Source organism: Physcomitrium patens, chromosome 12, assembly GCF_059467195.1.
Source record: "Physcomitrium patens ecotype Gransden chromosome 12, ASM5946719v1, whole genome shotgun sequence".
NCBI lineage: Eukaryota > Viridiplantae > Streptophyta > Bryopsida > Funariales > Funariaceae > Physcomitrium > Physcomitrium patens.
In genome coordinates, this window is record NC_143421.1 from 2019272 (window position 1) to 2090812 (window position 71541).

Consider the following 71541-nt stretch of genomic DNA (forward strand, 5'->3'; position numbering starts at 1 on the left):
GCTGACTTTACAAGACACAAGTATTAACTTACAAGGTAAGTTTTCTACGTGTAGGCCACATAATTAGCTTGTTCTTCAAGCTACAAACATGTATAGCATATGGCCAACTTATTGACCATATTTTCAACCTAAAAAGTCAATTAAAGACACCTATAAAATCAAAGAAGTGTGTATAAAGCTTCTAGAAAGCTTCTATAGAAGATATTATGGAATTAATTTACTTTTATCTACTATTATCTAAATCATATAGATAATTATTAGTTTACATATGTATGTGTATGATATTATCCTCCCTTCTAGGGATGAGTTCTATAAGGAGATGTCTTCATATGTTGAAGTAATCCAAGATGTGACAAATTATATTTACCACATACTCTGATCTTTGTTCTCTTTGAAGATTGTTGATAGGCCTTATCAGCCATCGATAGTATCCTATACCAGGGCGAGAAGACCACCATATTATTTGGTTTTTTTTGAAGCCTTTGTAACTTCCTTCAAATAAAACATTTGAAACAGTGTCAATAATTATTCTTACCTCTAATAAAATCACCAAACATTGGAAGTTTCTTCTAAGGTTGTGATACCAAACATTGGAAGTCTCTTCTAAGGTTGTGATACCAAACATGTTGTATCTTCTTGTCTATTAGAGAAAAGACATGTTGTTCTTGAGGATCTCCATCTCAATTTTATTATCTTGAAGGTTGTAACAATCACAATCTCTCATCTAGTAAGTCTACAAATAAAAGCTCTTGAATTGAATCTGTTGATTATTGGTTTTCCATCTCTTTACTGTCATGAATACACAAAAGCTAAAAAAAATGATAGAAGGCAGAATGCAATCTTTTCTAGACCTTGTTTCTTTTATAGCAAAGACTTATTATTCTTCATCTTGTTTTATATGGATGTCATTGATGAAAAGCCTCTATTGCTTTTGTTACATTTATAAGATTCTTTATTAGCTTCTATATGCATTCACTAATATCATATCCACACTAATGGACAAGATATTTCAATTTATTTTTACGCCGCCTTAAGTCTAAAATTTCTTCTACTTCGAACTTTTCATTATTATCTAATTCTCTAAGAAGAGGTAGAATTTGTCTTCTTCTTGGTATGTTTATAGTCTTGTATGATTCATAAAGAGACATGTGGAAGATAGGAAGGATCTTTATTGCCTCTAATAGATATAATCAATAAGAAATTAAATTGATTTATCCACAAATAAAAAAAGATCCAAGCCTACAATAGTCCAACTTATCTCAAAGATGAATAGTCTTGATGTTATGATAAAGTAATTATACCTTGTCACCTATATTGAATTATTGTTGTTCTTTATGATAGGTATTTGTATTGATCTTTTGTCATTCTTGAGCTTTTTTTAATTGCACCTTCATTTTTGTATATAGCTTTGACAAACAATTTGCCAAACCTTTTGCCACAGGATTATCAACTTTTGAAAAGTCAAAAAAATGAAATTATAGATAATAACTATAATTGGCAAAGAAAGATGTTTATTACATAGAAAAATTCATCATATTATTATAAGTAAACTTTGTGAATGGTAAGATGTTTCTCTAATTTTCTTATTGATAATTGATGGTACACCTTAAGTATTGCTCCAAAACTTAATTTACGCTCTCTATTTGTCTATCAATTTGAAAATGAAAGATCAAAGAAAGCTTTATGTCTATTTTTAAAATCTTAAAAATAGTTTTTTAAAATCTTAATACAAATTGAATCTTCCTATTTGATATAATATCTTTTGACAATCCATGATAACTATAGATATTATCAAAGAAAAGCTTAGCAGTTTCTTTATTTGTGATAGATTTTGTACATAGTACAAAATGTGCCATTTTAGTAAAATAATCTACTATCACAAACATAGAATCATATGATCTTGAGAGTAGAAGTTTCGTAATAAAATCCATAGAAATACGAAACCATGGTTGTTCTGAAATAGATAATGGTTGAAGAAGTCCATAAGGTCGATGCTGAGGAATTTTTGACCTTGAACAAATGTCATACAATTGAACAAAGTGTTTTATAGCCTTTCACATTTGCGGCCACCAAAAATCTTTAGATATTAGCTCCAGAGTCTTGTTGTATCCAAAATGTCATACTGCCAAAAAATCATGACATGTATAAAGAACACATAATCATGTTTTTCCTACTAACACATATAGGCATCCTTCAAAATAAAGTTGGTTGTTCTTGAATTCAAACTTAGAATTATCACAAGAATTAAAAGGAGTATACTTCACATCATAAATAAGAGAATTAGAGGATATAATTGACTAAATTTGTTTGAAAAAAGTTGAATCAATGGTCAATGTTGATTTCACTATTCAAAGATGAAATTATTCTAGCTTCAATAAAATTATCCTCTGTTGATTAAAAGCTGCATCTCCTTCTTTAGGTGCAAGATAAGAACATCTAAAAAGAATATCAAACAAACCTTGTTGTTTTCTTGGTTGATAAGTGATATTGAACTCAAATCTTGAGAAAGACATACTCCAACAAGCTTGGTGACAATTCAAAATATGAGCTGATATGAAATATTCAAGATTCTTGTGTTTCGTATATATGGTGATTGGACTAAAAGTACTTTTTAGATAATAATACCATTCTTAGAAAGAATCCATAATTATAAAAAGTTCTTTGTTGTAGATTTCATAGTTAATTTCGACTGTTGAAAATTTCTTAGAATGAAAAGCTATTCAATGAAATTTATCATCTATTCTCATTTATAATAATATGACATCTAAAGCAAAGTCTAATACATTTGTTTCCATAAAGACTACCTTAGAGAAGTCAACGTGATAGAAAATTGGTACAAAAACAAAGGTTGTCTTTTAAGCTTCAAATAATACTTCCGCTTCTTGATTCCATTGAAGTTTGTCTTTATAAGTCAAATGTGTAAGTAGAACTACAATTTGAGAAAAGTCCTTGATGAAGATCTGATAGTAATTGAGAAATCTCAAAAAATATTGGACATCTCAGACCGATTTAGAGATCTTCCAATCCATAATAGTTTGAACTTTCTTAAGGTCCATTATAAGTCCATCATTTGAAATGATGTAACCTAAGAAGTCAACTTGAGTAGTATAGAATACACACTTTTCTATCTTAGTTTTGAATTTTACATCTTTTAATTTATGTAACAGACGACAAATATAAAGTTTGTGTTCTTATGTATTCTTAGAATAGATCAAGATGTAGTTTACATAATAGATAACAAAATTATTCAAAAACTCTTGAAAAAAATCATTCATAAGATGTTGAAAAGTTGTTGGTGCATTTGTAAGTTCAAAAGGCATGACATTATATTCAAAAGGTCTGTACGCAGTTTGAAATGCAGTCTTCTATTCATCTCCTTCTTTGATGTATACTAGATTGTATGCTCTTTATAGATCTATTTTTGTAGATATCTTAGCTTGATTCAAGTGATAAAAAAGTCTACATATTAAAAATAGTGGATACTTGTTCTTGATGGTGATCTTATTGAATCTTCGATAATAAATACATACCTACAATGATCCATCTTTTTTATTCACAAATAAAATTGAGGCTCCTACTAGAGATTTGAAATGGTGTATGAAGTTCTTGGCTAGATTTTCTTTAATATACTCTTTGAGTTTGGACAACTCATTTTGTGATGAATTATAGATTGGTTCAAATGGCAGTTGTACTCTTTCTAGAAAGTCAAGTGAGTAGTCATAGAAATAATGTTCTGGAAGAGTATCCACATTTTATTTTTCAAATATATCTTAAAAATCTTGATATTGGCTTAGAATACCACTTAAAGTCTTTAAAATATTAGAAGCGGATGTGGCATAAATCACATGAGGTGATCCTTCTTTTGCAACATGTAAGAAAGCTCTTCCACCTACAAATATACTTTTAATTTTATTAGATTTGTAATTTTTTACTTGATTAATTATACTCTTAATTATAATTTTAGAAAAATTAAGAATACAAGAAATCCAATCTACTCAAAGATTGTATTTTTTTAACCATAATAAATCTAAAATAATTAGACTAAATGAAGATCCAATAATATTAAATACCACAAAGTGTCAAGAACTCGATGAAAAAATAATCCAAACAAGTGAGCCTTTACTCAAAGAAAGGTAACAAAATATAAATAAATAAGTATGTATATTGAAAGAGAAACTAGAATGGCTATTGCCAAAAGACAAGAAAACTAGAGACCCTTGAAACTAGACTAGAAGCAAGAAAGGAGTTGACAAGAGTGAAGAAAACTTCACTCTTATCTCTATATATACTATCTAACTAGGGGCTATGTGGCGACGTTCTATAAGACCTCCAATATGTGTTGACTTTGTAGGACACATGCCTTGACTTACAAGGCAAGTTTTTCTATGTGTGGGCTACATAGTTAGCTTAATCTTCAAGCTAACAACATAGGTGGCACATGGCCAACTTGTTGACCATGTTTCTAATCCAAAAAGTCAATTAAAGACACCTATGAAGTCAAAGCAGCATCTATGAAGCTTCTAAGAATCCTTGGATTTGCCAAATCTTTTGCAGTAGGATTATCAACTTTTAAAAAGACAAAAGTATCAAATTGTAGATGATAACCATAATTAGCAAAGAAAGGTGTTTGTTTTGTAGAAGAATGTACCGTGTTATTGTAAGCAAATTCTGCCAATGGCAAAAGAGTTGTCTAATCATCTTGTTGGTAGTTAATGGTACATCTTAAATATTGCTTCAAAACTTAATTAACACGCTCCGTTTGTCTATCAGTTTGAGGATGGAATGCCGAAGATAGTTTTATATCCACTTTTAGAATCTTGAAAAGAGTCTGTCAAAATCTTGATACAAATTGAGTTCCCCTATCTGATATAATATCCTTGGGTAATCCATCATAGCGATAGATATTGTCAAGAAAGAGCTTAGCTGTTTCTTCACCTGCGATAGATTTTGTACATGGTACAAAATATGCCATCTTGGTAAAATGATCTACTATCACAAATATAGAATCATAAGAACCTGAGATTAGAAGATCCGTGATGAAGTCCATAGAAAAAGAAGACCATGGTTGTTCTGGAATGGATAATGGCTGAAGAAGTCCAAAAAATCGATGACGAGGAGTTTTTGATTTTGAGCAAATATTACATGATTGTACAAAATCTTTGACTGCCTTCCACATTTGAGGCCACCAAAAATCCCTAGATATCAGCTCCAAAGTCTTATTGTATCTAAAATGTCCTGCTGCTAAAAAGTTGTGACAAACTTGAAAAACACGTAAACGTGCTTCTCCTTCTGGAACATATAGGCATCCTTCGAAATAGAATAGGTTGTTCTTGAACTCGAATTTAGAAGGGTCATGAGATTTAGAAGAATTATTCTTGATATCATGAACAAGAAGGTTTGAAGACATACTTAACTGGACTTGCTTAAGAAAAGTTAAATCAACAGTCAATGTTGATTTTATTGCTCAAAGATGAAATTGCTCTGGCTTCAAGAGAACCATTCTTTGTTGCTCAAAAGCTACATCTCCTTCTTTTGGTACAAGATAAGAACGTCTAGATAAGGCATCAGATAAACCTTGTTGTTTTTCTCGCCGATAAGTGATGATGAACTCGAATCTTGATAAAGACATGCTCCAACGAGCTTGACGATAATTTAATATGCATGTTGACATAAAATATTTGAGGTTCTTGTGATCTGTATACACGGTGATTGGACTAGAAGCGCCTTCTAGATAATGACGCTATTCTTGAAAAGAATCCACAATTGCAAGAAGTTCTTTGTTGTGGATCTTATAATTGATTTCTGCTATTGAAAATTTTCTTGAATGAAAGGCTAATGGATGAAGTTTGTCATCTGTTCCCATTTGTGATAAAATCGTACCAAAAGCAAAGTCTGATGCATCTGTTTCCATAAAGAATGCTTTGGAAAAATCAACAGGATATAAGATTGCTGCAGAAACAGACACTGTCTTCAAAGATTCAAAAACAACTCCTACTTCTTGATTCCATTGGAGTTTGTCTTTATAAGTCAAATGTGTAAGTAGAGCTGCAACTCGAGAGAAGTCTTTGATGAAGATCCGATAGTAGTTGGCAAATCCCAAAAAATATTGGACATCTCTTACCGTTTTTGGGATCTTCCAATCTATAATAGTTTGGACTTTCTTAGAATCCATCATAAGTCCATCATTTGAAATGATGTAATCTAAGAAATTGACTTGAGTAGTTTGGAATACACACTTTTTTATCTTGGCATAGAGTCCTGCATCTCTTAATTTTTGTAACACACGATGAACATGAAGTTCATGCTCTTCTGGATTCTTAGAATAGATCAAGATGTCGTCTAGATAACAGACCACAAAATCATCCAAAAACTCTCAAAAAATATCATTCATTAGATGTTGAAAAGCTGCTGGTGCATTTGTAAGTCCAAAAGGCATGACGTTATATTCAAAATGTCCATACCTAATTCGAAACGAAGTCTTCCATTCATCTCCTTCTTTGATGCGTACCAGATTGTATGCTTCCCAAAGATCTATTTTTGTATAGATCTTAGCTTGATTCAGTTGATCAAGAACTCCAGATATTAAAGGTAGTGGATACCTATTCATGATGGTAATCTTATTGAGTCCTCAATAATCAACACACATCTGCAATGATCCATCTTTTTTCTTCACAAATAGAATTGGAGCTCCTGCCAGAGATTTAGAATGACGTATGAAATTCTTGGCTAGATTTTCTTCAATATACTCCTTGAGTTCAGTCAACTCATTTTGTGATAAACTGTAGATTGGTCTGAATGGTGGTTGTGCTCCTTCTTGAAGGTCAATTGAGCAATCATAGTGATGATGTTCCGGGAGTGTATCTGCATTCTTTTTTTCGAATACATCTTGAAATTCTTGATATTGGCTTGAAATACCATTTGAAGTCTTTCCACCAGTAGGAACAAGTGTGGCATAAATAATATATGGTGATTCTTTCATAGCAGCATGTAAGAAAGCTTTTGTACCTATAAATACGGGTTTAATTGAACTGGACTTATGACTCTCTACTTGATTAACTACACTGTTAGTTATATTTTTAGAAAAAGTAAGAGTTTGAGAAATCTAATCTATTTGAGGGTTGTATTTTTCTAACCATGATAAACCTAAAATGATTGGATTAGAGAAAGATCTAATGATATTAAATACTACAAAACTATTATGACCATTGATTATTACTTCTATAGGAAGGATTTTGTGAGTAATATCTCCAGAAGACAATGGACGACCATCTATGACTTCTACATGAACAGGTTTAGTTTTCTTTACTAAAGATATGCCATGTCTTTTAGTAAATTCTTCATCTAAAAAACACGCTGAGGCTCTTGAATCTAACAAGGCAGAGACTTGGTAATGTTTAGGTCCTAAAATAATATTTAATGTAAAACAAGGAGAGGGCTCTAAGGAGAGAATAGGACCTTTATTAGATGTTATGCAAGGTTCCAGCCACACAGTCCTTAATGTAGCTGGACAAACTCATTTTCCAACATATTATCTTCTTTCACACCCATACTCCTCATTTTGTGATTGCGTCATTTCTTTGGACAATGTTGAGCAGTGTGCTTTAGTTCTCCACAATATAAACATAATCCTTCTTCACGACGACGAGTCTTTTCTTGCTCAGTAAGAGGTTTGAAACGTACTGCATCAATTTACATATCTTCTACTTCCGAATGTATGTGTTGAAGAGGTATTGGTGTTGCCATTGAATTATAATAACATAAAGGTCCACTTGTATGGTTCTCAGATCAAAATTCAAAAAAGTAATTGTCGAACTTCACAACAAAGTCAATTGCTTAGCTCAATATTTGAGGATCACGTAAGTTGAGCATTAATTTTTTTACCTCATATTGTAATCCATAGAGAAATTGGCTAATAAGTGCAGCATCATCCCACTTGATATTAATTACAAGTTGTCAAAATTATGAAGCATACAACGTTACTGATCGATTGCCTTGTGGTAAAATATGGATCTTATTGGTTGCAACACGAATTGCATCATATTCTCCATACATGGATCGAAACTCCACCAGAAAAGCCTCTAGATTATTCAATATTGGATCTCATCATTTAAGAAAAGATGAAAACCACAATAGTACTGAACCTGAAAGAAGCGTACCAATGAATCTAACTTGCGATCTTGGAGTTGGATAGCTTTAGGATTGAAGTTCAATCACAAGTTGTACTTGATTGATAAATCCTCAAAACTTGAATCTGGTGCCATCAAACTTCTGGGGTAAGGCAATTCTTGGTTCTCTAATACTAGAAGGGCGTTCCACCATAGGAGAAAGGACATGGTTTGGTATAGATGTTGAAGCAGCTCCAACCATTTCTATATCTTCACTTCCTGCCAATCTTGATGCTCCTTGTGGTGGTAAATTGAGTTGATGCATTGCAAGCATTAACTTCCTCAATTGCTCTTGCATTTTTGCCATTGCACTCTTGATTTCATCAAGTTCTGCCATGATAACACTTAGAAAAGAGAAGATGTCTAATATCGCTCAAGACAAATAGAAGAGAGGACTTGAGAACAAAAAAAATACTAAGGACAATATCAGTTTAGAAGAGGGTAATCTGTAACTTCTAATATGCTTATATCTTATCAAAAAAAAGTGGTAATCTACTCTTAATGAAGATTAGACAAAGCTCTGATATTGTAGGTGTACTCTTGTCAATCTGTCAAGGACAAGAACTCAATGAAAAAACAATCCAAACAAGTGAGCCTTCACTCAAAGAAAGGTAACACAATATAAATAAATAAGTATGTATATTGAAAGAGAAACTTGAGTGGCTATTGCCAAAAGACAAGAAAACTAGAGACCCTTGAAATTAGACTAGAAGCAAGAAAGAAGTTGGCAAGAGTGAAGAGAACTTCACTCTTGTCTCTATATATACTATATAACTAGGGACTATATGGCGATGTTTTATAGGACCTCCAATATGTGTTGACTTTGTAGGACACATGCTTTGACTTACAAGGCAAGTTTTTCTATGTGTGGGCCACATAATTAGCTTGATCTTCAAGCTAACAACATGTGTGGCACATGGCCAACTTGTTGACCACGTTTCTAATCCAAAAAGTCAATTAAAGACACCTATGAAGTCAAAGCAGTATCTATGAAGCTTCTAGGAAGCTTCCATATTAAATACTATAGAATTAACTTACTTTTACCTATTTTTACTTACTTCTACCTATTTGTATATGTAATTACTAGCTTACATGAATATGTCTATGATACAAAGCTATTATGACCATTAGTTATTACTTCTATGGAAAGGATTTTGTGAGTAACATCTCCAAAAGATAATGGGCTACCATCTATAACTTCTATGTGAACAGGTTTAATTTTCTTTATTAAAGATATATTAAGTCTTTTATCTAATTCTTCATCTAAGAAATACGATAAGGCTCCTAAATCTAATAAGGCACATGCTTTGTAATATATAGGTCCTAAAATAATATTTAATGTAAAATAAAGAAAAGATTTTGAGAAGATAATAGAACCTTCATTAGGTATCGTATAATGTTCCAACCACACAGTTCCTATTGTAGCAAGACAAACTTATTTTTTGATATATTGTCTTATTTGACATTTGTACTCCTCATTTTATAATTTTGTTACTTTTGTGGATAATGTTGAGTAATGTGTTTAAGTTCTCTACAATATAAGCACAATCCTTTCTGACAACGATGAGACTTTCTTGCTTAATAAGAGATTTAAAATGTACCACATTAATTTACATATCCTCTACTTTTGAATATATGTGTTGAAGAGATGTTGGTTTTGCCATTGAATTATATTAATGTTGAGGTCTACTTATCCAACTTTCAAATCAAAATTCAAAAAGTCAATTATTACACTTTACAACAAAGTTAATTATTTGACTCAATATTTGAGGATCAGATAAGTTGAGCATCAATTTCTTTACCTCATATTATAATACATAAAAAAATTGGCTAATTAATACAGCATCATTCCACTTGATATCAATTACAAGTTATCAAAATTGTAAAGCATATAATATTATAAATTGATTGTCTTGTTATAAAATATGGATCTTATTGGTTATAACAAAAGTTGCATCATGTTCTCCATATATGAATCAAAAATTTGCTAAAAAAGCTTCTAAATTATTTAATATTAGATCTCGTTGTTCAAAAAAACATGAAAACTATGATAATGCTAAACCTGAAAGAAGTGTACCAATAAATTTAACTTGTGATCTTAGAGTTGGATAGCTTTGGAGTTGAAGTTCAATCACAAGTTATACTTTATTAATAAATCTTTGAAACTTAAATCTTATACCATCAAACTTTTCAAGCAAGGTAACTCTTAGTTCTCTAGTATCGAAAGAATGTTCCACTATAGGAAAAGAGACATGATTGGATGCAGATATTGAAGCAACTCCAATCATATCTATATCTTCACTTCCTACCATTCTTGTTGATCTTTGTCATAGTAAACTGAGTTGATGCGTCACAAATATTAACTCTCTCAATTGCTCTTATATTTGTACCATTGCACTCTTTATTACAAGAAGCTCTGCCATGATAATACTTAGAAAATAAATGACTCATATTATTCAAGACAAGTAGATGAGGGGAGATGAGAACAAAAAAGATACTAAGAATAATATTAGTTTAAAAGAGGGTAATCTATAACTTCTAATACACTTATGTCTTATTAAAAAAAAAAGGATAATCTACTCTTAATCAAGATAAGACAAAGCTCTAATATTGTAAGTATAATCTTCTCAATCTATCAAGGATATGAATTAAAAGATGATGAATAAATTTAGAAAATTTGTGTCAAAAGAAAAGTCACAAAACAGAAATAAAGTAGTAGGTATATTAAAATAAAACTGGAATGGCTATTACTAAATGACAAGGAAACTAGAGACTCTTGAATCTAAACTAGAAGCAAGAAAGGAGTTGACAAGAGTGAAGAAGGCTTCACTCTTACTTTTATATATACTATCTAACTAGGAGCTATGTAGCAATGTTTTATAGGACCTCTAATATGTATTGACTTTGCAAGACACAAGCCTTAACTTACAAGGCAAGTTTTTTACGTGTGGGCCACATAGTTAGCTTGTTCTTCAAGCTACCAATATGTGTGGCACATGGCCAACTTATTTACCACATTTCTAACCTAAAAAATCAATTAAAGACACCTATAAAGTCAAAGTAGCATCTATAAAGCTTTTAAGAAGCTTCTATAGAAGATATTATGGAATTAACCTACTTTTACCTATTATTATCTAAATCATATAGATAATTATTGGTTTACATATATATATCCGTGACATATTCTTATTAATATTTTTAGAAGCATAAAGATTTTTATTCTTTAAACAACACATTTTCTTGTGCTTAATATAATTTAATATTGAATATTTTATTATTAGTCCAATATTTTATTGAAAATTCTATAAAATAAAATAAATTAAAAATTAAAATTAAAATTAAATATTTTTGCAATATAATATGTATTATTTTATAAATTCTTTTTAGTAAGCTTCAAATTACATTATAAATTATTCTATTTACATGACTTATGCAATAATCTTCATACCACAATTACATCTTCAAAAAGCTCTTATGTTTTATATAATATTATAAAATTTGGAGTATATATCATCAATTATCATAGATATACATATTAACACTAGTAAAGAAGATTTAGGCAGAAGAAAGTAAAAGTAGATAAATTTGATCATTTCTTCTAAAGAAGCTTCTTAGAAGTTTAATAGATGTGGATTTGACTTTTGAAGTGTGTAGGTGATTGATAGGTTGATAATTACACCAACAAGTTGGCCTTATGTTGCATATGTCAACCACTTGCTTTACAAGTTGGCTTTGTCACACACATATTGAAAACTTGTCTTGTAAGCTAGACTTATGTGCCATAAGTTAGATACATGTTGGATGATTTATTAGATTTCATCACATAGTTCCTTACTTAGATAGTATATATAGAGGCAAGAATGATACCTTTCTCACTTTTTTCAACTTATTTTTTGCTTTTAGTCTAGTTTGAAGAGTTTATAGCTTTTTTGCCTTTAACAATAGTCATTCCAATTTCTTCTTAAATATACATACTTTTTCATTTTTTTATGTTATTTTTCTTTAAGACACATTTCATATGTTTAATTAGATTCTTCTAATTCTTGTCATTGATACCAATCTACTTTCAAAAAAAAATTAATTTAATCCAAATGAAGCTATATTAGTAGAAAAATATGCTTATTAATGACACTTGGATTATAAAGCTATATTAGATAGATAATTGAATTTTGTAGAATTCTATGACCAATCTTTTTGTAATTTTTTTTTATCTATAATATATTATATATTATCAAATAATTTATTTTTTTGATAGGAATAATTTTATTATTAATTAGAATTTACTTGTATTAAATTATTATTATTAATTAAAATTAATTAATTTTTTCATCATTTGGATAAATAAATCAAAGATTATAAACTATCTTCTACATCAATTCAAAAGTTTTATTAAAAATCATGTAATTTTTTTGGAACTATAATGTTTATATGTTAATATTAATATTGAGATTTTTACTAAATATGTTATTCTTAAGATAAGTTTTATAATAGGCTTTTTAAATATTGGTTTTTCTTAAAAATTATTTATAAAGAATATACATTAGTACTAAGTTCATTAAGCATTAGAACTTTACAAAATATAATAGAAGATTAATATTTTTATCTATTATATGTATAAATTATTTAAATACAAAATATCTAATAATTTTAAAGAAACATATTTTAAATATCCAAGGCCTTTATGTCAAAAAAATTATATTTATATCAATTTATTTTTTAAATGACATATTTTTTGAAAAAAATTTAGTTGGATAAAAATAATTTAAAAAAAAATATTAAATCATTTTCAAGTATTAAGAAGAAAAAGGTGAGATTTATAAACAAGTAATAAAATACATACATATTTTTTTAAAGTACTTAAGTAGCATACTATTATTTAATAAGAAAAAATTGGATTTTTAGAATAGATCTTTAAAAGTGTTGAAAGAAAGTACTCTTCAAGTAGTTGCTAATGGTCAAATAGAATATATGTATTGTTAGGGATATCCCATAATGTTAGTTGCTGGTCCATAGTGCCTTAGAGTACAAGGGTAGGGCTGGTCCTAGGTGATATCCCATATGGGTTGTAGTACTTGGTACCTTGATACAAGAATATAAGCAAGAGGTTGGAATGAGAAGAATTATCTCATACCACACTTGATTTGTGAAGTGCAACCTTGTTGGTCCTAACTTGCTTGTGTGGAGTTTAATTTCTATGTTTCAATAGGTTATGGGCCCACATTCTCTTACCAAGTAAGTTGTTCTTGCATTTTATTTTCTTTGTTGCTTGTTTGGTGGTTGAGATCTTATGGTATAGTATTACTAGTGTTTTGTTGAAGTCATTACTCCTGGATTTGTGAGTATATGAGCTTAGTGCAAGACCTTGATAGTGTCTTTGCTGAAGTAACACTAGTATTTGAGAGTTTTATGAGAAATTGAGTCATTTTGAGTGAGGTGATGTGAGGGAGATGTTTGAAAGCCATAGAATTACATGACATAGCATTTCCCACCATTTAGACGTGATTTGGACTCAAAGTATGCAAAAAGTTGCAAAACAGCGAATTCTGAGTTTGTAGTTCAGCAATCTTTGAGTAGTCATATCTTTTGCATTACAACTCCAAATCAAGAGATTTTTGGACCTACTTGTAGCTTGAGATGGCATCTTTTGAGAGTGATAGCTTAAGAATGGTAGAAAAGTTTAGAGGTGACAACTTTCACCACTGGAAGGCCAAAATAGAGCTACTTTTGGCGTCATTAGATCTTTGGGAGATAGTATGTGAGGAGGAAGAGGCACCTAGATTAGAGGCAAGCATGAAGGAGCAAAAGGACTTCCAAAGACGAGAAAAGAAGGCTTTTGGCATAATTGCCACCAACTTAGATGAAACCAACTTTGCTCATGTCATTTCTTGCAAAGGAGCAGCAGATGCATGGAAGACTCTTTGCAATGTCTATGAGAGTAGGAATCTTTCCAATGTGCTATGGTCAAGGCAAAAGTTCTTCACCATGAAGATGGAAGAAGGTGAAGATCTCATGGCTCATGTAAATAAGATAAAGGCACTTGCAAACCAACTTGCTGTTATTGACAAGCCTTTACATGAAGAGGATGTTGTGATGACATTGCTCTCAAGCCTTCCAGACTCCTATTCCTTTCTCATTGTGGCATTGGAGTCCATTTCAAGGAAAGACCTTACTTTGGACTATGTAACGGCAAGACTAGCTCATGAAGTAACCAAAAGAAAGCAAAAGGAGTCTATTGGGGAGCAATCAGCACTATTTACAAGACCAAGTAAGGCAAGTGTCCCTTCTCAATGTAATCCATTTAAAACTTGTTACATTTGTGGAAAATCAGGCCACTTTACTAGAAATTATTTCAAGCCTAAGAGAGGAGAAAGAGAGAATGCCAACAATGCTTTTGATGACCATGGAGGTGAAGACTTTGCATTTATGGCAAAAGAAACTCCCTCCATGCTTGATATGAGCAAATGGATTGTGGATTCTGGATGTACCAAACACATGACTCCATACAAGTGTTCATTTAACACTTATCAACCAATTCCAGCCACCAAGGTTTGGTTAGGTGATAATGGTATGGTACAAGCCATTGAAATGGGTACTATTATAGTAGAGGTGGTAGTGAAGGGCACAAGCCAGAGGATCACACTCAAGGAAGTGTTGCATGTGCCAAAGATGAAGCAGAACCTCCTTTCGGTGAGAAAACTTGTAACTCATGGATGTAGAGTGCAATTTGATATGAATGGGTGTTTTGTGAGAACCATGGAAGGCAAAGAAGTAGCAAAAGGAACTAGGGATGGAAATCTCTATATTATCAATTGCAAGAAGATCAATGGAGTGGAGGTTGCTGCATTTGCTGAATTTCCATCAAATATAGACAAGGTGGGTATTTGGCATCAAAGACTTGGGCATTTAAATGCCAAAAGCATGAAGGAGCTTCAATCTATGGTAAGTGGCTTAGACCTTGGCCATTCTACCATGAATTTTGCTTGTGAGGGATGCATTCAAGGTAAACAACATAGGACACCATTTCCTAGCAGAGTTGCATCAAGAGCAAACCAATTACTAGAGCTTGTGCATTCGGATGTTTGTGGACCTATGAGGACACCATCTATGAGTGGAGCAAGGTACTTTGTCACATTTATTGATGACTTCTCAAGGAAGGTATGGATTTACATCATCAAGGCCAAGAGTGAGTGTTTTGCTAAGTTTAAGGAGTAGAAAGTACTTGTGGAGAAGCAATGTGAGCACAAGATTAAGGTGCTCAGATCGCACAATGGAGGTGAGTATTTGTCTCATCACTTTAATGAATTATTGAAACATGAAGGTATTGCAAGACAAACCTCCACTCCCTACACCCCACAACAAAATGGAGTTGCTGAAAGAGCAAATCGCACCATTGTGGAGATGGCTGTCAGGGACAAGAACTCGATGAAAGCTAAAGAGTAAGTGAGACTTTTCTCAAAAAGAAATAGGACAAAATAGAAATATGTATATTAAGAAAGAAACTGGAATGGCTATTGCCAAAATATAAGAAAACTAGAGACCCTTGAAACTAGACTAGAAGTAAGAAAGGAGTTGACAAGAGTGAAGAGGGCTTCACTCTTGCCTCTATATATACTATCTAACTAGAAGCCACGTGGCGATGTTCTATAAGACCTCCAATATATGTTGACTTTCTAGGCCACATGCCTTTGCTTGCAAGGCAAGTTTTCTATGGATGGACCACGTAGTTAGCTTGTTCTTTAAGCTTCCAACATGCGTGGCACATGGCTAACTTGATGACCAAGTTTCTAACCTAAAAGTCAACTATAGACTCCTATAAAGTCAAAGCAGCGTCTATGAAGCTTCTAAGAAGCTTCTCTAGAAGATATTACACAATTAACCTACTTTTACATACTTTTATCTATTCATATAGGTAATTATATGTATGTCCGTGACATTACCCCCCCTTCTAGGGACGAGTTCCACGAGGAGCGGTGATTATATATTGAGAAAATCTAATATACGGCGAATTGTATTTGCTACATGCTCTGATCTTTGTTCTCTTCGAAGATAGTTGATGGGTCCTCTTAGCCATCGATAGTGTCCCATTCCAGGGCGAGAAGACCACCCTGTTATTTGATCACTGTTGAGGCCTTCATAACTTCCTTCAAATAATACATTTGAAACACCATCAGGAGTCGTTCCTATCTCTAATAATATCACCAAACATCGAGAATCTCTTCCAAGGTCGTGATACCAAACGCGTTGTATCTCACCATCTATTCGAGGAAGAACATGTCGTTCTTGAGGGTCTTCATTTCGGTTGCGTCGTCTTGAAGGTTGTGACAATCGCAATGTCTCATCCGGTAAGTCAGCAAATGAAGGTTCTTGAGTTGAATCCGCTGGTTGTTGGCTCTCCATCTAATTAGCGTCACAAAATGCAAAGAAGTTACAAACAAGGATAGGAAATTGAATGTTATCTTGCCTCAATCTTGTCTCTTTTATAAGAGAGGTTTTCATCTTGGTTTTGATGGATGTCGTTGATGAAAAACTTTGACTTTAGCTGATGCATTTGCTAGATTCCTGGATGGCTCCCATGTGCACTCACTAATATCATATCCGCACCAATGAATAAGATATTCCAGCTTATTTCGGCGCCGCCTTGAGTCTAATATCTCTTCCACCTCAAATTCTTCATTATTATCTACTTCTATAGGAGGCGGTGGCATTTGTCTTCTTCCTTGTATATCCACTGTCTTATATGGTTCAAGAAGAGACATGTGGAATACAGGATGGATCTTCATTGACTCCGATAGATGTAACCGATATGCAACTAGGTTGATCTGTTCAGAAACAGAAAAGGGGCCAAGCCTACGATAGTCCAATTTGTCACAAGGTCGAGTGGTCTTGATATTGCGACGAAGTAGCCATACCTTATCACCCACGTTGAGTTGTGGTTGCTCTTTACGATATACATCTGCATTTATCTTTTGTCGTTCTTGAGCTTTCTTCAACTGCGCTTTCATTATTGCATGTAACTCTGACAACCGATTTGTCATATCTTCTGCTGCAGGATTATCAACTTTTGAAAAATCAAAAGTATCAAGTCGTGGATGATAGCCATAATTGGCAAAGAAAGGTGTTTGTTGCATGGAGGAATGTACCGTATTATTATAAGCAAACTCTGCCAATGGTAGAAGGTTTGTCCAATCATCTCGTTGGTAGTTGATGGTACACCTTAAATACTGTTCCAAGACTTGGTTTACGCGCTCTGTTTGTCCATCAGTTTGAGGATGGAAAGCTGAAGATAGCTTTATGTCCACTTTTAAAATCTTGAAAAGAGTCCTCCAGAATCTCGACACAAATTGAGTTCCCCTATCCGATATGATATCTTTAGATAATCCATGATAGCGATAGATATTATCAATGAAAAGCTTAGCTGTTTCTTCACCTGTGATAGATTTTGTACATGGCATAAAATGTGCCATCTTGGTGAAACGATCTACTATCACAAATATAGAATCATAAGATCTTGAGTTTGGAAGATCTGTGATGAAATCCATAGAAACAGAAGACCATGGTTGTTCTGGTAAAGGTAATGGCTGAAGAAGTCCGTAAGGTCGATGTCGAGGAATTTTTGATCTTGAACAAATATCACATGATTGTACAAAGTCTTTGACTGACTTCCACATTTGTGGCCACCAAAAATCTCTTGATATGAGTTCCAGAGTCTTATTATATCCAAAGTGCCCTGCTGCTGGAAAGTCATGACGTGCTTGAAGAACACGCAAACGTGCTTTTCCTTCTGGAACATATAGGCGTCCTTCAAAATATAATAGATTATTCTTGAACTCGAACTTAGAAGAATCATGAGACTTGGAAGAATTATTCTCGATATCATGAACAAGAGGGTCTGAGGACATACTGGACTGGATTTGCTTGAGAAAAGTTGAATCAACAGTCAATGTTGATTTCATTGCTCGGAGATGAAATTGCTCCGGTTTCAAGAGGACCGTTCTTTGTTGCTCAAAAGCTGCATCTCCTTCTTTTGGTGCAAAATAAGAACGTCTAGACAGGGCATCGGACAAACCTTGTTGTTTTCCTGGCCGATAAGTGATAATGAAGTCGAATCTTGACAAAGACATACTCCAATGAGCTTCACGACGATTCAACACGCGTGCTGACATGAAATACTCGAGGTTCTTGTGATCTGTATACACAGTGACTGGACTAGAAGCACCTTCTAGATAATGACGCCATTCTTGAAAGGAATCCACGATCGCAAGAAGTTCTTTATCGTGGATCTCATAATTGATCTCGGCTGCTGAGAATTTTCTTGAATGAAAAGCTATCGGATGAAGTTTGTCATTTGTTCCCATTTGTGATAAAACTGCACCCAAGGCAAAATCCGATGCGTCTGTTTCCATAAAAAATGCCTTGGAAAAATCAACACGATATAAGACTGGTGCAGAGACAAACGATGTCTTCAAGGCTTCAAATGCTGCTTCCGCTTCTTGATTCCATTGGAATTTATCTTTACTAGTCAAGCGTGTAAGTGGAGCTGCAACTCGTGAGAAGTCTTTGATGAAGATCCGATAGTAATTGGCAAATCCCAAGAAACATTGGACATCTCTCACAGTCTTTGGAATCTTCCAATCCATGATTGTTTGGACTTTCTTAGAATCCATCATAAGACCATCATTTGAAATGATGTATCCTAAAAAGTCAACTTGAGTAGTGTGAAATACACACTTTTCCATCTTGGCGTACAATCCTGCATCTCTAAGTTTTTGTAATACTTGACGAACATGTATTTCATGTTCTTCAACATTCTTAGAATAAATCAGGATATCGTCTAGGTAGCAGACGACAAAATTGTCTAAGAATTCACAAAATACATCATTCATGAGATGTTGAAAAGCAGCTGGTGCATTCGTGAGTCCAAAAGGCATGACATTATATTCAAAATGCCCGTACCTGGTTCGAAACGCAGTCTTCCATTCATCTCCTTCTTTGATCCGTACTAGATTATATGCTCCTCTTAGATCTATTTTTGTATAGATCTTAGCTTGATTTAACTGGTCAAGGAGTCCTGATATCAAAGGTAATGGATACCTGTTCTTGATTGTGATCTTGTTGAGTCCTCGATAGTCAACACACATTCGTAAAGATCCATCTTTTTTCTTTACGAATAAAATTGGAGCTCCTGCTGGAGATTTTGAATGGCGTATGAAATTCTTCGCTAAATTCTCGTCAATATATGTCTTGAGTTCAGCCAACTCATCTTGCGATAAACTGTAAATTGGTCCAAATGGTGGCTGAGTTCCTTCCTTGAGATCGATTGAACAATCGTATGGGCGATGCTCAGGAAGAATATCTGCATTCTTTTTCTCAAAAACGTCTTGATAATCCTGATATTGACTTGGAATGCCACTTGAAGTCTTTACGCTTTCAGAAATAGGTGCAGCATAAATAGCAAAAGTTGATCCTTCTTTTGCTGCGTGTATAAATGCTTTTGCACCTATAGGTGTGAGTTTTACTATACTAGACTCATGGTTTTTTACTTGGTTAATAGAACTGTTACTAATGCTCTGAGGAAAATCAAGTTTACGAGAAATCCAATCTATTCGAGGATTATACTTTTCTAACCATGATAAGCCTAAAATTACTGGATTAGAGGGAGATCTAATTATATTAAAAATTACGCAACTACTATGACCATTTATTACTACATCTACAGGAAGTGTTTCGTGAGTTACATCTCCAGAAGACAACGGACGACCATCTATGACTTCTACGTGTACAGGTTTAGTTTTTTGTATTAATGATATTCTATGACATCTAGCAAATTCTTCATCTAAAAAACAAGATGAGGCTCCTGAATCTACCAAGGCAGAGGCTTTGTAATTATTAGGTCCTAAACGCACATCTATTATAAAACAAGGAGATGGTTTTGAGGAGAGGATAGGACCTTTATTAGAAGTTGTACAAGATTCCAGCCGCACGGTCCCTATTGTAGCTGGACGTACTCGTTTTCCGACATACTGTCTTCTTTGACAGCCGTACTCCTCATTTTGTAGTTACGTCGCTTCTTTGGACAATGTTGAGCAGTGTGCTTAGGTTCTCCACAATATAAGCACAATCCTTCTTGTCGACGACGAGACTTTTCTTGCTCAGTAAGAGGTTTGAAACGTACCACATCAATTTGCATATCCTCTACTTCCGAAGGTATGTGTTGAGGAGACGTCGGTGTTGCCATTGAATTGTAGTAACGTTGAGGCCCACTTGTGCGACTCTCGGATCAAAATTCAAAAAGTCGATTGTCGCACTTCACAGCAAAGTCAATTGCTTGACTCAATGTTTGAGGATCAGGTAAATTAAGCATCAATTTCTTTACCTCATATTGTAATCCGTAGAGAAATTGACTCACAAGTGCAGCATCATCCCACTTGATATCAGTTGCAAGTTGTCGAAATTGCGAAGCATATAATGTTACTGATCGATTGCCTTGTCGCAAAATACGGATCTTGTTGGTTGCAACACGAATTGCATCATGTTCTCCAAACATGGATCGAAACTCCGCCAAAAAAGCCTCCAGATTATCCAATATTGGATCTCGTCGTTCAAGAAAAGATGAAAACCATGACAATGCTGAACCTGAAAGAAGTGTACCAATGAATCTTACTTGTGACCCTGGAGTTGGATAGCTCTGGGGTTGAAGTTCAATCACTAGTTGGACCTGATTGATGAATCTTCGAAACTTGGATCTGGTACCATCAAACTTCTCGGGCAAGGCAACTCTCGGTTCTCTAACACTCGAAGGGTGTTCCATTCTGGGAGAAGGGACATGGTTTGGTGCAGATGTTGAAGCAGCCCCAATCATCTCTATATCTTCACTTCCTACCATTCTTGTTGCTCCTTGTGGTGGTAAATTGAGTTGATGCATCGCAAGCATTAACTCCCTCAATTGTTCTTGCATCTGTGCCATTGCACTCTTCATTTCAACAAGCTCTGCCATAGTAGCACTTAGAAAAGAGAAGATGTCTAACAACGCTCAAAACAAATAGAAGAGAGGAATTGATAACAAAGAAAATACAAAGAACAATATCAGTTTAAAAGAGGGTAATCCGCAACTTCTAATGCGCTTATGTCTTATCAAGAAAAAGGGGTAATCCACTCTTAATCAAGAAAAGACAAAGCTCTGATATTGTAAGTGTACTCTTGTCAATCTGTCAGGGACAAGAACTCGATGAAAGCTAAAGAGTAAGTGAGACTTTTCTCAAAAAGAAATAGGACAAAATAAAAATATGTATATTAAGAAAGAAACTGGAATGGCTATTGCCAAAATATAAGAAAACTAGAGACCCTTGAAACTAGACTAGAAGCAAGAAAGGAGTTGACAAGAGTGAAGAGGGCTTCACTCTTGCCTCTATATATACTATCTAACTAGAAGCCACGTGGCGATGTTCTATAAGACCTCCAATATATGTTGACTTTCTAGGCCACATGCCTTTGCTTGCAAGGTAAGTTTTCTATGGATGGACCACGTAGTTAGCTTGTTCTTTAAGCTTCCAACATGCGTGGCACATGGCTAACTTGTTGACCAAGTTTTTAACCTAAAAGTCAACTATAGACTCCTATAAAGTCAAAGCAGCATCTATGAAGCTTCTAAGAAGCTTCTCTAGAAGATATTACACAATTAACCTACTTTTACATACTTTTATCTATTCATATAGGTAATTATATGTATGTCCGTGACAATGGCTAGGAGTATGCTTCATGCTCAAAAACTGGAGTGAGTATTGGACGGAAGCTGTGGTAAATGCCGTGTATACAAGAAATAGGTGTCCCACAAGTACACTTGAAGGAATGACTCCCCAAGAAGCTTGGACTGGTAAGAAACCTTGCATATCTCACATAAGGATTTTTGGATGCATTGCATATGCCAAGGTTCCAGATAGTATGAGAGGCAAACTTGATGCAAAAGGCACAAGATATATATTCTTTGGTTATTGTGAAGGCACCAAGGCATATAGACTCATGTGTTTAGATACCAAAAAGATCATCAAAAGTCGTGATGTAGAGTTCTCGGAGCATAAGAGTGGTAGTGAAAAGTGGGAGATGTGTCCAAGTGGGAGTAGTGGTGTGTTTGTGGACACATCTTCAACTCCAACAAACAAATAAGAAGATGAAGAAGAACATTCTCAAAGTGAAGATATAGATGAAGAAGAGCCCAACACTATGAAGAGTTGTATTCCAGCAAGATACAACAAAGACAATGAAGAGAATGAAGATGAAGAATACCAACCCAAGGAGTGAGAGAAGGAACTCCATGAGCCATACAAGGCAGCACGAGGTGCATGAAGGCTCATCTTCTTTGCATGAAAGAAGATATCCAACACGTGAAAGAAGACCACAAGGTGAATGGTGGAAGAATCACATCTTTCCATAAGTAAGTGAAGACCATGCCAATGTTGCTCTTCTTGATGATCCATTGACTTTGTGTGATGCAATGAGGTGTGGTGATGCAATGAAGTGGGAGAGTGCCATGCAAGAAGAGTACAAATCTCTTATAGACAATGCAACATGGAAGTTGACTACACTTCCACCAAATCGTTCAGCAATTGGATGTAAGTAGGTGTTTAGAACCAAAAGAGATGCTATGGGCAATATTGTGAGGTACAAGGCAAGATTGGTTGCCAAAGGCTACTCACAAGTTGCTGGAGTGGACTTTAATGAGATATTTGCACTCGTGGCCAAGTTCACCACCATTAGAACCATTGTAGCAATTGGAGCAGCAATGGACCTTGAGATGTACCAAATGGACGTCAAGACAACATTCTTGAATGGAAAATTGGAAGAAGACATCTACATGGAGCAACCCTAAAGATTCATTGAACAAGACAAACACAACCTTGTTTGCAAGTTGAAGAAGTCATTGTATGGACTCAAACAATCACCAAGAGCATGGTACCAACGTATTGACTCATTCTTTGTGAATGAAGGTTTTGTAAGGAGTGAAGCTGACCATTCTTTGTATGTGTTGCAAGTCAAAGACTTCTTGCTGGTTGTGATTCTCTATGTAGATGATTTAATCATCTTAAGCAACACAATGGTAAGATTGGATTGGTTGAAGAAGAAATTAGAGAGAGAATTTGAGATGAGTGATTTGGGAGAGCTCCACTATTGTTTGGGTGTAGAATTCACAAGAAATAGAGTGTCAAAGACCATCACATTGAGCCAAAGTAAGTACATTGAAGAAGTGTTGAAACGATTCAACATGGGAGATTGCAAGCCCATTGGAACCCCTTTGGAGGCCAACTTCAAGTTGTTGAAGCTCACGGATGAGGAATATGCTGAAGTGGAGCATGAAATGCAAGGCATACCATACAAAGCAGCAGTAGGCTCACTCATGTATGCAATGGTGGGCACAAGGATGGATCTTGCATTTGCAGTAAGTGTGGTAAGCCAACACATGGCAAAACCAGGTCCTATGCATTGGGCAACCATCAAGAGAATCATGAGGTACTTAAAAGGCTCTTTGAACCTCAAATTATGTCTTGGAGGAGATAGTATTGCATTACATGGATATTGTGATGCGGATTGGGCTGGAGATGCAAATGATAGAAGGTCAACAACGGGCTATGTGTTCTTTGTTGGAGTGGGAGCCATATCTTGGAATTGTAAGAAACAACCAACCATTGCAAGGTCCACAATGGAGGCGGAGTACATGGCAGCAAGTCATGGAGCAATAGAGGCAATTTGGTTGAGGTTGTTATTGGAAGATATTGGACTTATGCAATTGGAGGCCACTCCATTGAGGTGTGACAATCAAGGATGTCTTGCTTTTGCAAAGAATCCAAAGCATCATGCAAGAACCAAGCACATTGATATTCAGCATCATTTCATAAGAGAGAAGATAGAGATGGGGGTTATTGATATGATGTATTGTGAAACCAAAGGCATGTTGGCTGATTTGTTGACAAAAGCCTTGGTCAGAGAAAGACACAACATGTTGGGTAAGGCATTAGGATTGATAGGTAATTGACCAATAGCAAAGTGGGAGTATTGAAAGAAAGTACTCTTCAAGTAGTTGCTAATGGTCAAATAGAATATATGTATTGTTAGGGATATCCCATAATGTTAGTTGCTGGTCCATAGTGCCTTAGAGTACAAGGGTAGGGCTGGTCCTAGGTGATATCCCATATGGGTTGTAACACTTGGTACCTTGATACAAGAATATAAGCAAGAGGTTGGAATGAAAAGAATTATCTCATACCACACTTGATTTGTGAAGTGCAACCTTGTTGGTCCTAACTTGCTTGTGTGGAGTTTAATTTCTATGTTTCAATAAAAAGGCTTATAAAATATATATATATATATATATATATATATATATATATTTAGATTTGAATCTTTAGAGTAACTTAAAATTTATACCATATAGATCTTATAGATGAGTTTGTAACAAAAATTTGTGAACATTATATAAAATTATTTAAATAAATGTATTAATCATATTAATAAAAAAATAATTATTTCTATTATCTATTTTTAGAAGGATATACTCAAGGCAAATTTTACATAATTGACAACAAAGCAATTCAATTGCAATAATTTAAAGTATCTCTAATATGATTCTATTATAGCCTCTATGTTGCCACCAATTTGCACAATCTTTGTAAAGGTTTTGAGAAGACTTTGCTACATCATGCTGCAAGTTAACTGCGCTATTCTTCTGTACAACCCTGAAGTATGATAAATCATAAAAACCTAACTTATCCCTTCTCCATTATCTAGGCTAAAAACCCATTTGATTTGTATGGCACTAACTCCACCATACAAAACAAAAAAACCAAGTATAATTGTATTAAGAAAATATATTCTATACATGGAAGAGGGACATCCTAATGAGGAACAACTCAATGAGAGGTAACCCAAGTTGGGCATGTCAATAGAGAACAACCTACTTGTCTATCGACTTAGATGAATCATCTATTATTCGTCTTTAAACAGATCAGTTTACCATCCCAATTTGGATGGAGTTTTGCAAAACCAAAAAAACGTATGCTAAAAAATTTCTATCAAGGTAAAGATTATCTCAACACTTAACTAAAAAAGTTGATTTTACTTTTCACTCACGAACAGAAGAATCCCAAAATTTCATTTAGCAATCAATTAATTAGCTAGTTATCTCTAATTACCCCGTAAAACAGCCTACTTTCTACACGAACTGGTTCATGAAAAGCTTGAAATACCCGGACCCGCCGCCTTCTCACCGGGACCCGGATCAAAGCACCATATCCATCCCTCAATAACCGCTCCCGGTGAAGTTCTCCGTCGGCTTCAAACTCTGTCTCAGGTTGTCATCAAAGGCGGAGTTTTCGAAGGATTGCTCGAGAGCGGAGCGATCCAGCAGCAGGGCTGTGCAGTGAATTCCAACGAGGAGGATCAGAGCACAGGTCAAGGGCGAGCACCATGATTCTCGCGGCTTTGATCATGAACACACAAGGGAAGCCCAGGATCACCAAATTCTACGACCATGTGGTGCGCATCTGTATCTTTCGCTCTTGAGTTTACGAGGTTTTCTGCAGATTTTGATGCTCTGGGCATTTTTTGATGTTATGTCTGATGGCCACCCTCCTACTAGTCAATCGACATTGCTAATTTTCAAGTAACGTTGCATTTACGTCGTGAATTCGCACGATGTGATCATATTTAGCTTTTTGGGGAGAAGTGATGTTGTGTTTGTATAATGATCGGTTCATATGGCGTGATGACAGAGTGTGGAGCGGCAGCAAGAAATTCTGCGTGTGGTCTATTCAGGTGAGATTGCATGTTGAAAATTTTGGGTAGTTCTCATGTTATTCGGAGTAGCGATGTTTTACTTGCGGACGCTTTTCGATGTTGGAAGTATTGGCTTTTAGGTCAAGGAAACAGAGGGTTATTTATTTGGATAATCATGTTCGTTCGTGTCGGGGTGTTTTGCAGTCTTATCCAGCAGATCGGGCAACCTGTGCAGCTTTGTAGAAGCTGATGACATCTTTGGACCTGTGAGTTTTTCTCATACTCATATTTTGGTCGTCACCATCTTTTTCCTCCTTTTGATGATGCCGCCGAAGCTATTTGAGATTGTGCGTCTGTTAGTATTGTAAGACTACTGAGCAAGTGATGATCATATGTCAGGATACGAAGTTAGTCTACAAGCATTTTGCCACCCTCTACTTTGTGTTTGTCATAGACAGTGCCGAAAGCGAGCTGGGAATCCTCGACCTAATTCAAGGTATGTTTTCTGAAGAGAGATTCTAATTCTACCTTACCTTGTTATCCTACTAGTACTAAATGCATTTGAAGCTAGGATCAGAGGAAAAGCTATTAATCTATGATTTTTTTAGCCCAAATCTGCTTGTCAATCTTTTCAGCGAAGTGTTCTTCTGGAACTTTGCAGTGTTTGTAGAGACATTGGACCGATGTTTCAAGAATGTCTGTGAGCTTGATATAGTTTACAACTTCGGCAAGGTAAGAACTTTCTCAGTTAGAACTTGGTTTTGATCATCACAAACAATGAGAAATGCCACTTCAATTCACCAGCAATAGACTTGATGAAGTATGGATAGCGCGTAACCAAATTTTTCGACTCCACTTCAGGATTGGTGGAATCTTGTATGAAGACTAATAAATGTGTGCATGTGTGTGTCTTTACGGTGCATATGCCATGATGATCTTCTTTTCAGTCTCAATCGTTTCTGTGTTACATCGTGCCTAAGTTATATCACTATTCAATATTTGTGTCTTAGTTAGTTACGTTAACCCTTCTACTTTTGAATGTGTCAGGTGCACACAATCCTGGATGAGATTGTTATGGGTGGTCAGGTTGTGGAGACTAGCTCTGCAGAAGTCATGAAGGCCGTCCAGGATATATGGAAGTAAGCATCCATTTACAGTTGGTTGGAATATTACATTTACTGGATGTGCATGTCGGATACTAGTTGACAGTTTTATGCGCCGTCTGTTCTTGTTCTGTTTTGAGGGATTTTAGGAATAAATTGCTCTTTAATGTTGTCATCTATGGTTCAGGTTGGAGCGTGTAGGAGAATTGAACCCTGCCAACATTAGAGGAATCGGTCACTACAAAAACAGTCGGTCATGATACTGGAGGTACTGCATCGGAAGTGGACTTACTATGTACAATGCTGCTAGAATACGTCTCATTCTTACAAGTGTATATGGAGTCTGGTAAACCTGGTAATTGATGACACCGGCGAAGTTAATGAAAATGTAGCATATGTGCATTGCTGTCACTAGAGTTGGCTGTAATTACTCGATTTCAAGTTGAGAAAATTTTGATGTTGCTTAGTTTTGCATCCTCCATGCAGTACATTATTTTCGTATTTATTGGTTCCGTTACTCTGCTCATAATTATCTTCCAAGTAAGTGATGCAGCTCATAAGTATCTTCTAAGTATTGAGTAAACTCTACCTTCTAGCTTTTGGCCAGCTGAACTAGATATTAAATCGAAAAGAAGTGCTATTTGAACCGATGGTGCAAAGTTTCATGAAATCGTGGAGTTGCCATCATGTAAATTATAAATATTGCAGGTTACTCAGGTTATTGCTGCCCCGGCACCATTATTTCATCCAAACGATGAGATCAAAACAAGTTTCGTTCTTGCAATGAGCATTTCAACACCGCACATTCTCTTTTGGGACCAGTAACAAACTTGAGTATTCTTTCGTAATCTTAGAATAGTAACCGCGCGAACAAGCCAGTGTTTCTTGCAAGATTATTAGCATTCACATTCTGTGACCGAACCAATTAAATAATATACAATTGGGCCTTTTGCGGCGATGATTATAAAGCTGATATAGAAATACGGCCTTCTGGACCTGCTGATATTTTCACCGAGTCCTCTGATAACTGCATAATACTTATCACATTCTACTGTACTATAAGTTCGTGACCAACCTTGAAGACATCCTCTTCATTTTGCTGGGACAAACCAGAATCAAAACATCAGTTCCTGATCCGAAAACCAACGAATCCTTGTTGAAACGGCACCTCCGGCCTTAACTTTTCGCTACACTTAGAGTTGATGTTTGAACAGAATGCAAACCTCTGGTGCTGTGAACTCCGAAAGAGATGCATCACCTTTCTTACACCGAAGAAGCTTGATTCAATTTGTTCAGCTCTTCCAATCTCATAAACCCACTGCAAACCCCGAAAGATGTATTAGCTTTTAAGTGAATTATTAGAACAAATATCTGTCATGTATTTCGAGGTGAAATGGCTCCTTTTATGCCTACGAAAGCGACATCCTCTTGCTCAAAAAACTAGTCTGGTCCCGCCTAATATCCCCACTGCTTATAGCGTTTGGAATCAACCTAAATTCAAAGCAACATTCTTGGTAATACATGCTGCATAGATGTGTAAATTACAATTACCTTTTTATAAAAATTGACTGGTTCTCGCATTGGAAAGCTTTGTACAGGAAAACATCAGGCACCAAAAGTACCTCCAAGACGTGCTTGTCGTATGTCCTTGATCTGAGAGCGCCATAAAGGTTCAGGGCTGTTTCAAAGTAATAAAAAGACTATCATAAAATGAGGTGCAGCATATGTTAGCAATGGTATCTTGATTAGGGAATGTGTCGATGACATGACCAATATCAGCTTCACTAAGACCATCTTTCTTACACATTTGATTTACAGTGTCAACTAAATCAATTGATGACAGCCTACAATCGCAGTAACCACAATCAATAATAGAGAAGAAAGACAATAATCACTGTTGAGCTGCATGAAACGGGAGTCAGGAAAAGCAAGAATCAAAGAATCGAAGTTCTTCTCTCACCAGTAGAACTTGCCCATGCCTCGCACTAATTTACACTGAATCGTCTGATTCCAGCATCGAGTTCATTGATCATCAGGCAACTCATCCCCCCCCCCCCTGCAACAAACATGCAGACGTTGATTTTCAGCCATATGAAATGGATGTTGGGACGACCTTCACTATAGAGAACTAAATCCTGAACAGGCACCAAAATACGAAAGTTTGTTTTTGTACAGAGCATATACATAAATCAGAAATAAATAGGCAAATAATGGCTTCTGTTTTTTTCTTTTTTTTTTTATTTTTTATCTCAGACTAAAAGTGACGTGCTGCCTCACACTCAACAAAAGTTCAGAAACACCATCAATCTGCCAACATTGACGCGCGTAAACTCTCAGAAAATCACAAGCGACAGCTGTAAACTTTTAGTTCTCCAAGCAAACATTCCATATCTTTTAAAGACACTGCAGTTGAATTTTTTTTTTTAAAAATCCTCCGTAATCAATCTTAAGGGGGAGTGTGATGCTATTGTCAAATTAGTTGCTGTTATTAGTTCACTACCTGAAGATGGTTGACCTTAATCGAACTTCTTTCTTGAGAGTTCCATAAATGTTCACAAACTTTCTTGATAGTCATGTTATGTGGCAGGCATCCAAGCTCATGCGAACTCATCTCAATTATATCACGATTCTGATGAATACATTAACCGGTCTAGCCATCAAAAGGTATTTGGCTTGATGGAGACGATCCCCCACTCTGACTTCCAATCTGCCAGTTCAAACCAACAATTCTACAGTGTACTCCGTAATTTCTAATATAAAAAAGATGCCTTCAAAAATAAAATATAAAAATTTGCTAATTAGGTCAAAGGCAGGGCCATTCGCTGTTCCTCTTATTAGAGATGTGGGAAAACCGTACCCAAAATTTATGGACCTTTGTCGTCAATTTGTGCTCCCAAACAGTTCCGAATACACGTCGCTACATGAGACAACGGAACAACCACAAGACAAATTTCGCGCAGCGAATACGCAAAACTTCTCCTCCACGGAGCTGCTATCAGATCAGTTGCCGAGAAGTCATTTGAAATCTCTTCTTCATGCTAATGGGTAATTCAATGCAATCTACTTCTCCTGTCTTGCATGAACAATCAAGCCACGTGGGGTGTGCTTGTAACCGACAATATGTGCCACTAAGTTCTGCCTCTTCGTGCTACAGAAGAGAGGAAGTAATTGCTGGTGCTGTTGGATAAAACTCGTCCACATTCTCCCTACATTTTCACACCCATGGGCAAGGTTAGAATAGTGTTCAGTTTGCAGCACAAAATATGCTGCACATTCAATCTTGACCTTAAGCAGAGTAATGGCTTCACCAACATCTACGACAATTTCTTGACCATAGATATGAGACAATCATGAATAGGGTTTCTGAGGCGGGAATGTATCGAATTAGTACAATGGACGCGGAGGTGATGCAGTAATCCCCTGTAGTGTGCGCTAGGAGCGCGTTTCTCTCCTTGGCGACATTTGAAGGCAATGTGCTCTGCAACCGCCCTAAGTGGCACGATAAGACATCGCCGTCCGCGTAAACCAGATTGAATTGCTTTGGGTAGCTCTCTTTCTAGTCTCTGGCGTCCGTTACACTCTCATTTGCGTGGGTGTTGCCAGATAGGAAACCAAGTGATAGGCATGCACAGACTCCAGAGAATTTTCAACTGTGAGATTAGCGACATCCGTTGCAAATTGAGAGGTGACCAACGTAAAAACTGAGTTTCAGCAGTGGGTCGGGTGCTATTATCGCTGCCAATGCTTTTAGTTCAGGTCATTAACATCATTAACATTAATTCTAGTCGTCCGTTCATCTTTACCACCCGATAAAAGAGTGGTACTATCCCAGGACCCGTCGACGGATAAGGTCACAGCGTTGTGGAGTCTACAACAGTTAGGGCTGTTCTTTATCATTTACATTTCATCTGCTTCTTTGATTAACAGGTCGGGCCTGCACACGGACATGAGTAGATGGCGCTGCGTGCCTTGGGTTCGTTGAAGCTGGTGATCTGTAGCGGGGAATATTTGAATGGACGTGGGCAACGCGGAGGTGGCGATGCCGATATGGCGCTCGGAGGGAGTGTGGATGCTCCGTGACCAGGAGTCATCGTGTGGGGAGCTTGTGAAAAGAGATTTGCGTCCCCTATGAAAAAGCGCAAAAGACTGAATTGCGGTTCCATTTAATTCTGGCGAATAGATTTCATGAGGTCGTTTTGTGAAAGCTGTGTGTGGTGGCAGCCTCCCGCCTTTCCACCCAGGCGGGATGCAATATGGTTGTAGTTTTAAGGTTTGGGATTTGCTATGAAGACATGGACCGATATGGAATTGGCTACCACATTTCTTATGCGGTTTAGCAGTCGCAGCTAAATTGAGTGCAGTGCTTTCGCAGTAGAGGAATTTGAGGTTTTGGATTTCTGGAGCTTGATAGGAGGGCGATTGCCTTAGAGTTTAACAAGAGCTGCAGCGGCGACAAAGTGGATATCTTCACCCATGATTGCATGATGTGGGCGTGAAAAAGAGTGCACAGCAGAGTAGGCAGGATGGAGGCCGCCATGGCCTGCAATTTTATCAGCCCTCTTGAAGTAGAATCACTCGCTGCTAAATCGTCGTTCTGTAGCCGAAGCCCAATTCTGACTCGTTTTCCTGCTGGGGCTATTTCCAATGTCGGTTACCTGGATTCCACAATTCGCAAGGGAGACCGAGATTCTCACCTTCGTAACTCCTCCGCCTCCCGTTCTCGCCTGCCACCTTCGTCAGCGAAAGTTTCGAAGGAGAAGTACGTCGCTCCCAAACACACGGTACGAATTCAACCCCATTATCCGTTGCTGCAGAAACATTCAATCAATCCATCATGTAGGAAGTGTTTTGTTTTCTGTTTACTGTTCATTTTTGTTCTGGAGCATTTTGTGTATTCGAGTTCTCAGCTCAAGAATCTGACATAACCTATAATTCTATCAATTGTTAGGAGAGGACCGGGGACGACGATGCCAATTTGATCGAGGAAATGAGGGACTTATTGAAACAAAGACGAACTGATGAGGCTTGGCAGGTGATGCAATTACTCTCTAGATCAGGAAAGTTTCCCGACCGTCAGTGCACGAGTCGACTGGTTGCACAGCTCTCGCATCGCGGTGTGCCATCTTGCTTGGCGCGTGCGCAGCAAGTCCTTACTAACCTCAGAAAAAATAATCAAGTCGATTTATTGGACAGCGACTCTTTAGGTCTTCTGGCTCTGGCGTCTGCTCGTTCTGGCGCAGCTCGATACGCTTTGAACGTGCTTAATCTGATGTTCGAGATGGACATTTACCCGTCGGTGAAGGTGTGGAGTGCAGTTGTGAGCAGGTTAGGAAGGCATGTGGACGACTGCTTGCTAGCTCTGGAGCTCTTTGATGAAGTTTGCCGACTTATCGAAGAAGCAGAATCACAAGGAATAGATGTGAGGTCGGCTAGACCTGACACTGGCGCTTTCAATGCAGCTTTGAATGCGTGCGCGACGCTAGGATTTGCAGCCAAAGGCGAGGACCTCATGAATTCCATGCGCAGATGTGGCTTGCAGCCAGACAGCATTACTTTCAATACCTTGATTAAGCTGTACGCGAAATGTGACCAACGGAAGCTTCTCAAGAGCCTGCCAGACGAAATGGTGGAGAATAAGGTGATGCCAGATGAATCCACTGTGAATTCTCTAATTGCGGGTTACGTCGGGCTAGGGGATCTTCGTGAGGCGGAAGCGCTTCTAAGGAGATTGCAAGACAAGTCAGAACAGGGTAATGACTCCAAGACGAAATCCAAAAGCTGGTGGGGCGCCCACCTCCGCCCCGACGTTCGTACATACACAACTCTGATGAAGGGGTATGTACAGAAAGGGAGGAGAAGCGATGCAATGCGGACGTTGCTAGCTATGCAGATGGACAAGGACCCGAGGAGCTCCCCGAACGAGGTATCCTACACGACGGCTATCTCTTCGTGCGTCCGGCTGGGTCTTATGGATGAAGCGACCGTTGTGTTGCAGGAGATGCTGAAGCATAACATTCCTGTGAATGTAATCACGTACAACATCCTACTCAAGGGATACTGCAGCGCACGGAAGCTCCAGAAAGCGCACTCAGTCGTGAAGGATATGGAGGAGGCTGGAGTTGCTCTGGACGTTGTCTCATACAACACCCTTATCAATGGATGTATTGAAACGGGCGACAACGCGGCAGCATTGGATTACTTCAAGAAAATGCGGGAGACAGGAATTTCTCCCTCTGCGGTGAGTTACACCACTCTTATGAAGGCTTTCGGACGAAATGGTCAGCCAAAGCAGGTGCATCTCGTGTTTGAGGAGATGCGGAACGATCCCCGAATGAAGACGGATGCCGTCGCTTGGAACGTCCTCCTTGACAGCTACTGCAGGAATGGTCGCGTGGCAGACGCCAAACGGATGTTTCTTCAGATGAAGGAAGACAGGTACGCCTATGCATTTAGCTAATCCAGCTTCAATATATACCTTCCTTTACTTGAAGGAGAACACCTAGTTTATGAGATTGAGTTTTGATTCTGGTGTTAATGCAACTGCAGAGTGCTACCTACGGCGTTCACATACGCAACTCTGGTAAAAGGATACGCTCTGGGAGGCATGTTAGGCGAGGTCTTAGTCCTGTGGAAGGAGATCAAGGAGCGAACTGACGATGAAGTGAATCCTTTGCAACCCGATGAAGTGCTGTTAAATTGTCTCGTGGATACCTGCGTTCGAGCAGGGTACTTCCAGAAAGCGCTGGAAGTGGTGGCATGTATGGAAGAGAAGGGCATTCCAGCCAACAAGACGAAATACAAGCGCATCTTTATTGAACTCTACTCCAATCTCTACACGGGCAAGCACGCTTCCCAGAGACGTCGTGACAGGTCTGAGGAGAAGCGGGATGCTGTGGAAGCGTTCAAGTTCTGGCTTGGCCTACCGAACAAATACTACAGTGCCGACGATTGGAAACCTTCGCCATAGTCTTCATCGTCGCAACAAGTGTGAAGCCGCCGACCATCTAAAGTTTGGTGGGGATCGAGGGGCTTGTAATCTGGAAGCTTTCAAAAGTGGGCACCATCTTATAACTCCTGGCAGATGATTGTAACCTTAACTGTAGTAGATCAATCCCACGATTCATTCCCACAATTCTTTATGTAGATGCACAGCACCCCATAGGTTTCTTATTAGCTTTCTGTAGGTGTACAATACAAGATCATGAGACACCGTTGCCACGATGTTCAGAAACCCATCCGCAGCTAGCCTCCGCTTGTAAAATCGTCTTTTCTGTGGTCAGTAGGCTAACCGAGACCCATAACACACACACGAACACACACACGGATACCAAGGACAGTTTTCTATGTTGAACGACCGTGAAGAGAAGCACCCCTTCACGAAACCGTTACATTTAATGAATGATTCTTGCACTTGCAGGATGTACCATGATGGATAGAAATCAAAACAATATTATGTTTCTACTTCAAGTGTACTTGGATACAGTCGGTTTTGCTTCGCAACGGTGATTGCGTATGAAAGGCTAAACAAGAACAGAACCCATCTGCAGTTGTGGCACACACCATACGCGTCGGAACTCACGATATAACCCATATTAGTTGCCGAAGGGAAGCATAGACTTTGGGTATATATCACGGGTGTGCGACTAACTCGTCACTTACCTGGGCGGGGTCTATCCATGATCAGGAAGGTGGATGGCCTGGAGAAGCCTGCCTCATTGCACAACGAGCCGGGTAACTCTAGTATCTTCCTACGGGAGGCATACACGTCATAATTTGTGGCAGCGGGGGCTCGCGTTCGCGCGGCCCCCACCAATTCAATCTTGAATTAGGACAAATAAACTCTCATAACGAACCGATTAGTCCCTAATGTAACTATCTTAACCCAGTTGTCAGACAAACGTGTGGGCATCAAGTTTGTGTAGAAAAAGCACTGAGGAGGATAAAAGTTGTGTCTCCTACAAACGGTCCTCAACTGTCTGGCAAGTGTTAACCCTAACTAGGGTTATAGGAATTGAAATTTGTCTTTTTATATAGTAATTACTCTGTAGGTCTTCGTGATCGGAGGTGCTCTATACAAGAGCTGATTGATTGACAGGAGTTGCTTGAGCAGACTAGAAAAGAGCTGAAGAATACGACTCACGTTGCAAGCTTCAACCACGGCAATATTTCCAGTTTCTGGATAGCACCAGAATTATTGAAAAGGCATGGTGCGAGCTCACTATTACAGCTTAGCTAATTGAGTTCTAATCTTTTGTGTTACAGTGTAGGTCTAACCGTGTTTGATGGAAAGAGGAATATTGCGAATAAATTATTTTTAAGTTTGTATGTCACTACCAAAGAACTGGATGTTGGGTGGGATTGCAGGGAGATGTAGAAAAAGCACTGAGGAGGATTCTCAACCAGAAGGTGCCCATTCTTTTCAAATAACAAACGGATACTCTAGCGTTCATTAATAAACATAGAAGTTCCGTTCACAAATTTTGTGTTCGTTATGCAGGATATCATAGGTCTTCTCCTTATTGACCAGGATGGCAACATCTTGCGAAACACTATACCTGTGGTATGAGAACTTACCCATCAAACATGCTCACAAGGCTGCTCCTCTGAAACTGTGCTAGGATACTACATCTGCATTAAGCTTTCATATGTGGATGACTGGCAGGAGCATGCAGAGAAATATACAACAGAAATCCCAGCATTGATAATAATGGTACGCAGTGCAGTTCGAGAGATAGAATGCAAAGAAGACCTGACGATGATGCGCATTAGGAGCAGGAAACATGAGATGATGATAGTTGTGGACGAAAAATTCACCCTCATGGTTCTTCAAGAGTATCCCGGATTTTGGATAGAGCCACCCCCTCTACCTCCTACCCCTCAAAGGGACTCAGACGATGACTATGATAACGATGATGAATAAAATCGGAGACCATAAAGCAGTTGAACCAACCATCGCATTTCAGATTCAATTGGAACATCTGTGTTTTCGAGACCACTGCGGCGTGATATAAGCAAGCTCATTAATTGACGCTCAGTTTACTGCCTTAAACCTCAGACCTTTTAAATTCTCCGATTCACCACCTTTTCAGTGATAAATTTGTAATAACAGCGCTTTCCATAACTTCAGGGATCTGAGAGCTGACTTAGGCTCTAGGTGACGAGTTGATTGGGTTCAGAGAATAGGTACCGGAGGAGGACACCCACCACCGCCACACTTAAGCTATTCCCAAGCAATGCGTATCTGACCACACATGCAGACATAAGATTAAAACATTTGCAGTATCAGATCATCATGGTTGTGACTTCTAGAAAGTGCAAAAGCTACGATGATAAGCACACTTGATGAAAATAAAAATTACCTTTGCTTCAAACTCACTTGGCTTGGAAATGAGAACTCCGGAGGAAACGAATGAAGATTAGCTACCTGCCAAATAAAAATTTCATGAATTGAGTACGTTGAACATGTAAAAGTACCTCCAGCATCTCCAGCTTCAACTAATTGTGTAAGGTTCAATTTATTTATTTTTAAAAGAAAAATTTTAATTTTTAATTTTAGAATCAAATAGTAAAAGATGTCCAATTTTTAAAAAATTAACATTTTTAACTTAAAAAGAAGAAGGCGACGAAGAAAGGCGACACTGTCGAAAAGAAGCACGAACAGAGTAAAAAGCATTAACAGGAACCACACTAACGTAGCTCACCTCTCTAGGAGTAAAGTAGCGTAATCCAAGACTATTAAGAGAAACCCCTTCAGGCAAATCTTGGGTCATGAGCGCTTTCTGAAATTTGATTCCATCATTCCAGACATTCTGCAATGAATCAGACTTATTAGACTTAGCAAATTTCAAACCAATACAGCAGTTGACAGTAATCTCAGTTGCTGTTTTGCAACCAATTTATCCAAATGAAAGATTGCACATATCAGGTCATTATCCACTAGCAGAAGTTTACCTTTGTCGACAGTACGGAGCCAGTACCCTTTGCGTATGACCCATAGCTTTTGGTGAAACAGCAGCATCTTTTGGAGTCCTTGGTAACCATATCTGGTGCAGATTATTGAAGTTCACTGGATCAGAGTTTTTTCAAAATTAATTTATTCGACTTAGATGCTCTCACATCGATAATTAAACTGTGCAACTTGAGCGGTACGGAGTTACAACACCATCTACTCAACCTCTAATTATCCCTTACCAGTAAAGAAGAGATTGTCAGAACATAGTATCACACTGTAATCAACTGCTTATTACATGAGCCTTGAAACCGATCGGATCCACTAAATGATAATATCCCAGAACTGCTGGAAATAGTTCGTGATACTCTACAACATTATGGGAGAATAATGTTATTAAATTAAAATATTCAAACGATGAAGTCCAGAAGATATACCGAAACAATCACCCCATCGCTCCAAAACAGATGATGGCAACTTGTAAAGCTCCCACTTGTCAGCACACATGTTCATGTCAAAGCATTTTCCTTCATCTTCAGATCTTGTAATCACCGCTTCGCTCTCTAAAGATTCATAATGATCTCCAATCAATTTTCTCAGCAAAGGAGGTGCACCCAAGTTATCCGACGTGCAGGGTTCTTCTTCCATGAAATCACTCACGGGTCTACAGTAAACACCTGGATCGATAATAGGTTCGTTCATCTTCAACAGTGGCTGCCTCCGGAAGGAGTGCTGGCTACCTTCACTGGTCTCAACAGCTGTGCTTAAAACAGTAGGCAAAATTTTGGAACTTTGCTCCTCAAGTATGCTACTCTTGTCCTCAAGTTGCAATTTTACGAACTCAACAAGAGGCCCTAACTCACAAAGTAAAGAGTTATTGTAAGCAGGTTGAACGAAACTCTTGGGCTTTTTCTTCGCCTGTATCATTCCAGGTAATATTTTCATCAGGTTCTCATAGTATTCACAGTAGAAATTGGAAACAATTCTGCAAAGTCGCAACAATGGTTAACAAAAGATTGTCAATACCAACATAGAACGTCTATCACTGCGCTACTGCTGAGGAACGAATCTACTTACCAAGCAAAAATAACGCGGACGAGAGTATGGGATGCCCAGTTGCAGTGGGCTGAGGATGAATTCTTGAGTCATAAAACCCAAGTCTTCAAACATGTCAATGAGGTGACCATGCGTGATTGAATCCTGCATTCAAATGGGTTAGGCACTTGAAAACGAAACTTTGAAAGCAACATCGTTTCCGCGAATAATAAGAAAAATCTACGGCATGTATTGCTTGAATACAGTGTGTACTTTGTTCCCAATCTTTTGCAGGCTTGATCTTTAGAGAAAATTCTAAGACTTTCGAAAAGACGATGGAGTTTCAAGCGAGTCCATGCTGACCTCAAATCCAACAACGTTTTCAACTAGTATATAATTTGGAGGAAATTTCATTTGAGGAAGCATTTCAAGCATCTGGAGAAATGAAAAAGCACGAGCATCTCCAGCATCCTTTCGTAAGCCTGCAACCTTCTCAGATCCCGAGGAGAAATGTTATGAAACATCAACTGCTTGCCAGGATTCAGTGTAAGAATACCCTCATGTGTTCTCTTGGACACTTTCAAGACCCCGATCTATGATCAGAGCGTTGTATACTTCATAAAATGAGATTAAGTGTATTCTTAGCCATACAGTTCAGGATATCCCAATTTAATCCCCTCGTTTAGAAAATAAGACCAGATAAAAAGTCCCCGCAGAGGAGATCACTGAACTACAACGTGACAACACATATTTAAGCAAAATAATGCTCCGCAATACATAAAAATGGGTCAGAAACGAAAGCCAACAACAGCAAAGGAATTCACCTTGCCGAGTGTAGGGTTGGCACGGCGGAGACATTATCCACGTGTCTGCCTTGTATGCATCCAACTGACTTACAGTCAACCGCTGGATATTTCTCTGTAAACCCATCACCTCGTTAATAACAGGGATAATGCAGAAAAAACTTAAGCTAAACATGATAATTAAGTACACAGACTGAGCTATAATGGAGGTTGCTCAAATGCACCAGACCACAATCTCAGATAGAAGGGCGGATGGGAATGTTTCCTTGAGAGAATCGTCCTATTGAAAAAAACTCAGAGCAAGCATTGGTGTTTGCACAATATTTATGCCATATTGCACTGTCTAACCTTCTGAGAATCCCAAACATCATATATGAAAGCCTAAAAGCACTCACCTGACTGGGGCGGTGTCCAAAGTTATGCTCATATACATCATTGGCAACCTCATTGATATCAAAAGCCTCCACGACCACTGCCTCCACGCCCGCTTCTTGCAAAGAATACCTCTGCAACAAATTGCGTTGCGCTACTAAACCTTGATAATGATTTTTTTTGAATGAATTTCACTTAAATTAAATCAACACTTGCTCTTTGTTCCTGAACAACCATCCTCTTAAACTTTCATCATAGATTTGTTTTTAAAAGCCAAAAAAAGACTACACGTTACAAGTCCAACTGTAAGCACTGGCCTGTTTAAAGGAAAAGGTTTTCGAAATTAAACTCCTAAGCCTTGCGTGGGTTGAAGCAGGTTCTTTTTGCTGTTGGAGCTAGACAAACGGCATTTACCAGCGTTCAGTTAACGTATTAACGTCTAAACCCTAAACCCTGAATAAATAACCCATCAAGATGTTTGGCCTAACCACCCCAAAAATGAAATTTAACGCACTTAGTCCCGAACGCAAGCGCCTCAGCATAAACTTTCACATTTAATACAACAATTTATACACTAAATATGTTTTCAGAACGTTTACGTAATTGCACAACCCTGGACTCAGCAGTAAGCCACTGAATTAGAAGAGAAAAAACCGAAGAGAAATACGTACGAGTCCGCCTATACCGCTGTAGAACTCGAGAACCCGCATCGGGCCTTCCAAGTCCGCCATCGCCACCAGCATTCCCCGCAAATTGCAGCCGCACAGACCTCGCCGATCGCAACCTCCAAGTCACCGAACTGGATGAAGAGCACGGAGAAGAAGCAGAACGCCGCCGAAAAATAAGCCCAGTTGGAAATGCCAACTCTGCAATACCTTCCACGTCGTTCGCCAGCTACGATGTTTTTCAGAGGTTCGGGTTTCCGCCTAGTTGGCAATGCCAACTCTGCATAATCTTCCACGTCACTCGCCGACTAGAATATGTGCTCAGGCTCAGCAGTCGTTTTTGAAACGGCAGTGGGGGTCATGGGTAGTTTTCATGAGACTTGGCTGGTGCCCGGAATCTTTACTTTTAGTATTTTTATATTTTGGAATATATTTATTAAATGAATGCACTAAAACGGCAAATCCATTCGTAAGATGATTACTTCAGAATGATTTTTCGTTATAAATTACACAAGTTTAAAATATATAATCAATTTTAGATGGATTTAGGGTTTGAGTCATTTTTCCTTTTATTACTTTAGATAACAGACGTTAATGGTTAAACAATTACTTAAATATTTTTCTTTTTTGCATCTAAAATCCAAGGGCAATGGTAGATGTTTTGTTTTTACTACAATCATTGAAAACAATATTCAAAACTTGTAAGTAATCGGAATTTTTATAGAGTGTCAAATACTTGAAAACATTTTGTAAAATCACTAATTGATTTAAATTGTGTGTGAGAAGTTAGAGCATTAACATGTAAATCTTTATAAATATAAATAAATATATATATAATATTATATACTATAATACATAATTTTAATAAATTTAAATTTATTCTAAAGTGTCTCAAACTTTCTATGGGCAGTGAGAGGGTAATGGATTGAAAAAAATCTAAATTAATATAAATTATGTGAGATTAGAGTTCAATATTAGCATTTGAGAAGATTGGTGCCAATGGTTGTAGATTGTAAGTTTGATCTTAAGGTTAATTCTAACTACATACGAAGTACATTGTTTTTATGATATTGATATTTTGACATCTCTTCTTAGTGCTTAATTGTTTCTCCTTAGACCTCATCCATCTCTCACTATGGCCCTCTTAGCCTCCACTTTCCTTAAGACAACACATTTCCAATAATTTAAATATTGGAGCATATATCCAATAAGTGTAAAAATAAAAGAAAAAGAAACACCTTCATAAAAGAAAATAGTAATCAAAAAAAATTTAAGTATTTTCACATAATTTTATTTAATAACAAAAATTATACAAATATATTAACCAATGATTTTTTTTAATCCATTTTGGGCATATTGACCTAGTTAATTCCAATAGATAAAAGGCTATAAAATCAAGAATCCAATTTTTATAAAACAATGATCTATGGAACCTATTAATGCTATTAAGAAAAATGTGATATCTAAGTATACTAGCAATTCATTTCAAATGATTAAGAACTACCACTTATTAATAGTTCATTCAAACTCATTCCAAGTATAATGAATTTTATTTATTGCTTGCAGCTTAATATCATTTTAGCCAATTTATGTCATATTTTCAATCAATGCAAATGGATTTTTTTTGATTGGTGTCACATTAAGTTGTTGGACTAACAAAAGTAATCCACTAACTTAAACATTTTCACGGACATATGCATGTAATGTCAAGGACAAAAACTCGATGAAAGCTAAAGAGTAAGTGAGACTTTTCTCAAAAAGAAATAGGACAAAATAGAAATATGTATATTAAGAAAGAAAGTGGAATGGCTATTGCCAAAATACAAGAAAACTAGAGACCCTTGAAACTAGACTAGAAGCAAGAAAGGAGTTGACAAGAGTGAAGAGGGCTTCACTCTTGCCTCTATATATACTATCTAACTAGAAGCCACGTGGCGATGTTCTATAAGACCTCCAATATATGTTGACTTTCTAGGCCACATGCCTTTGCTTGCAAGGCAAGTTTTCTATGGATGGACCACGTAGTTAGCTTGTTTTTTAAGCTTCCAACATGTGTGGCACATGGCTAACTTGTTGACCAAGTTTCTAACCTAAAAGTCAACTATAGACTCCTATAAAGTCAAAGCAGCGTCTATGAAGCTTCTAAGAAGCTTCTCTAGAAGATATTACACAATTAACCTACTTTTATCTACTTTTACATACTTTTATCTATTCATATAGGTAATTATATGTATGTCCGTGACATTACCCCCCCTTCTAGGGACGAGTTCCACGAGGAGCGACGATTATATATTGAGAAAATCTAATATGCGGCGAATTGTATTTGCTACATACTCTGATCTTTGTTCTCTTCGAAGATAGTTGATGGGTCCTCTTAGCCATCGATAGTGTCCCATTCCAGGGCGAGAAGCCCACCCTGTTATTTGATCACTGTTGAGGCCTTCATAACTTCCTTCAAATAATACATTTGAAACACCATCAGGAGTCGTTCCTATCTCCAATAATATCACCAAACATCGAGAATCTCTTCCAAGGTCGTGATACCAAACGCGTTGTATCTCACCATCTATTCGAGGAAGAACATGTCGTTCTTGAGGATCTTCATCTCGGTTGCGTCGTCTTGAAGGTTGTGACAATCGCAATGTCTCATCCGGTAAGTCAGCAAACGAAGGTTCTTGAGTTGAATCCGCTGGTTGTTGGCTCTCCATCTAATTAGCGTCACAAATGCAAAGAAGTTACAAACAAGGATAGGAAATTGAATGTTATCTTGCCTCAATCTTGTCTCTTTTATAAGAGAGGTTTTCATCTTGGTTTTGATGGATGTCGTTGATGAAAAACTTTGACTTTAGCTAATGCATTTGCTAGATTCCTGGATGGCTCCCATGTGCACTCACTAATATCATATCCGCGCCAATGAATAAGATATTCTAGCTTATTTCGGTGCCGCCTTGAGTCTAATATCTCTTCCACCTCAAATTCTTCATTATTATCTACTTCTATAGGAGGCGGTGGCATTTGTCTTCTTCCTTGTATATCCACTGTCTTATATGGTTCAAGAAGAGATACGTGGAATACAGGATGGATCTTCATTGACTCCGGTAGATGTAACCGATATGCAACTAGGTTGATCTGTTCAGAAACAGAAAAGGGGCCAAGCCTACGATAGTCCAATTTGTCACAAGGTCGAGTGGTCTTGATATTGCGACGAAGTAGCCATACCTTATCACCCACGTTGAGTTGTGGTTGCTCTTTACGATATACATCTGCATTTATCTTTTGTCGTTCTTGAGCTTTCTTCAATTGCGCCTTCATTATTGCATGTAACTCTGACAACCGATTTGTCATATCTTCTGCTGCAAGATTATCAACTTTTGAAAAATCAAAAGTATCAAGTCGTGGATGATAGCCATAATTGGCAAAGAAAGGTGTTTGTTGCGTGGAAGAATGTACCGTATTATTATAAGCAAACTCTGCCAATGGCAGAAGGTTTGTCCAATCATCTTGTTGGTAGTTGATGGTACACCTTAAATACTGTTCCAAGACTTGGTTTACGCGCTCTGTTTGTCCATCAGTTTGAGGATGGAAAGCTGAAGATAGCTTTATGTCCACTTTTAAAATCTTGAAAAGAGTCCTCCAAAATCTCGACACAAATTGAGTTCTCCTATCCGATATGATATCTTTAGGTAATCCATGATAGCGATAGATATTATCAATGAAAAGCTTAGCTGTTTCTTCACCTGTGATAGATTTTGTACATGGCATAAAATGTGCCATCTTGGTGAAACGATCTACTATCACAAATATAGAATCATAAGATCTTGAGTTTGGAAGATCTGTGATGAAATCCATAGAAACAGAAGACCATGGTTGTTCTGGTATAGGTAATGGCTGAAGAAGTCCGTAAGGTCGATGTCAAGGAATTTTTGATCTTGAACAAATATCACATGATTGTACAAAGTCTTTGACTGACTTCCACATTTGTGGCCACCAAAAATCTCTTGATATGAGTTCCAGAGTCTTATTATATCCAAAGTGCCCTGCTGCTGGAAAGTCATGACGTGCTTGAAGAACACGCAAACGTGCTTTTCCTTCTGGAACATATAGGCGTCCTTCAAAATATAATAGATTATTCTTGAACTCGAACTTAGAAGAATCATGAGACTTGAAAGAATTATTCTCGATATCATGAACAAGAGGGTCTGAGGACATACTGGACTGGATTTGCTTGAGAAAAGTTGAATCAACAGTCAATGTTGATTTCATTGCTCGGAGATGAAATTGCTCCGGTTTCAAGAGGACCGTTCTTTGTTGCTCAAAAGCTGCATCTCCTTCTTTTGGTGCAAAATAAGAACGTCTAGACAGGGCATCGGACAAACCTTGTTGTTTTCCTGGCCGATAAGTGATAATGAAGTCGAATCTTGACAAAGACATACTCCAATGAGCTTCACGACGATTCAACACGCGTGCTGACATGAAATACTCGAGGTTCTTGTGATCTATATACACAGTGACTGGACTAGAAGCGCCTTCTAGATAATGACGCCATTCTTAAAAGGAATCCACGATTGCAAGAAGTTCTTTATCGTGGATCTCATAATTGATCTCGGCTGCTGAGAATTTTCTTGAATGAAAAGCTATCGGATGAAGTTTGTCATTTGTTCCCATTTGTGATAAAACTGCACCCAAGGCAAAATCCGATGCGTCTGTTTCCATAAAAAATACCTTGGAAAAGTCAACACGATATAAGACTGGTGCAGAGACAAACGATGTCTTCAAGGCTTCAAATGCTGCTTCCGCTTCTTGATTCCATTGGAATTTATCTTTACTAGTCAAGCGTGTAAGTGGAGCTGCAACTCGTGAGAAGTCTTTGATGAAGATCCGATAGTAATTGGCAAATCCCAAGAAACATTGGACATCTCTTACAGTCTTTGGAATCTTCCAATCCATGATTGTTTGGACTTTCTTAGAATCCATCATAAGACCATCATTTGAAATGATGTATCCTAAAAAGTCAACTTGAGTAGTGTGAAATACACACTTTTCCATCTTGGCGTACAATCCTGCATCTCTGAGTTTTTGTAATACTTGACGAACATGTATTTCATGTTCTTCAACATTCTTAGAATAAATCAGGATATCGTCTAGGTAGCAGACGACAAAATTGTCTAAGAATTCACAAAATACATCATTCATGAGATGTTGAAAAGCAGCTGGTGCATTCGTGAGTCCAAAAGGCATGACATTATATTCAAAATGCCCGTACCTGGTTCGAAACGCAGTCTTCCATTCATCTCCTTCTTTGATCCGTACTAGATTATATGCTCCTCTTAGATCTATTTTTGTATAGATCTTAGCTTGATTTAACTGGTCAAGGAGTCCTGATATCAAAGGTAATGGATACCTGTTCTTGATTGTGATCTTGTTGAGTCCTCGATAGTCAACACACATTCGTAAAGATCCATCTTTTTTCTTTACGAATAAAATTGGAGCTCTTGATGGAGATTTTGAATGGCGTATGAAATTCTTCACTAAATTCTCGTCAATATATGTCTTGAGTTCAGCCAACTCATCTTGCGATAAACTATAAATTGGTCCAAATGGTGGCTGAGTTCCTTCCTTGAGATCGATTGAACAATCGTATGGGCGATGCTCAGGAAGAATATCTGCATTCTTTTTCTCAAAAACGTCTTGATAATCCTGATATTGACTTGGAATGCCACTTGAAGTCTTTACGCTTTCAGAAATAGGTGCAGCATAAATAGCAAAAGTTGATCCTTCTTTTGCTGCGTGTATAAATGCTTTTGCACCTATAAGTGCGAGTTTTACTATACTAGATTCATGGTTTTTTACTTGATTATTAGAACTATTACTAATGCTCTGAGGAAAATCAAGTTTACGAGAAATCCAATCTATTCGAGGATTATACTTTTCTAACCATGATAAGCCTAAAATTACTGGATTAGAGGGAGATCTAATTATATTAAAAATTACGCAACTACTATGACCATTTATTACTACATCTACAGGAAGCGTTTCGTGAGTTACATCTCCAGAAGACAACGGACGACCATCTATGACTTCTACGTGTACAGGTTTAGTTTTTTGTATTAATGATAATCTATGACATCTAGCAAATTCTTCATCTAAAAAAGAAGATGAGGCTCCTGAATCTACCAAGGCAGAGGCTTTGTAATTATTAGGTCCTAAACGCACATCTATTATAAAACAAGGAGATGGTTTTGAGGAGAGGATAGGACCTTTATTAGAAGTTGTATAAGATTCCAGCCGCACGGTCCCTATTGTAGCTGGACGTACTCGTTTTCCGACATACTGTCTTCTTTCACAGTCGTACTCCTCATTTTGTAGTTACGTCACTTCTTTGGACAATGTTGAGCAGTGTGCTTAGGTTCTCCACAATATAAGCACAATCCTTCTTGTCGACGACGAGACTTTTCTTGCTCAGTAAGAGGTTTGAAACGTACCGCATCAATTTGCATATCCTCTACTTCTGAAGGTATGTGTTGAGGAGACGTCGGTGTTGCCATTGAATTGTAGTAACGTTGAGGCCCACTTGTGCGACTCTCGGATCAAAATTCAAAAAGTCGATTGTCGCACTTCACAGCAAAGTCAATTGCTTGACTCAATGTTTGAGGATCAGGTAAATTAAGCATCAATTTCTTTACCTCATATTGTAATCCGTAGAGAAATTGACTCACAAGTGCGGCATCATCCCACTTGATATCAGTTGCAAGTTGTCGAAATTGCGAAGCATATAATGTTACTGATCGATTGCCTTATCGCAAAATACGGATCTTGTTGGTTGCAACACGAATTGCATCATGTTCTCCAAACATGGATCGAAACTCTGCCAAAAAAGCCTCCAGATTATCCAATATTGGATCTCGTCGTTCAAGAAAAGATGAAAACCATGACAATGCTGAACCTGAAAGAAGTGTACCAATGAATCTAACTTGTGACCCTGGAGTTGGATAGCTCTGGGGTTGAAGTTCAATCACTAGTTGGACCTGATTGATGAATCCTCGAAACTTGGATCTGGTACCATCAAACTACTCGGGTAAGGCAACTCTCGGTTCTCTAACACTCGAAGGGTGTTCCATTCTGGGAGAAGGGACATGGTTTGGTGCAGATGTTGAAGCAGCCCCAATCATCTCTATATCTTCACTTCCTACCATTCTTGTTGCTCCTTGTGGTGGTAAATTGAGTTGATGCATCGCAAGCATTAACTCCCTCAATTGTTCTTGCATCTGTGCCATTGCACTCTTCATTTCAACAAGCTCTGCCATAGTAGCACTTAGAAAAGAGAAGATGTCTAATAACGCTCAAAAAAAATAGAAGAGAGGAATTGATAACAAAGAAAATACAAAGAACAATATCAGTTTAAAAGAGGGTAATCCGCAACTTCTAATGCGCTTATGTATTATCAAGAAAAAGGGGTAATCCACTCTTAATCAAGAAAAGACAAAGCTCTGATATTGTAAGTGCACTCTTGTCAATCTGTCAAGGACAAAAACTCGATGAAAGCTAAAGAGTAAGTGAGACTTTTCTCAAAAAGAAATAGGACAAAATAGAAATATGTATATTAAGAAAGAAAGTGGAATGGCTATTGCCAAAATACAAGAAAACTAGAGACCCTTGAAACTAGACTAGAAGCAAGAAAGGAGTTGACAAGAGTGAAGAGGGCTTCACTCTTGCCTCTATATATACTATCTAACTAGAAGCCACGTGGCGATGTTCTATAAGACCTCCAATATATGTTGACTTTCTAGGCCACATGCCTTTGCTTGCAAGGCAAGTTTTCTATGGATAGACCACGTAGTTAGCTTGTTCTTTAAGCTTCCAACATGTGTGGCACATGGCTAACTTGTTGACCAAGTTTCTAACCTAAAAGTCAACTATAGACTCCTATAAAGTCAAAGCAGCGTCTATGAAGCTTCTAAGAAGCTTCTCTAGAAGATATTACACAATTAACCTACTTTTATCTACTTTTACATACTTTTATCTATTCATATAGGTAATTATATGTATGTCCGTGACATGTAAGCCAGTAATTACATGTATAAATAGATAGAAGTAAGTAAAATTAGATAAAAGTAAATTAATTCTATAATATCTTCTACATAATCTTCCTAGAAGCTTCATAGATGCTACTTTGACTTTATAGGTATCTTTAATTGACTTTTTGGATTAGAAACGTAGTCAACAAGTTGGCCATGTGCCACACATATTGTTAGCTTGAAGACCAAGCTAACTATGTGGCCCACACATAGAAAAACTTGCCTTATAAGTCAAGGTATATGTCCTACAAAGTCAACACATATTGGAGGTCCTATAGAACATCGCCACATAGCCCCTAGTTAGATAGTATATATAGAGACAAGAGTGAAATCTTCTTCACTCTTGTCAACTCTTTTCTTACTTCTAGTCTAATTTCAAGGATCTTTAGTTTTCTTGTCTTTTGGCAATAGCCATTTCAGTTTCTTTCGTAATATACATATTTATTTATTTTTCTTTTGTCATCTTTCTTTGAGAAAAGTCTCACTTGTTTCTTTGTTTTTATCAAGTTCTTGTCCTTGATAGATTTACAAGAGTGCACTTATAATATCAGAGTTTGGTCTAATCTTAATTAAGAATCGATTACCCCTTTCTTTTAATAAGACATAAGCATATTAGAAGTTGCGGATTACTCTCTTCTAGACTGATATTATTCTTAGTATTTTCTTTGTTCTTAAGTCATCTCTTCTATTTGTCTTGAGCAATATAAAACATCTTCTCTTTTCTAAGTGTTATCATGGCAGAACTTCCTGATATGAAGAGTGCAATAGCACAAATGCAAGAGCAATTGAAGGAGTTGATGCTTGCGATGTATCAGCTCAATTTACAACCACAAAGAGCAACAAGATTGGCAGGAAGTGAAGAAATAGAAATGATTGGAGTTGCTTCAATATTTGTACCAAATCATGTCCCTTCTCCTAGAATAGAACACCCTTCTAATGTTAGAGAATTAAAAATTATCCTCTACAAAAAGTTTGATGGCACTAGATCAAAGTTTAGAGGTTTTATCAATCAAGTATGATTTGTGATTGAACTTCAACTCTAAAGCTATCTAACTCCTGGATCGCAAGTTAGATTCATTGGTACGCTTCTTTCAGGTTCAACATTATCATGGATTTCATCTTTTTTTGAACGACGAGATTTAATATTAGAGATACTTGAAGGTTGTTTTGGCAGAGTTTCGATCCATATAAGGAGTAATGATGTAATTCGTATTGCAACCAACAAGATTCATATTTTCAGACAAGACAACCAATCAATAACATTGTATGCTTTGTGAGTTTGACAACTTGTAACTAATATCAAGTGAAATGATGCTGCACTTGTTAGCCAATTTTTCTATGGATTACAATATGAGGTAAAAAAATTAATGATCAACTTACTTGATCCTTAAACATTGAATCAAGCAATTAACTTTGCTGTGAAGTGTGATAATCATCTTTTTGAATTTTGATATGAGAACCGTATAAGTGGACCTCAACGTTACTATAATTCAATGGTAACACTAATATCTCTTCAACACATATATTTGGAAGTACAGAATATGCAAATTGATGTGGTACGTTGTCATGATATCATACGGCTAACAAGTGAAAGAGTGAAAAAAATACCATGTTTTGAAGATCTCACTTCAAAAATATTGTAGCAAAATATCTTGGAAAAATGGATATTAGTCAAAGGGTAGAAAAATTAAAGGTGCTAATTTTGTTTTTTTATAAATTATGCTTCTATTTACTTTGTAAGGCCATAAATAAGACAAAACAAGGTAGATGTTAGGGACATAGTCCTTAGAACCTTCTAGAGACAAGTTTCTTGAACCTTCTAGAAGCAAGTCTCTGGAACCTTCTAGAAGCTTCTTAGTTGGTAGAAGATGTTAGGAACATAGTCCTTAGAACCTTCTAGAGATAAGTTTTTAGAACCTTCTAGAAACAAGTCTCTGGAACCTTCTAGAAGCTTCCTAGTTGGTAGAAGTTGCTTGAGAAGCTTCCTAAATAGGAATATATATTGGAATCAAGGGTGAAGAGTTCTTCAGTCTAAACAACACATCTCTTGGAGCTCTAGCTCACCTCTCTGGTGTTGTTCTTATATTCATCTGATTAATCTAGTTCTTGCCAGTTCTTCTTGAACTTCTTGTTAGATCTCGAATCTGTATTTCTGTGTCCGTGATAGTTTGTCGAGACTTCACTCACCTCAGATATCAGAGTTAGTTTTTTCCTCGTTAGAGTGCGAATTACCTCTCTGCTTAGAAGTGAACTAGTATTTTAGAGGTTGCGGATTACCCTCCTCTAAACAAATACTTCTTTTGTTACAATATTGTAGTCTTATTCTTCTTGGAGAGAGTGGATTATCCCTTTTCTTGAAGCTCTTAAGGCATTTTAGAGGTTGCGGAGTACCCTCCTCTAAACCAATATTGTCTTCTTGTATAGTCATTTCTGTCCTTCTCTTAGAATGGCCGGAGGCCAAGACATTAGTATGACGGAAAGTTTGGAGTCCAAGTTAGATGCTATCATGAATGCCCTCGCTACATTATTGCAAAGAACTGCAGAGATTGAAGGAGTCGTGGCAAGGCTTCATAATGATGGAACATCTGAGATGGTACAATCTAGGTTGCACCAGCCTCAAACTTCTGCACTTGGAGAAGCAACTTTGCCTCAGGTTCGATAAGCACCGCTGGTTCTACAACATAAAGAGCCCCGAGTTAGCCTTTCGGACAAGTTCGATAGTACGCATTCCAAGTTTCGAGGATTCGTCAATCAAATCAGGTTGATAACAGTTTTACAGCCTGAACGCTATCCAACGGAGGAGTCACGTGTTGGACTTGTTGGAACCTTACTTACAGGGCAAGCTCTATCATAGTTTGCTCTTTTGTTTGAGAAATGATCGTCCATGCTAAACAACTTTGAAACTTTTTTGGAGGCATTTGTGGAAGCATTTGGTAAATATGACAAGGTTCGATGGGCTACAACAATGATCCGATCACTATGACAAGAGATGCACTCTACATTAGTCTATGCATCGGACTTCAAGCAATTAGCATGCGATATGAATTGGAATGAAGAAGCGTTGATGATTCAATTCTATTGGGGTTTAAGGGATGATGTGAAGGATTAGCTGTTAACTCTTTTTGATCCACAAACGCTCAACGAAGCTATTAGCCAAGCTGTCAAGTGTGATAATCACCTATTCTAACGCCGCCAAGACCAACGTTCAAGACAACATACAATTTGTCACGTCCCAACTATGTCGGCAAGCAACATGAATTCACATTCAGATGTAGAAGACATGCAAATTGATGCGGTACGTATCAAATCCCTTACCCTAGAAGAAAAAAAGCGGCGTATGGAGGAAGGTCTATGCTTTTATTGTGGTGAAGAAGGCCACAAAGTTGGAAACTGCCCCAAGAAGCAAAATCGACGTATTGTCAAGACTAGGAGCAGATTTGTTCAGAAAAACGAGGATGCCCAGCCACAATAGGAACTGTGCGGCTAGACAGTAAAATATTACAACAACAACCAGGTCCCTTTCTTTCTGCTCAACCTGCCTTTTGCTTTACAATTCCTTTGCTTATTGGCCCTCAAAAACTGAGAACCTTAATATTATTAGATTCAGGAGCATCTGCTTGTTTCTTAGACGAAGATTTTGTGAAGTGTCATAAGATCCCTTTAGTACAAAAATCCAAATCTGTTCACGTTGAGGTCATAGATAGATGACCTTTATTGTCTCGTAGTGTCACCCATGAATCAGAATCTATAGAAGTGACGTTTAAGGGCCATAGTAGTCATATTATTTTTAATATTATTAGAACCCCATCAAATCCTATTATTCTTGGCCTTTCCTAGTTGGAAAAGCATAACCCATCCATAGATTGGAGGTTGTGGAAGATAACCTTTCCCACAAAACTACCCAAGAGCAAACCTAGTAAAAAATCCCGAATAGAGAAATCTTTATTTATTGGAGTAAGAGCGTTTATAAGATCATCCAAAGAAGGTACATCGTTTGTCATTTATGCGGCTCTAACTATCGAGGAGAAGATCTCGACAACAAGTATATCTGAGCAATATAAAGATTTTAAAGACGTGTTTCAAAAGAAGAATGCCGACATGCTACCGAAACACCGACCATATGATTGCGCCATAGACTTGCAAGAAGGAGCACAACTGCCTTTTGGCCCAATCTACAATCTATCGCAGACGGAATTTGCGGAGTTGCGGAAGTACATCAACGAGAATCTAGCCAAGAACTTCATCTGTCATTCAAAATCGTCAGCTGGAGCACCCATCTTATTTGTAAAGAAGAAAGATGGCTTATTGCGGATGTCCGTGGACTATCGAGGCCTCAACAAGGTAACAAAGAAGAATTGTTATCCATTATCCTTGATTTCTGGTCTCTTAGAACAACTTGGATGTGTAAGGATCTTTACAAAAATTGATCTAAGGAGAGCTTACAACCTCGTACGAATCAAGGAAGGAGATGAGTGGAAGACAGCATTTCGTACAAGATATGGCCATTTTGAGTATAATATCATGCCCTTTGGTCTTACCAATGCTCCAGCGGTCTTTCAACATATGATGAATGATATTTTTCAAGAGTACCTTGACGATTTTGTTGTCACCTATTTGGATGATATTTTGATATTCTCCAAAAACGAGGAAGAGCATGAAAAGCACGTTCGTTTGGTCTTAGAGAAACTATGCAAGCCAGGACTATATGCAAAGTTGGAGAAGTATTTATTTCACCAAATAGAGATGGAGTTTCTGGGATTCGTTGTGACTACGGAAGGCTTGAAGATGGACCCCAAGAAGGTGGAAGCAATCGTGTCCTAAGAGGTTCCGAAGACGGTTAGAGACATACAATATTTTCTTGGTTTTGCCAACTTCTATCGGAGCTTCATCAAGAATTACTCTCAAGTTACTGCTCCTCTTACTCGGTTGATATGCAAGGATAAGTTGGAATGGGGACTTCTAGCGGAGAAGGCGTTTCAAGACCTAAAGACCGCATTTACTATGGCTCCAATCTTGGTACATCTAGACTTTACAAAGGCCTTTTAGAAACTGATGCTTCGGATTTTACTTTGAGAGCTGTACTTTCATAAATGGGAGAAGACAAGAAGCTCCATCTGGTTGCATTTTATTCTTGAAAGTTCTTTATTGCTGAAATCAATTATGAGATCCACGATAAGGAACTTCTTGCTATAGTGGATTCTTTCCAAGAATGGCATCATTTTCTTGAAGGAACTGCACACCTAGTGACCATATACACAGATCACAAGAATTTGGACTATTTCATGTCGGCTCGAGTTCCAAATCGACGTCAAGCTCGATGGAGTATGTTGCTATCTAGGTTCGATTTTGTTATCACTTATTGACCTTGAAAGCATTAACGACTATCTGATGCCTTATCGAGGAGATTGTATCTTGTACCAAAGGCTAGAGAAGCAGTGTTTGATCAACAATGTACGACATTGTTGAAGCCAGAGTAATTTCAGCTTTACGCTACTATTATGCCAATTGATGCTGACTTCCTGAATCAAGTACATGCCGTGACCATTGAAAATTCAGTAGCCATTGATATTAAGCAGTGTGCCAATGACGACAAGTTCAAGGTGGAGGAAGCTCTTTTATATTTTGAGGAGCGGTTATATATCCCAAAAGGACCAGCACGACTCCAAGTTCTTCAATCTCGCCACGATTTTCCAGCTGCGGGATATTTTGGATTCAACAAGACCTTGGAGCTTATTTCTCGAGATTTTTGGTGGCCCCAAATGTGGAAGGATGTGAAAGATTTTTTCCTCTCCTGCGACATCTGTTCAAGATCCAAGAATCCTCGGCATCGCCCTTATGGACTCCTATAGCCATTACCGATTCCACGTCGACCATGGTCTTGAGTTTCCATGGACCTCATCATGGACCTTCCATCATCGAACTCATTTCAGAGCATCTTTGTCGTGGTAGATCGGCTTACAAAGATGGCGCACTTTGTTCCTTGTAAGAAGACATCATCTAGTGAAGTTACAGGAAGGCTCTTTCTCGATAATGTGTATCGATATCATAGACTACCACACGATATTGTATCAGATCGAGGAACCCAGTTCGTATGAAAGTTTTGGAGATCTCTCTTTGAGATACTGAAGGTGGATATCAAGCTTTCTTTGGCTTTTCATCCTCAAACTGACGGCCAAACGGAATGGATGAACCAAGTCTTGGAACAATATTTATGGTGGAGCATCAACTATCAGCAAGACGATTGGATCATATATCTGCCACTAGCCGAGTTTGCATATAACAACACCCTCCATGCGTCGATTTAATACACACCATTCTTTTCCAACTATGGGTATCATCTGAAGCTTGATTTATTGAGTCCATCAACAAATAACAATCCAGCAGCTAAAGGATTTGCGAAACAACTATCAAAGCTTCAAAATACATTGAAGCTTCAATTACAATCCGCTCAAGAATCCTACAAGGCATCTGCAGATAGATTTTGGAATCAAGCACCTACTTTCAAAATTGGAGATAAAGCATGGCTTCTTCGATGGAATATCAAGACCAAGCGACCATGTGATAAGTTGGACTATCGAAAATTGGGACCATTTATCATCCAGAAGCAAATCAATCCAATGGCGTATCATCTGGAATTATCGGCTTCTATGAAGGTACATCCAGTCTTTCATGTTTCTCTATTGGAATCTTATCAAGAGTCGTCTTTTTCTGAAAGAGTGCAATGTCCACTACCTAGTATTGAGATCAAGAACCATGAGGAATACGAGGTTGAAAAGGTGCTAGATTCACGACAAAGGTGGGACAAGTTGGAGTATCTTGTTCATTGGTGCGGCTACGACATCAATGAGCAAATGTGGGAGCTAGCTGAAAATCTCGCCAATGCGCCGCAAAAAGTACAAGAATTTTATCAATAACATCATCATAAACCTAAGCCGATTTGACGATAGCTTCTTTCTGAAGCTTGCTCACCCAAGAATATAAGAAAGGGGGAGAGCACCATCAAAATTCGTAATTGATGTAGTTATTTTTTTCAAGATAAAATAGAATTTTTTTAGTAGCCATAATTTGGTCTTCTGATATGGATAGCCAAGAGATAGATACTATGCCACTCAGATTATCTCAACCGACTAGCTCACGAAGGCGACCCCGAGATGAAGAACCGCCTACACCACGACAATGACAGAGGATACCGAGTAACCGATCACTAGGGATTGTATTTGAGTCCGAGCCTACTTACGATGGTCAGCCAGAAGGCGTATTTGCAAGATAATTTCACAATGAAGATACGAAAGTTCATGCTTCGTCAGAAGTTGAAAGAGTGGGCCACTACCATTGGCTTCAAGGACCGATGAACTACTTGCCTCGTGAACAATAGTTAGAGTTCATAGCAGACGTTATGTGACAGATCTTCATTTTCTTGCGTTGGTACTGATTGACAACAACATTGCTTCTCAGAGACCTCGAAGCTAAAGGAGGGGGTGATGTTAGGAACATAGTCCTTAGAACCTTCTAGAGACAAGTTTCTTGAACCTTCTAGAAGCAAGTCTCTAGAACCTTCTAGAAGCTTCTTAGTTGGTAGAAGATGTTAGGAATATAGTCCTTAGAACTTTTTAGAGATAAGTTTCTAGAACCTTCTAGAAGCAAGTCTCTAGAACCTTCTAGAAGCTTCATAGTTGGTAGAAGTTGCTTGAGAAGCTTCCTAAATAGGAGTATATATTAGAATCGAGGCTGAAGAGTTCTTCAGTCTCGACAACACATCTCTTGGAGCTCTAGCTCACCTCTCTGGTGTTTTTCTTGTATTCATCTGATTAATCTAGTTCTTACCAGTTCTTCTTGAATTTCTTGTTAGATCTCGAGTCTATATTTCTATGTCGGTGATAGTAGATTAGAAAAATAAAGGATAAAAGCATATGTAGGGAGGAGTTAGGAGTGCAAATTAGTAAAAATTACCTCAAGAAGACGAAAGTTGATACCCGAAGAGGACCGGTTATGAACTTGGGTCGAAATCAGACCCCGAGGTACAAAACCATGCTTTGATGGCGATTCAAGGATTCTTTGGAAGATCGGAGAGCCGAATTAGAGAGAAGACTTGTGGAAGGATTTTTGAAAGGTAATTTTGTGTCGTTTGGATTAGTATTGGATTTTTTAGGGATTTTCAAAGCAAGTAATGTTCTCTATGAATTCAGATCTTTGAGAAATAAAACCGGTTTACAAATTTTTAGATTTCGTGTCTTTTGTAGCATTTTTACAAGTAAAAATTTAAAAACTTATTGATATGCTTGTTGTAAATGTGTATAAGAGATTTGAGGTTAATCGAATGGCTAGATCGATACATATGAAGGTTTTTGTGGGCTAAGGTCTCGAGATTTAGGGTTTTGAAGACCAATAAGATTTTCTTAGATATGTAGCAATCTGCGAATTGGATTGGAAAGATTTTTGTTTTTATCAGTAGAAGACTTGATTTCCTATATGCAAGTAAAATTTGGAAGCAATTGAATGGTGGAAAAGAGAGATATCAATGCTGAAAGTTGGCATCAAGGTTGGAGAAGGAGAGACCAAGCGACATCCAAGTGGAATTATTAGATCCAAATAAAGTGGAACTTTTTCTTCAAGCGGCTAATGGAGAGTTGCAAGAGAAGTTGGAAATTTTGCTGAAAGATAAAGAAGAAGTTGAAGGATTGACAATAAATTGAGAGAAAGTAGAAGAGGCGATTGGGGTACTTGCAAGAAGAGAAAGGAGAAAAGATAGGATGGAATTTCAAAGACCATTGCAAGCATCTAAAGGAAAAATGCCTACTATCTATCCTATATCTATGATTCAAACTTCAATGGCTACACCAAAGAGAGAAGAAATGGGCATTGATGATATCATATGAGGGATGAGAGATTTGCAAATAAAATTTGTAAAACTTGAAGAGATGGATCAATCATCAAGAATATCAACAAGACAAAATTTAAGACAAATAAAAGGTATGGTGCATAGGTGCATGTGGTGTGATAGCATAGATCATTGAAGAAGGGAGTGTGAGGATTTTTTAGAGGCGCTACGCAAAGGAGTTGTTTTTTTTAAAGATGGTATGATACACTTAAAAGAGAATGGAGAAAAATTTTGGTAAAGGAGGAATGAAGGTGTTTGTAGGAGATGCTTTCAAGGTGCATACAACTTCAAGCAATGAAGCATCAATATTTTGGGTGGGGGCAAATCCAAGCAAATTCTTAAGTATAAATCTTGAGTATACAGAAAAATCTAGTTCTTTATAGTCAAGTGCAATGAATTATGCTGAAAAGGGAAATTTTATTGGAGATGATCTAAAACATGTTGGCAATAACATTCGGCAAATTACTTGGTGGGATGATCAAGTAGATAGATTATCAGTTCATGCTCATATTGCAAGGAGACAACATGAAGCATTAATGGAAGAAAAACAAAGGAGAGACGAAAATCATGAAGGGCCATCAAAAAGAATCACAAGGGGGGATAAAACTCGACAACAGAAGAATCCTATGCATGAAGAGACAATAGAGAATATTTCTATAAAGGAGAGGGAGATTGTGAAAGAAAAAGCAAAGGTTCCTACTTATAAATTACAATCAGATATTGAAGCTGCTACAGATTTGAAGAAAGTATTGGAAGAGCGGATTTTAAGTGGAAAGGTTGAATTTATAATTGGTAAAATTCTAGGAATTACAAAATGAGAATTTTATGAAGTTATCATTGATACAATAAAAAGAAAATGACAATCTATTGATGATACTATGACATCAAATGCAGAAGGTACAAAAGTAATAGGAAGCAATGAAGATGAGGAAATTGAAATACAAATTGTTGGACATGTTTCACGAGTCAAATTTATAGAAAAAGAAGATATGATTCAAGCTTCTAGTCATTATTCTCGGAGTCATTGGGCAAGGGCTACTACAGAAACTTTAGTAAAATTGGGAGATTTAGAAGAACCAATTGTAGCATTGATTGATAATGGTTATGAAATAAATTTAATGTCAGCAAAATTATATACAAGGAGAAATTGGCCTATTGATATTGAGCATGGGTGGATGATAAGAGTGGCAAATAATTCAAAGGGAGATTTGTATGGAGCTTGTACAAATATCAAGGTGACAATAGAAGATGTTATTCATGAACAAAATTTCTTTGTGTAAGATATGTCTACATATTCTATTATATTAGGACAGCCATATATTACTGCCACACAAATGGAGACAAAGGTTATGGATGATGGATCAGCTTATGCAAGGATAAGAAGTCAAGACGGAAAGAGGGCGGTGCAATTTTTAATAGTTTGTGCAAATCATGGAAGAAATAGGGATAGTTTGAAGGAACATCCTTTGCCAAAGATACATAAAGAATTTGAAGATCTTAAAGACTCAAAGGATTTTTATTAAACGCCATTGTAAAGTGGGATTGCAATGGTAAAAAGAATAAAGGCTTCCCGCCTAATAGAAAGGATGAAGATATTATAGGATTATTGCGAGACGGATATATTTTATTCAAAAACATAAATAATTTTAGTAAGATAGATAAGAAAAATATTAAGAATGTAGAACATGGATTAAAGAAATGTGGAATGATTGATGAAGATGAATACATATCAGAAATATTTGAAGAAACTTGTTTTAGTGATACTATGAATGATTTACAAATATTATTGAATGGAGATTTCAAAAGAGGTGATAAAGTAATAAATGTCCATTTTAAGTAATTTTATGATGGAATAAAAGAATATATGGATAGGTATAAAGTGAAGGTGAACACAAAATATAAGACTGTTGCAAAGAAGATTAAACTAGTGGCATTGCCACTACCATTGGATTTTGAAAAAAAGATTAAAAGGGCTTTTATGCAACCTAATTTAAGAGATCCAAGGAAAATAGGTCATGAATTCAAGGATAATTTGCCATTAGATGGTTTAAAAATTGGATGTGATAAATTTTTGACAAGAGATGAAGAGAGATATTTTTAAGAAATGCTTTCACGACATGGTAAAGCATTTGCATTTGAATCACATGAAATAGAGTGCATTGATCCAAGTATTGTAGCACCTATGGTTATTTTTATAATTCTGCATGAACCATGGAATTTGAGACCAATTCTAGTTCCAAAGGCCCATTTGCCAAAACTAGTTGAATTACTCAATGAAAAAAATTAAGATGGAAATTTTAAAACTGTCTATTACATTATATTCCAATCGATGGTTCACAATACCTAAGAAAAATAGAACATTGAGGTTTATTCAAGATATGCAACTGATAAATAAAATAACTATTAGAAACAAGGACTCGAGTCCAATTGTAGATGAGTTTGCAGAGGCATTTGCTAGGAGATCAATTTATTCTATGGGAGATTTTTACATAGGATACGATCAATTTCAATTGACAATGCAAAGTAGAGATTTGACAACTATGAAGATATCATTGGGATTCATCAGAATGTGTACATTACCACAAGGGGCTACAAATTTTGTGGCACACATGATGAATGGAATACATAAGGTACTAAGAGATTTTATTCGAAGAATAACAATGCCTTTTCTAGATGATGTGCCAATTAAGGATTGTGAAGAAGAAAGAAAGGATGAGACATTGGATTCAAAGAGATGTAGGAAGTTTGTGGCAGATCATATTGATGATTGTGAGAAGATTTCGACAAGGCTAGAAGAAGTTTATTTAACCTTATCGGGGACAAAATCAATATTTGGAGTAAAAGAAGTTTTGGTAGTAGGGCACATATGTAGGTCATATGGACGCAAACCAAATAGAAAAAAAATTGATATTATAAAAAAAATAAAAGAGTGTGCAAATACGACAGAAGTCAAGAAATTTTTAGGAGCATGTGTTTTCTATCATATATAGATACTTCATTTTGCACATATAGCAGATCCATTATATGAGTTGTTACGAAAGAATCAAAAATTTCAATAGAAAGAAGAACAAAGAAAAGCTATAGCAAAGTTAAAAAAAATTCTTTCTTCACCTCCAACTTTGAAGAAAGTAAATTATGAATGTGGAAGGCCAGTAATATTAATAATTGATGCAAGTCCAATTGGAATAAGTTGGGCAGTTGGACAAGATGATGAACAAGGGAATAGATATGTAGTAAGGTTTAGAACAAAGGTTTTGAATGCTAGACAAAGGATACATACACAAATCAAAAGAGAATTATGGAGTGTAGTAATAGCTATGAAAAATAAAAGAGAGTATTTGATTGGTACATCAGTAGTGGTAGAAACAGATTGTCTACCTTTATTGGGTATGATTATAAGTTGTTCAACTCCCTATATTGCTATATTAAGATGGATGGCATATATCAAATCTATAAATCTGGAATTTAAACATATTATAGGAAAAGAAAATTCAGTTGCAGATATGTTATCAAGAGCAAGATATTACGATGTATCACGGACACAAAATACAGACTTGAAATCTAACAAGAAGTTCAAGAAGAAGTGGCAAAACTAGATTAAACAGATGAATACAAGAACAACACCAAAAAGGTGAGCTAGAACTCCAAGAGATGTGTTGTCGAGACAGAAGAACTCTTCAGCCTCGATCCCTATATATACTCCTATTTAGGAAGCTTCTCGAGCTACTTCTATTAACTAGGAAGCTTCTAGAAGGTTCCAGAGGCTTCCTTTCTAGAAGGTTCTAGAAACTTCTCAAGCTACTTCTATTAACTAGGAAGCTTCTAGAAAGTTCCAGGGGATTCTTTTCTAGAAGCTTCTAGAAACTTCTCTTCTAGAAGGTTCCAAAGACTTCCTTTCTAGAAGCTTCTAGAAACTTCTCTCTAAAAGGTTCCAGAGGCTTCTCTTCTAGAAGGTTCCAGAGGCTTGTTTTCTAGAAGGTTCTAGAAACTTCTCTCTAGAAAGTTCTAAGGAATATGTCCCTAACATCATCCCCCCCTTTAGCTTCGAGGTCTCTGAGAAGCAATGTTGTTGATCAGTACCAACGCAAGAAAATGAAGATCTGTCGCACAACTTCTGCTATGAACTCCAACTGTTGTTCACGAGGCAAGTGGTTCATCGACCCTTGAAGCCAACGATAGTGGCCCACGCCTTCGACTTCTTACCAAGCATGAACTTCCGTGTCTTCATTGTGAAATTGTCTAGCAAACACGCCTTCTGGTCGACCATCGTAAGCAGGCTCGATCTCAAATACGATCACCAGTGATCGGTTACTCGGTATCCTCCGTCGTCATCGTGGTACATGTAGTTCTACATCTCGGGGTCGCCTTCATGAGCTACTCGGTTGCGAGACTCTGACTGGCATAGTATCTATCTCTTGGCTATCCATATCAAAAGACCAAACTACGATCTATCTTGGAGAAAATAACTACATCAACTATGAATTTTGCTGGTGCTCTCCCCTTTTCTTATATTGTTGGGAGAACAAGCTTGAGAAAGAAGCTATCATCAAATTGATTTAGGTTTATCGAGATGTCGTTGATGAAACTCCTATACTTTTTGTGGCGCATTCGCAAGATTTTCAGCTGGCTCCCACCTTCGCTCATTAATGTCATAGCCGCACCAATGAACAAGATATTCTAACTTTCTCCACCTTCGCCGTGAATCCAATACCTTTTCAATCTCGTATTCTTCGTGGTTCTCGATTTCAATACTAGGTGGCAGACATTGCACTCTTCCAAGAAAAGATGATTCTCGATAAGGTTCCAATAGAGAAACATGAAAGACTGGATGTACCTTCATAGAAGCCGGTAACTCCAGCCGGTATGCCACTGGATTAATTTGCTTCGGGATGATAAATGGTCCCAATCTTCTATAGTCCAACTTATCACATGGTCGTTTGGTCTTGATATTTCGTCGAAGAAGCCAGGCTTTGTCTCTAACTTTGAAAGTAGGTGCTCGATTCCGAAATCTATCTACAGACGTCTTATAGGATTCTTGAGCGGATTGTAATTGAAGCTTCAACATAGTTTGAAGCTCTGATAGTTGCTTCGCAAATCCTTCAGCTGTTGGATTGTTATTTGTTGACGGACTCAATAAATCAAGCTTCAGATGATTCCCATAGTTGGAAAAGAATGATGTTTGTTGAGTCGACGCATGGAGGGTGTTGTTATATGTAAACTCGGCTAGCGGTAGACATGCAGTCCAATCATCTTGCTGATAGTTGATGGTGCATCATTGTCGTATTATGTGCTTTTCTGCTCGAGAACGTGCAGGGCGTCTGCCTGTAGAAGGTAGTATGGAGATTCGTCGATAGTCAAGCAGTCTATCAGTTTTGACTGCTGGAATATAAACGACTGCAATAATGTACCGTAAATCTATACGGATGCTCTTCGACTACTTGTCGAAGTCCTTTTTGCCCCAGCCAAAAGGTCTCTAGACGTTACAGAGAACCCCGAACAACCCAAACTGTTAATCTTCAATACCGCTTTGTACTTACGATCTTGTATCCACTGACTGTCTTGTTAGATTAACCCAATAAATTTCATTCACTCCGCATACTCAATCCTATAGACACCCTTTTAATCCTTCAATCACAGACGTAACTCGATTTCACAAAACAGTCAAGAGTATTCAAACCCACTTCATTAAAAATCTCGATTCACCATTACAATACTGACTTCAGCAGCGATTGCCTCAGCCTTCCCAAAACTCTACAAAGAAGAAAAATCCAAATTCTCTGTCTTTCCTTCCCCGACCCGAAGCATGAAGCTCCTCTCTCTAATCCCTTTGATCTTCAAAAACCTCCAATGAAAACCGAACTAGTAACCTTGCAAAAGCTTGAAACTAGCTCCCCCCCGATTCCCCGAGAAAAAAAAAACCCCCTTCTTCAAAACTATATCCCCCCTAACCTTATCCTCTGAATTTCTTCAATCTTCCATCTTAGATCCGGAATTGGCTCCTACCGTCAAGCTTGGATCCAAAATTGGCTCTCGCCGTCAGAGTATTCTCCTCCGTTTTTACCTTTAAGAAATCCATCTACCAAAAACAACGTTCCCTGAAACGGCACATAGAACAGGACATCCTGAAACAGAATCGAATCCCGTAATCGGGACCACTTTGAGTCGCCCGACCAATTCAGGTCTCATATTGGATAAGAGTCCAGTAGTAACCTGGATGTTCCCGTAATTGGGTCAAATTGGTCCTCGCGTCGGATTGGCTAAGACCCGTAGTAAGACCTGGATTTCCCGTAATTGGATTGAACGGCCAATTCAGGTCTCATATTGGATAAGAGGACCCAGATTGGATTCTCGAAATTGGATCCAATTGGCTCTTCGAACCCGTCGTGTGAATTGGTCCTTCTCTTCCTGATGACTCCCATTATTGGAATCGAATGGAGCATTTCAGTATGCCCCGGCTGACTTTAACGGAGTGACTTAACCTGACCACTCAGTATTTGCACTGGAGTTGGTCGATGCTCCCAATCTTCGAGGTAATTGAATATTAATAAAATTCCCTTTTCTTTTTATTTTCACTGTATACTCGTGTTACAACACGACATCCACCCCCTCTGAACCTGTGCATCCTCTGGTATGCACCAATTTACCCAATTGCTGTTTGATTCAGAATATATCGTCTACGTATTTGTCCAATTTATCTTCGTCACCTTCATTATCGAAATCACTTTCATCTCCTTGCTGCGGAATCTCTATACCTTCATTAAGGTCTTCCATATTCATCTCTGCTTGTCTTCGTTTAAATATTTTTACTTGCTTCCCTGCAATTGGTATTTTTAATCTTGTACCATCTAACTCCCGTAACGAGTAAGTCGCATTATCATGAACTGTTGTTACCACATATGGTCCAAACCAACGTTTTGAAAATTTTCGCAAAGTACTATGTTGATTATCCAGACTATTGTCATAAACAAGTACCCAGTCACCTTCCTCGATTACTTTTGGTCTCAATCGATGTTGCTTATCGAATCGCGCCTTGTTTTGTAACCTTGCTCTTTTCAACCTTCCCAATGCTATCTGGACATCTTCCGTTCTTTGCTCCAATTGTCGAATCCTAATAGCTAGAAGTTCTTCTCTTGTCAATCCATCTTCCCATGGTAGCATACTCCAAGTAAGTACCTTTTCTTCAATCGGCATAATTGGTTTTTGACCTGTCATAAGTTCTACTGGCATATATCCTGTCTCCGAGCTATGTGTTGTTCGATCAGCCCATAATGCAAATGACAATAGCCGTGGCCACTCTTTAACTTTCCCATTACAAGCTTTAACTAATGCTTTCACAATCGGCGGGTGACCGCGTTCGCTTTTTGCATTCCCTTCCGGATTATAAGCAGTAGTCAGTGATAGTTTAACTCCACATCTTTCAAAGAACTTACGAGCTTCTTGTGCATTTAATTCTCCACGATCTGCAGTGATTTTTCCTACGCACTCATAACGGCAAATGACATCTTCAAGCAAAAACCTACAAATCTCCTCTGTAGATTTTGTCCTCAATGCTCTTCTTTCTACTTGATTTGATAAATCTTCACGAGCTAAAACCAAATATCTCATCTGCCATAACCCAACCGGCATAATAACTAAATCAACAACCCATTTAAAATGAATAGCCAAAGGATACGTAGGATGAAGACCATCTCGATGTCGGATATTAGAATACGATTGACAGATTTCACATGACTCTACAAATGAGAGCACATCTTGATACATATTTTTCCACCAATATCGTTCCTTGAGTTTAGCAAAAGTAGCCCAGATTCTTCTATGCCCTGTCCATAAACTATCATGAAACTCCTTTAATAATTTTAGTTTTTCTTCCCTTTTGCCTATCACTCGTTGTGGCATCCCAATTCCTTTCTTCGGTCTCTTCCATAAGAATCCATCTCGAAGTAAAAATCCATATGCTTTTTTTCTTATTTGTTTGAATTTTTTTGTAGGCCAATTCCCCTGCTTAGTCAAGGTATTCAAATAATGACCAATATCCAATAATTCTCCTTCATAAGATTCTTCAAGAAATAGCTTGTCTTCTCCATTGAGATTTGATATTGAATAGAATTTCAATCCGACATCATCAATGTCTTCAACCATTTCGTCGTCCCTCTCGTATCTTGCTCGAGATAGCATGTCTGCTACTAAATTGTCCTTCCCAGTGATATGCTTAAATTCTGGATTTAGTGACTTAATATAAGCAATCCATCTCAACATTGCAATATCTGGCGTTGAACAGTTAATAATCATTCCAAGCAATGGCAAGCAATCTGTTTCAATTACTACTACTGCCCTAATCAAATAGTCCTTTTCAGCTTTCATAGCCGAAACGACTCCCCAAAGTTCTCTTTTGACTTGCGAATATGCACGCTGACGAATACTTAAAACTTTAGCCCCAAATCAAACTGCAAATCTACTCCCATTTGAATCATCTTGACCCACAGCCCATCCAACGGCAATTGGACTAGCGTCTACAGTAAGAATCACTAGTCTATTGTACTTATAATCAACCTTCTTCAAAATTGGAGGTGACATCAATAATTTCTTCAATCTTTGCATTGCCTGAATATGCCTTTCTTCCCATTTAAATCGGTAACCCTTGCGTAACAGTTCATATAATGGATCCGCTATGTGAGCAAAATGAGGGATCCAGATTTGATAAAATACACATGCACCCAAAAACCTGCGAACCTCTGTTAAAGAATCACAATCCTCTTTCATCCTTCTAATTGCATCAACTTTAGTTAGATCTGGTTTTCTTCCGTAGGATCCACATAAATGTCCAACAATCACAACCTCTCGTACTCCAAATACGGACTTCATACCCGATAATGTAAGATGAACTTCTCCAAGCCGAGTTAAAATCTTTTCACAATCTTGTATATGATCAACAACATATCTGCGACAACCCCTCGTATCTAAAGTTTCATCCTTGTCTCCTTCTCTGCACCCTTTTATAAGAACATCATCCAGAAAAGGCATAGTCTTTTCCGGAATAAAATCTCTCAATACCTTATTCATCTCATTCATCATATGCGCAACTGAGTTGGTCGCGCCTTGAGGAAGAATGCACATTCTAACCAATCCAAGCGGTGTCCTCATCATTGTCATATCTCTACTTCCTTTGACAAGTTGAAATCGATCATAACCTAAATACAAATCACCCATTGAATAGATCGCCCTTCCAGCAAACGCCTTAGCAAATTCATCCACAATAGGTCCAATTCCTGCATTCCTGACAGTTACTGCATTCACCGGTTGCATATCTTGAATAAACCGTAGTGACCCATTCTTCTTAGGTACCGTAAACCATTGACTAGAATACGGCGCAAATGAAGGTTCCAATATTTTCATCTTTATCTTTTCTTTTAATATTTCCACCAATTTAGGTAAATGTGCCCTCGGTACTGGAATCGGTCTTAGATTCCAAGGTACATGCGGTACAGTGAAGATAACCATAGGTGTTATAATATTTGGATCCACACACCCAATTTCATGAGATTCGAAGGCAAATGATCTACCTTGTTTAGCCAACATCTTTTTGAAGCAAGTAATTTCCTCCTGCAATAAAGAACCATCAGAACCAATCTTCAATTCTTCAAAAGTCTCTTCAGTAAACTGATGTCCAATACTCATTGGATCTCTTAAACTTGCTTCTTTTGATGCTTCTCCCATTTGTTCTTTACAATCCTCTGGTAATGGTCCGGCAACAGGCTTTACCTTCTTATCTGCTGTTTTATATCTCGTCTCTACTGTGACTTCTGGTGCTTGAAAAGATTCAAGTATGGTATAAACCTCTCTCAAATGAATCTCAACAATCTTATCATTATCCCCTAACCCAATAGATGTAATCAATTCCAATGAATCTTCTAGTCCATTTTCTTCATAAACATCCAAAATCCTCTCATCATCTTGCAATGTACCTATCTTGCGTAATTGTCCTTCAATATTATATAATCTTTTTCTTTCTTTTCTTTTAAAATCATCAACTTTCTTATACATAATATTTCCATTCTCCAATATACCAATAAAACTCGCATCAAAGACACCTTCATCTCGCGAGAGTACCTCCTCTTTTGTACCTTCATAATCTCGCTTTACAGTGGTACCTCCCCAAAATCCTTAAATCCTTCAACAATCTTTGGCAATGGTTTCTCCCTCAACCTATCTCGATTCCGTTCATGGTTAGGAGGTACTGTTAGAAATTGTACAGCTTTCCTCCCATCTTCGCTCCGTACCCTTGCATAAGTAGAACCATCGTCAAGTACCTTTGTTTCCATCCGTGTTGCCGTGATATAAGGTTGTCCTAAAATCAACGGATAAGACGTTGTATCTTGAACGAAGAAATGTTGCTCCGTCGCAACATCCCCAATCCGAATTTTGACATCTGGACAAGCTTCATATAATTCGCCCCGTGTGTTATTAGCTGCTCGTATTGCCCATCCATGTTCCATATCAATTGGCCATTTTTGCTTCTTATAAAGATCTTTAGACATGAGATTTATTTCAGAACCATGGTCGACCAAAGCAACTATTGGTTCTTCTATATCTCCTACCTTCACCAATACCTCAGTAGTTGTCCTTGCTCAATACTTTCGAGTATAATGGCTCAAAGTTTTCATTTCCTTGTCACTAGAATCTTCGAAACGTATTCGCTGATTATACCCATTCTTTTCATTTGTTGGTTGCTTGTAACCAATATCAACCTCTTCTTTATCTCTACATATTCTTGCATCAATAGCATGACTCATTCCAGTTTCGCCCATTAATTGCCTCTTTCGCTTAATGCTGTCAATGATAACATCATGAAACTCCTTCTTTGTAATTCCCAAGACTTCTTTCAATGTGAATTCCACCTTAGCGTTTAATATACGTTCTTCCAACACCCCTTTCAAATTTGTTGCCGCTTCAATGTCAGAAAGTAGCTTATAATCAATTGATTTGCTGTTATCTTTTGTCTCTGTTGTTTTTCTCCCAATGATGCTGAGGTATCCTTTACAGGCAATTCTTGTGAAGCTGCCTCCCGAGCCTTGTCTCCTCGAGTTTGCCTCTTAAAAGAATTTCCTTCTCTAGTATCATCAAAATTTCCTCGTCTTTTTTCTTCCATCAAAGCTTCATGTTGGCTCTTAGCAATATATGCATGAACTGAAAGAGACTCAACAGGATCCTCCCAACCTGTTCTACCTCGTATTGTAGTTGCAGTTCTCAATAACGCTTCTCGAGGTAATTTCCCTTCTTGCATTGTAGAAACGGCAGAAGCCCAAAAATCACTAATTTCCGTACTTCCACCAATTTCATCATCTACTCTAGCACCATAACTTGCACTTTCTCGTGCTACTGTTTCATGCTCTTTTAAGTAATCTTGAACCAATGCTCTCATTCCTCCCTTGCCAAAATTGGTTTGAAGAAGATCCTCTCTATTTTTCAATGCTATCTTCCCATCTTTCCAGCAAATAATTCCCTACCGTATCATATTATTAAATTCATTGCAATCTTTTCTAGTGTGTGAAGCATCATCACACTAAATGCATCTTTGTACATATCCTTGTTTTGAAACATTCTTCGAATTGTTTATAGAAGTATTCTCTTCAAGTCTTGCCAATTTGATTTAAAGATCTCGCATTCCTTGTATAATTTCTTCTATACCCATATCTGCTTTCTTTGACAAGGATGTCGAAGGTTGAACTGTAGGCATTGTTGGTGGTGTTGTACGTACTGGAGCTTTGGGTGCTTGTACTGTTTTCAGAATATTGCTCCTATCCTTCCTCCTTTCTTTTTTTGTAAGCAACCCCATCGCATCTTCAACGTTCTTCCACTTCGTTGTCAATCCTTCATCTTCTTCTTTGTCTTCAAGAAGGAGTTCTAATTTCCCTTGCAATTCTCTATTAGCAACTTGAAGAAATAGATCAACTTTGTTCGGCTCCAATGTCAATTTTTCTACCTTCGACAATTGAGAGTACTGCCTCTCAAATTCCCTTAGTAGCTCTGTTGCTTACAAATTCTTATTGGGTCGTTCAATCTATTCCAGAAACAGCTTCTTAGTAACGCGATTAGCATCTTCCAAGAAATATTCGTCTTTCAATGCATGTGAAAAATCCTCCTATGAATTCCCATAATGATCCGTAATCGATGTAATGTGGTCTCTTATCTCTGGTATCGTGGCAAGTCCAAATAGTGCAACCAGTTTCTTCTCAGAAACCCGATTTAATTCCATTTCACGAACATAACATCTTAAATACCTTGAAATATTCCTCCCATCAAATTGATCAATTTTATTGACCACTGCTTGCAATGCTTTGGTTGCCAAAGCTTCCTTTCGATCATTGCTTTGCTATTGCTGCATTGACAATGAAAAGGCTTGAAACAAACTAGCAATAGACGGATCCATGTGCATACCTTGTCCTTTAGAAGACTCCCCATCAGAAACTCCTCCCAAAAATCCTTCCAAATTTTTATTTTTGTTTTCTATAAAATAAAGATAAAATCAACCGAAATCTAATACCTTCTACCTCAAGCTTTCACGTCGGGTTCACCACTTTTGTCGTATTACGTGCTTTCCTGCTCGAGAATGCGTCGGGCGTCTGGATGTAGAAGGTAGTATGGAGATTCGTCGATAGTCAAGCAGTCTATCAATTTTGACTGTAGGAATATAAACGACTGCAACAATGTACCGTAAATCTATACGGATGCTCTTCGTTTGCTTGTCGAAGTCCGTTTTGCCCTAGCCGGTAGGTCTCTAGACGTTACAGAGAACCCCGAACAATCCAAACTGTTAATCTTCAATACCGCTTTGTACTTACGATCTTGTATCCACTGACTGTCTTGTTAGATTAACCCAATAAATTTCATTCACTCCGCATACTCAATCCTATAGACACCCTTTTAATCCTTCAATCACAGACGTAACTCGATTTCACAAAACAGTCAAGAGTATTCAAACCCACTTCATTAAAAATCTCGATTCACCATTACAATACTGACTTCAGCAGCGATTGCCTCAGTCTTCCCAAAACTCTACGAAGAAGAAAAATCCAAATTCTATGTCTTTCCTTCCTCGACCCGAAGCATGAAGCTCCTCTCTCTAATCTCCTTGATCTTCAAAAACCTCCAATAAAAACCGAACTAGTAACCTTGCAAAAGCTTGAAACTTGCTTCCCCCCGATTCTCCGAGAAAAAAAAAACCCCCCCTTCAAAACTATATCCCCCCTAACCTTATCCTCAGAATTTCTTCAATCTTCCGTCTTAGATCCGGAATTGGCTCCCACCCTCAAGCTTGGATCCAAAATTGGCTCTCGTCGTCTGAGCATTCTCCTCCGTTTTTTCCTTTAAGAAATCCATCTACCAAAAACAACGTTCCCTGAAACGGCACAGAGAACAGAACAGCCTGAAATAGAATCAAACCCCGTAATCGGGACCACATTGAGTCGCCCGACCAATTCAGGTCTCATATTGGATAAGAGTCCAGTAGTAACCTGGATGTTCCCGTAATTGGGTCAAATTGGTCCTCGCGTCGGATTGGCTAAGACCCGTAGTAAGACCTAGATTTTCCGTAATTGGATTGACCGGCCAATTCAGGTCTCATATTGGATAAGAGGACCCAGATTGGATTCTCGAAATTGAATCCATTTGGCTCTTCGAACCCGTCGTGTGAATTGATCCTTCTCTTCCTGCTGACTCCCATTATTGGAATCGAATGGAGCATTTCAGTATGCCCCGGCTGACTGTAACGGAGTGACAGAACCTGATCACTCAGTATTTGCACTGGAGTTGGTCGATGCTCCCAATATTCGAGGGAACTGAATATTAATAAAATTTCCCTTTGGTTTTATTTTCACTGTATACCCGTGTTACAACACAACATCGTAAGTACTGATCCAAGACTTCGTTCACCCGTTCCGTTTAGCCATCAGTTTGAGGATGGAAAGTTGAAGAAAGCTTGATATTGTCACGGACATACATATAATTACCTATATGAATAGATAAAAGTATGTAAAAGTAGATAAAAGTAGGTTAATTGTGTAATATCTTCTAGACAAGCTTCTTAGAAGCTTCATAGACGCTGCTTTGACTTTATAGGAGTCTATAGTTGACTTTTAGGCTAGAAACTTGGTCAACAAGTTAGCCATGTGCCACACATGTTGGAAGCTTAAAGAACAAGCTAACTACGTGGTCCGTCCATAGAAAACTTGCCTTGCAAGCAAAGGCATGTGGCCTAGAAAGTCAACATATATTGGAGGTCTTATAGAACATCGCCACGTGGCTTCTAGTTAGATAGTATATATAGAGGCAAGAGTGAAGCCCTCTTCACTCTTGTCAACTCCTTTCTTGCTTCTAGTCTAGTTTCAAGGGTCTCTAGTTTTCTTGTATTTTGGCAATAGCCATTCCACTTTCTTTCTTAATATACATATTTCTATTTTGTCCTATTTCTTTTTGAGAAAAGTCTCACTTACTCTTTAGCTTTCATCGAGTTTTTGTCCTTGACAGATTGACAAGAGTGCACTTACAATATCAGAGCTTTGTCTTTTCTTGATTAAGAGTGGATTACCCCTTTTTCTTGATAAGACATAAGCGCATTAGAAGTTGCGGATTACCCTCTTTTAAACTGATATTGTTCTTAGTATTTTCTTTGTTATCAATTCCTCTCTTCTATTTGTTTTGAGCGTTATTAGACATCTTCTCTTTTCTAAGTGCTAC

At 37.5% G+C, this 71541-nt stretch overlaps 4 protein-coding genes, 1 long non-coding RNA gene and 1 other non-coding gene across 15 annotated transcripts; 4 read left to right on the forward strand and 2 right to left on the reverse strand.

The window, feature by feature from the left end:
* The first annotated feature begins 25529 nt into the window (after positions 1-25529).
* Positions 25530-28001, forward strand: LOC112289488 (AP-3 complex subunit sigma). Of its 4 annotated transcripts, none has more exons than XM_090254580.1 (8): positions 25530-25688; positions 25925-25967; positions 26133-26194; positions 26328-26424; positions 26590-26660; positions 26976-27067; positions 27219-27299; positions 27740-28001. In XM_090254580.1, the coding sequence occupies exons 1-7, from the start codon at positions 25620-25622 to the stop codon at positions 27289-27291; spliced, it is 507 nt and encodes a 168-aa protein (XP_090110706.1). In that variant the 5' UTR covers positions 25530-25619; the 3' UTR covers positions 27292-27299; positions 27740-28001. The 4 variants fall into 4 exon arrangements, with proteins under 4 accessions (XP_090110706.1, XP_090110707.1, XP_024390499.1 ...); XM_090254581.1 differs by lacking the exon at positions 27740-28001 and adding an exon at positions 27518-27677; XM_024534731.3 differs by lacking the exon at positions 27740-28001 and having other exon boundaries at positions 27219-27505.
* LOC112289489 (uncharacterized) lies at positions 27957-30562 on the reverse strand. Of its 4 annotated transcripts, none has more exons than XR_002971887.3 (6): positions 30423-30562; positions 29889-30237; positions 29532-29738; positions 28992-29087; positions 28583-28684; positions 27957-28349 (listed from the first exon to the last, which is right to left on the reverse strand). It is a non-coding gene; the product is annotated as an uncharacterized LOC112289489 (long non-coding RNA). The 4 variants fall into 4 exon arrangements; XR_002971886.3 differs by having other exon boundaries at positions 28583-28709; XR_016505676.1 differs by having other exon boundaries at positions 29532-30237.
* LOC112289486 (pentatricopeptide repeat-containing protein At3g09650, chloroplastic) lies at positions 30442-34844 on the forward strand. 2 transcript variants are annotated; one of them, XM_090254579.1, is made up of 4 exons: positions 30442-30575; positions 30959-31812; positions 31980-33466; positions 33578-34844. In XM_090254579.1, exons 2-4 carry the CDS (start codon positions 31555-31557, stop codon positions 33996-33998), a joined length of 2166 nt encoding a protein of 721 aa, XP_090110705.1. In that variant the 5' UTR covers positions 30442-30575; positions 30959-31554; the 3' UTR covers positions 33999-34844. The 2 variants fall into 2 exon arrangements, with proteins under 2 accessions (XP_090110705.1, XP_024390494.1); XM_024534726.3 differs by having other exon boundaries at positions 30443-30716.
* On the forward strand, positions 34683-34841 carry LOC112290076 (U1 spliceosomal RNA). The gene has a single exon (XR_002972039.1). It is a non-coding gene; the product is annotated as a U1 spliceosomal RNA (small nuclear RNA).
* On the forward strand, positions 34708-36406 carry LOC112289885 (uncharacterized). Its single transcript, XM_073537861.2, has 5 exons — positions 34708-34788; positions 35147-35233; positions 35396-35437; positions 35529-35591; positions 35694-36406. Exons 1-5 carry the CDS (start codon positions 34708-34710, stop codon positions 35949-35951), a joined length of 531 nt encoding a protein of 176 aa, XP_073393962.1. The 3' UTR covers positions 35952-36406.
* LOC112289487 (tRNA (cytosine(38)-C(5))-methyltransferase 2) lies at positions 35968-40045 on the reverse strand. 3 transcript variants are annotated; one of them, XM_024534727.2, is made up of 11 exons: positions 39862-40039; positions 39508-39585; positions 39214-39324; positions 38840-38933; positions 38379-38497; positions 38058-38180; positions 37418-37898; positions 36983-37074; positions 36733-36840; positions 36391-36455; positions 35968-36272 (listed from the first exon to the last, which is right to left on the reverse strand). In XM_024534727.2, the coding sequence occupies exons 1-11, from the start codon at positions 39931-39933 to the stop codon at positions 36182-36184; spliced, it is 1434 nt and encodes a 477-aa protein (XP_024390495.1). In that variant the 5' UTR covers positions 39934-40039; the 3' UTR covers positions 35968-36181. The 3 variants fall into 3 exon arrangements, with proteins under 3 accessions (XP_024390495.1, XP_024390496.1, XP_024390498.1); XM_024534728.3 differs by having other exon boundaries at positions 39508-39576; positions 39862-40018; XM_024534730.3 differs by lacking the exon at positions 39508-39585 and having other exon boundaries at positions 39862-40045.
* Between the last annotated feature and the right edge of the window lie 31496 nt (positions 40046-71541).

Bases quoted from the DNA above. Each gene is read 5' to 3' on its own strand.
- LOC112289488 (XM_090254580.1), top strand. From the start codon at position 25,620: ATGATTCTCGCGGCTTTGATCATGAACACACAAGGGAAGCCCAGGATC. The intron at 25,689-25,924 runs GTGCGCATCTGT...GCGTGATGACAG, and splicing joins CCAAATTCTACGACCATGTG to AGTGTGGAGCGGCAGCAAGA. The intron at 26,661-26,975 runs GTAAGAACTTTC...TGAATGTGTCAG, and splicing joins TAGTTTACAACTTCGGCAAG to GTGCACACAATCCTGGATGA.
- LOC112289486 (XM_090254579.1), top strand. From the start codon at position 31,555: ATGGAGGCCGCCATGGCCTGCAATTTTATCAGCCCTCTTGAAGTAGAA. The intron at 31,813-31,979 runs GTACGAATTCAA...ATCAATTGTTAG, and splicing joins ACGTCGCTCCCAAACACACG to GAGAGGACCGGGGACGACGA. The intron at 33,467-33,577 runs GTACGCCTATGC...ATGCAACTGCAG, and splicing joins CTTCAGATGAAGGAAGACAG to AGTGCTACCTACGGCGTTCA.
- LOC112289885 (XM_073537861.2), top strand. From the start codon at position 34,708: ATGATCAGGAAGGTGGATGGCCTGGAGAAGCCTGCCTCATTGCACAAC. The intron at 34,789-35,146 runs GCATACACGTCA...TGAGCAGACTAG, and splicing joins CTAGTATCTTCCTACGGGAG to AAAAGAGCTGAAGAATACGA. The intron at 35,438-35,528 runs GTGCCCATTCTT...TTCGTTATGCAG, and splicing joins GGAGGATTCTCAACCAGAAG to GATATCATAGGTCTTCTCCT.
- LOC112289487 (XM_024534727.2), bottom strand. From the start codon at position 39,933: ATGCTGGTGGCGATGGCGGACTTGGAAGGCCCGATGCGGGTTCTCGAG. The intron at 38,934-39,213 runs GTGAGTGCTTTT...ATGGGTTTACAG, and splicing joins TTGGACACCGCCCCAGTCAG to AGAAATATCCAGCGGTTGAC. The intron at 38,498-38,839 runs GTGAATTCCTTT...AGAAGGTTGCAG, and splicing joins CCAACCCTACACTCGGCAAG to GCTTACGAAAGGATGCTGGA.